Source organism: Triticum urartu, chromosome 3A (assembly GCF_056163025.1).
Source record: "Triticum urartu cultivar PI428250 chromosome 3A, HENAU_Tu73, whole genome shotgun sequence".
Lineage (NCBI taxonomy): Eukaryota > Viridiplantae > Streptophyta > Magnoliopsida > Poales > Poaceae > Triticum > Triticum urartu.
In genome coordinates, this window is record NC_141875.1 from 121,618,094 (window position 1) to 121,689,672 (window position 71,579).

Below are 71,579 nucleotides of genomic sequence, written 5' to 3' on the forward strand. Positions count from 1 at the left end.
ATAAGAAGCCAACTAGCTAATAACTATGGACCCGAAGGTCTGAAATAAACTACTCACACATCACCGGAGAGGCCATGGAGTTGATGTAGAGGCCCTCCGTGATCAATGCCCCCTCCGACGGAGCTCCGGAAAAGGCCCCAAGATGAGATCTCTCGGGTACAGAAGGTTGCAGCGGTGGAATTATGTTTTCGTGGTGCTCCTTGATGTTTGGGGGGTACGTGGATACATATAGGAGGAAGAAGTACGTCGGTGGAGCAACGAGGGGCCCACGAGGGTGGAGGGCGCGCCCAGGGGGTTGGCGCGCCCCCTGCCTCGTGGCCTCCTCGATTGTTTCTTGACGCCCAATCCAAGTCTCCTGGATCACGTTTGTTGAGAAAATCACGTTCCCGAAGGTTTCATTCCATTTGGACTTCGTTTGATATTCCTTTTCTGCGAAACCCTGAAATAGGCAAAAAAAACAACAATTTGGGCTGGGCCTCCGGTTAATAGGTTAGTCCCAAAAATAATATAAAAGTGTAAAATAAAGCCCATTAACATCCAAAACAGATAATATAATAGCATGGAACAATCAAAAATTATAGATACGTTGGGGACGTGTCATAGAACAAACAACAACACAGAAAAAATTGGTAAGATGTCCTTAGTTCAAACTTTGGTGGGCGGGTTGTATAGGCTTTCATTTGTTGATTACTTCACCGAGGCTTAGAAGAACATGAACATGCGAAATAAATACAATGATGTTAACATAGTAGTATCTATTGACATAGACAAACTTTGATGTAACTTTGATTTTAACAAGAGGTTTTTGCTTTCATTGTTTTGTTAGTTTTTTATTTTTAATTGGGGAACTGCAATAGGGATGCCCCTACAGAGATATTGCTTTTTGAAATCGGGTTGCTAAATGTCAGTCGATCGAGACTCAAGTCCCAGTCAATTCTATATTTGTGTGATCTTACATGTGGATCCCATGCAAACAATTTATTTTAGTTTCTTCTTTTTTATATATATTTTGTCACTTGATTGAGACTTGATTAAGTCTGAGATCTAGCCACCCTTTTCAAATAAAATGAATAGGACTATGATATTTGGCACATGTGTGCTATATAAGCAAAACTGGCACACCACTACTTCTTTCACTTTAAAGTACCACATGATCCCCTTCCTTCGACCCCACTTTCTCCCGAACGACCCTGCAGGCTCGCCCGAGAAACCTGCTTCTCCCGCACATCTCGCACGCCCACCCCCGAGAAAATTGCCACTTCTTCACGTCTACCACATGATAAAAGAAATATTGCGCATGTGGGATTCAAACCCACACCTTCTTGGCGCCAAAGTGCGCCACCACAACAACCTCACCCTTAGTACTTGTTTCTCAAACTAAAGAAACTAATCATTTTGATCCCCTTTTTACAATTGTGTTACTATAAAAGAAAGTACAGAAAATTACCATGATTTTCCCTCAGGACAAAGTTACGATGGTATTCGCATGCAAGTTATCAGGCCTGTGTTGCGTAAGTTACCGTGCCATTTACATAGAACTTACCAGGTAATATGTTTCAACAACTACACCCCTTTCAAAGTTACCACTGTGTTATAAGGTCTTCGATGTGTAAAATACTGTGGTACTTACACATAAGTTATCAGGGTATGTGTACATCAACCTCGTCCCTGGTCAAAGTTACCATGGGGGATTGTACATGAGTTACCGGGTCTACAGTTCGTATATTATCATGGTACTTACACCTAAAAACCTGGGTGTGTTTCGGTAACTTTTTCCATAGGTCAAAAATTACCATGATGTTTTTGCGTAACTTATCACGCCTATAGCGGGTCAAAGTGGGCCATTTTTCTGGGCCAACCCACGAGCACGTGTGCCTCCTCATGACACTAAACATTATGTGGCTTTTCTGTGACACATCATGTGTTGTGTTCATCTAAGAGGCCCCGCGAGGCAAGTGCATGTTTTTAACAACTTGTTTTCCTTTGGTAAAAAGTTACCATCCTGTTTATATTGTAAGTTATTAGTTATGCGGTGCTTATATTATCATGTTATTCACACAAAAATTATCGGAAATGTTTTGAACAACTTTTCCCCGGGACAAAAGGTTATCATGGTGATTCTAGGTAACCTATCAAGCCCGCAGTGCTTAAAATATCATGCTATTTGCACAAAATTTATCAGGGGTATGTTTCAATAAAATCCCTCCCCCAGGTCAAAAACTTATCATGGTGTTTAGTTATCGCGGCGCATATGTTTTCATCCTATTTACACATGAAAATACCAAAGGAGGGAGGTATAGTACCATGCTATTTACACAGAAGATACCGGAGTATCTTAAAATAAATCTTCCCTATGGTCAAAGTTACCATGGTGTTTCTATCTCAGTTGTCAGATGTGTGTTGCGTATATTACCATCTATTTACACATAAATTATCTGGTATATTTTCATATTTTTCTTCCTCAATTGTTAAAGTTACCACGATGTTTGTATCTAAATTATCAGGTCTATGTCGTGAATGTTATCGTGCTATTTACAGAAATTACCGGGGGCCGGGGTTCAACAAATTTCTTCCCAATGATCAAAGTTACCACGATGCTTTCACCAAAGTTATCACGCCTTCAATGCTTATGACAATACTACTTACACATAATGTACCGCGTGGTATACAAAAGTTATCATGTTGGTGGTGCGTCATTTATCGTGGTGGTGATGGAGAATTTACCACGGGAAAAGTTTATGTGCCAGGTTTGATAGGTGAAACAAAAGCTTTTCAGTGCTAAAACATTGAAGGCAAAACATGTTAAAATAATTTTTTTCTTAGCTTGTTCAACAATAAGTGTCATAGACGAGATGGTTAGCTCCCTTTGTTGATTACTTGCAGACCAGAGATCAAATCTCAATTCAAGCATTATTTTTGCCCCCAAATCTGGAAGGCGCGGGAAAGGAAGGACGAGATCACGAGGACATGCGAGAAAGGAAGAAACTGCCACACGGTTGCCACTTACATATTTCGAAATGAATATGAATCACATTCATGAAGACTTGAACCCAAGTGGCCGAGTTGTACGTCGACTCTAGCTTTATTACAAAAAAAAGAACAGAGCACTCAAAATAGTTATTTTTGAATTGATTAAATTGCTTACCACATATGTTACGTGGTCACTCGAAATAATTCTTTGCTTGTCCAAGGAGCAAATCCTGAAGGCCGTATCCCACCCAGGATTAGCAAAAGAGAACGCGCGTGCCGATTCCGCCTGACTTTATGCTTATGGAAGGTTTGTAATTGCTTGAGACCGTGAAGATCTCAATCCGGAAACCTCGATATTACTAGTTTCATAAAAAAGATCTGAGCTTGTCGTCTCGAAAGAAAATAAAAGGACCTTACTAAAAAATAAAAAAAATAAAAGGACCTGGCTGTTAACTGTACTAAAAGGGCAGGTCGCACTTGATGCCTTGCTTGCTGTAGCAGAAGATGCAAAGCGCCATGCAAGCACAGGCCATGGTGCTACTAGACGCCTCCATCGAGCTGAGCGATCTAACAAGCGCATGGAGTCCTCGCTCTGCACAGCATCGCGCGCCAGCGCCACGGTGACCGGAGCGGGTGCCGGCATGCGGCGCCGCCGCGCCCCGGCCCGTGCCGGCACGTCGGGACGATGGTGGCCTCACGCTCTGCGCGCCCAGGCGAGCGCGACAGAGCCGTTGCACCTGGCACCGGCGAAGGGACGACAGCCGGCGCTGCCCTGGACCGCGCTGAGGGTGGGCGCCGGCGTCGCGCTCGCGCTGGCCCTGGGCGGCGCCTCGTGGTCAGCGCGCGGCGGCGGCGGCGGCGCCGTCCTCGTGCAGCCTGCCATGGTGTACACGCTCAACGCCGTCACGGACGGAACGGAGCGGGGCGGCACCCCGGCGGCGGCGGTGAGGACGAGCGTGGGCGCGCTCTCGGACTCGCTGTTCCGGCGCGAGGACGCGCCCAGGGAGCACGCCACGCTCATGGACCTCGTCTTCGAGCAAGTCACCAAGGAGGTTCCCTCTCTCTCTCTGCTTCTGCAATACCATTGCTCTGTTCTTTAGAATGCATGATGACATGCCAATGAGTTGGAGCTTGTGTTGATGTCATGCGCAGCACATCGGCGACAGGGGGAAGCTGACGAGCCTGCTGCAGAAGGAGTGGGCGGCGTCGCGCGACTCGGAGAGAAAGCTCGACCTCGGCTTGCTGCTCGCCGATGTGCTCATCAATCAGGTGAGTTCGTCTCTTCCGTTCGTGTGCTCTGCTGCGTGCTGACACACTGTTTAATCGTCACGTAGAGAGAATGGCAGAGGGCCAAGGAAGTCTGCCAGCAGCTGACTGGCCGCTACCAACGCGACCCGAGGCCATATTTACATCTGGTAAATGCTTTCTTGCCACTGCTAATGGGACTGTCTATTGCTCATCCGGATGAAAATCAATTGGCCTTCATCCATATTTTTCATCCAACTACAGGATGACAATTGTCCACCGTCCCTTGTCCTCTGTTTGTCCTTTAAAGTAGACTAACGGTTCCACACATGCATTTTTCCAACCTGGAGCGAACAGATAGATAGTCCCTTGTCCTCTGTTTGTCCTTTTAAGTAGACTAACGGGTCCACACATGCACTTTTCCAACCTACAAAAAATACATTGACAAGAATAGGTAAAATTACAATGATATTATCATCAAGAAAACTGAGTGTAAAACCCACTAAAATACACACTAATTTCTACCATGCCCCACTAAGACTTACAGTGTAAGATTGCAATTGAAAAGACACTGTAAAATCCACTAAAATGACATTGTAAATCCACTAAAAAGACTGGCAATGAAAACAAATTGGCTTTCACTCATATTTTTCCGCCAGTTAGAGGATGACAAGTGTCCTTGTCCCGCTTCCCCTTATGTTCCTTTTTGTCCAGCTTTTAAATGGACCCGCATCAAGATGTTAATGGGTCCACACCCCAACTCTTTTCAACCCACACAGGCAAAGTAGCGAGAAAGGAGAAAAAGAACCCAACGTTATAAGGCAAAACTTTCCCATCTCTAATCTAAAACTAACCACACAGAATTAAAATGAAAATGACAAAAAACACTAAAATTACACTATAAATCAACTAAAATTACACTAAGATTCACACTATAAAATACCACTGTAAATCTACTAAAAACACCGTAAATCCAGCTTGAATCCATTGTAAAATCTACTAAACTAAGCATTTCAGTTTAAATCCACTAAGAAAAACACTGAAAATCCGTATGAATTACAGTGTAAATCCAGTAGGAATTACACTGTAAATCCACCTAAAATTTCACTGTAATTCTACCTAGATTTACACTGTAAAATCGACCTAGAATTACAGTGTAAATATAGTAGGAATTACAGTGTAAATCCACATAGAATTACACTGTAATTCTACCTAGATTTACACTATAAATCGACCTAGAATTACAGTGTAAATATAGTAGGAATTACAGTGTAAATCCACCTAGAATTCACTGTAAATGTACCTAGGATTACACTATAAGAATTACACTTTTGAACAAGCCAACAAAAATGAACACTAACCAACAGTAAGAAGTGCTAAAATTACTGTGTAAACTACTTTGTAAATTACTGTGTAAACCCGCTACAAATTACTATGTAAGACCAATTAACATACAGTGGAGATATTTGGGACTAGGAGAAAGGCTTGAATTTGGACACAAGAAAGTGGACAAGGCAATACACATGAAGCAGATGAAAATGTCTTCATCAGGCAATTCTTCAGATTTGAGTTTATTGCGGAAGAAAGAAACTGGTGGGATGCTAGTCTCATTGAAATGGGACAAGATAAACTCACGCCCAGCATCAGCATCGGACACAATAGGCTCACCATCAATAGGAAGATATAAGATGTCATGGATGACATAATATTTGGAAATCGGATAAACTTCCTCCTAATCTGAATCTCTGAAGCAAGAACATCAAATTTGGATGCTAACCATTTGACAAACCTAAGAGGCACCTCTGTCCTCACAAATTTGAGAAGGCAATCTGCCCTGTAACTCTGTAGAACACTTACTTGGCTAGGAGACAAGCCACCAATAATAGTGGAGGGCAACTTGCCAGAGTATCTAGTGAATGTATTTGCTACAGGAAAATCAGAAGACCTCTTGCACTTCTACAACACAACAAAGAAACACAAAAAAAGAAAGAATCAAGATAAATTACACTAAAATAAACAAAAGAAAAATACATCTAGCAACAACAACTAGAACTAGACGGAACTAGGTTCTTGTGCATCAATAGCCATTCCACAAAAAAATAGATATGATGAAGATTACAAAAGGAGTTATCTAAAACTTATATCCATATCTATCATAGAGAAGTTGCATGCAAAAAAAAGGAAATATAAACAACAAAAAATAAAATATCACATTGCGAGCTCCAGCATTTGTAATCTTCCGTTTTAAGCAATTCACTTTCTGCAAAAACATAAAAAGAGGAATTATCCATTAACTAAAAACATGCATTAACTGATACAAAAAAGCATTAACAGAAGAAACTGGTACAAAAGCATTAACTACAGCACCACACTTACATGAGACACGTAGAACTCATACAAAGCTTTCTCCAAATCAGGATCATCCATTTGACCTTTGTGCAGTTAACAAATGAAACAAATGAATGAACTAAAAACCCGGAACAAATAAGTTACCAAGCAAGAAATAAAATAAATAAAAATCAAATTAGAAATATAACCTCCAAAGCTTGAAAAGGATCATCCTCGGCAAAATCATTGGGGACAAAAGGATCCCCATCTGAATCATCGCAATCTTCAACACAAGCAGCAGAAGTACCCTTACCAAAAGCCTTCATGAGTCTCCCCATACTTTAATCTATAACCTAAATATGTACAAACACAAAGAAAATGACAAAAAGTCTGGGATGAAATGGCAGAAGGGATAAAACATAACTAAAATATAAAGAAGAAATGCATTGATAGCATTTACAGTCTACATCTCTTTTATTTCACTACATAACCCACTGAGAATTGCAGTGAAGAAATCCCCTGCGAATTACAGTGGAAACCAACTAAGAAAAATACACTGTATTCACCAACTAAGAAAAATACACTGGAATTCCGATGAAGATTACAGGTGTAAATCCAAATATAATTACAGTCTAAATCCTCTAAGAAAATACACTGGAATCAGATGCATCACAAGAACTTACAAACTAGCGATGCATCACAAGAACAATCACAATTCCTCTGCTATCAATAACAGTGTAAATTACACTGAATTTTTACACTATAAAATCAGCTATCAATTACACTGTAAATTCACTGACAAATACACTGTAAATCCAAAAAGCAATTCCACTATAAAAATTAAAGTGAATTACACTGTAATTCCACTAGCGTATACAGTGCAAATCCATGGCAATTACACTGTAAATCAGCTATCAAATTACACTGTACATCACTCACAAATACACTGTAATTCCACTAACAAATACAGTGCAACCCCACTGACAAAAAATACACTACAATTAGGACATATACACTGTTATTCCACTAGCAAATACAGTGCAGATCCACTGACAAAATACACTGAAATTACATTGTAAAATAACCGGGGATTACACTACAAATTGCTTTGGACTTACACTACAAATATTCTACCTATGCACTAGAAAATTACACTGGAAATCCACTACGGATTACAATGAAAATCAAGTATAAATTACACTGAAAATCACTCTAAAAAACAATGGGGATTGCACTGTAAATCACTGTAAATCCAAAATAGGAACTACAGAGTAAACCACATACTCACTAAACGATACCAGTGAAGAGAAATAGTCTTGGGATTAAAGGCCCGGGAACAGAATACATCCGTTAGAATTGACTGAATACATCAGACTACTACGTACAACTAAGCAAGCCAGCCTCACATGAACAACTCGAATGCCAACAACCAATCAATTACAGATCAGCAGATCAAACTGACGCACATCCCAGCTACCGCAGCTACCGTGCTTAGCAGATCAATCAAACACATCCCAGAAACGGCGCAACCTAAACAAATCTACACGGAAAAAAGCTGCAGGGGATGGATACAATCATCAGATCTGACAGACAAAACCAACTCCCAACCTAACAGATCACAGGAACAACAAAAAGGGAGGGGGGGGGGGGGGGGGGGGGGGCGAATCCGACAAACAAAATCGCCAGCAGCGGAAATGGGGACGGGTCAGTGAGGGGCCGAGAGATGCTGCAGATCCCGATGGCAGGAACAGAAGGGAGGCGAAGGAAGCGAGGCAACACGACAGAGAGCACGGACGAGCCACCACCAAGACACTGGATCGAGCGGCGAGGCGGAGCTCCAAATCGCCATGGCTATCTCTTTTTTTAGAGAAAAGGCAACAGCCCGACTTTATAAATAAAGCCACCAGGCAGAGTTACACCAGCAGAACCAACACCCAGAACAAGTTTAACGGCCAGGGAACATAAGTAGCATTACAAGGCCTCCAGCCTAACATGGCATGCAGGCCAGCAAATCATCAAAAACATTGGCAGTGAAATTAGAAAGCTGCCCTTGAAGTACGCCGAAGAAGGGAAGACGCCGTAGATTTCATTTTGGATGACATGTCGTCGAAAGCTTGAAGGTCCCCTTCCTTAGTCAATAATCTCCACTGCTGTAAAAAGACATTGGCTTTAAATAAGCAGCTGACAGGGTTAGCCGGAAAAATGCGTTCAATTGTGAACTTGTTCCTAATAATCCACAGCGACCACCCGATCGCAGCCCAGCCCACTAAGAAGACCCTCTTGGACTGCCCTGATAAGGAGTTAGTATATTGCCTCAGGTCCTCAAAGGAGTAGGGAGTCCAGTTAACATGAAGCCAAAGTCTGATGCAACACCACATGAATTTGGCTAAAGAGCAGTGAAAGAAAATATGATCAGTGTTCTCAAGTGCCCCACAAAGCACGCACCTATCAGTGCCCGGCTCGTTCCTCTTCTTAATTTGATTGGCCGCCGGCAGCTTACGGCGAACAACTTGCCAGAGAAAGATTTTAATCTTAGGGGGGATTCGGGCAGACCAAATATCCTTAAACTTCAATGAGCGGCCACCAGAGATAAGCTTAGAATAAGCCGATTTAACAGAGAAGCGCCCCGAAGATGAGAGGGGCCAAACCACGGAATCCTCTTCCTCCGAGAGCAGGGGGAAGCCAGCAGTAAGGCGCTGCCAGTCTTCCAACTCTTCAGGGGAAAGAGATCGCCGGAAATCTAAAACCCAACCCTGAACCGAGAGCTCAAAGATAGAGATCTCAGGATCAGCATAATAAGAAAACAAGGCCGGGAAGGCAGCCGCAAGCGTGGTGTCCCTGACCCACCAGTCTAGCCAAAAATGAGTGGACTTACCATTCCTAACAACAAATTTGACAAGGGAGCGAAAAATCGGCCGAACTTTAACCAGTTGATGCCAAAATTGAGACCCGCCAGAAGCAGAGGCGAACATAGGGCTCGAGGAAGGGAAATATTTAGCTTTAAGAATCGAGAGCCAAAATGGGCGCTCCTCAAGTGTCATTATCTTCCACCACTATTTAATCAAAAGACAATTGTTCATGACTCTCGTATTAATAATGCCAAGAGCCCCCTTGTCCTTAGGACGGCAAATGATTTTCCATCTGACCAATCTATATTTGCGTTTATTGTCCGCGGAGTTCCAGTAAAATGCACCCCTATGCTTGTCAAAACCAGAGTGAATCCCGTTGGACAGAAGGTAGAAACCCATCAGGTACATCGGGAGGGATGAGAGGCATGAGTTGGTAAGGGCAACCTTGCCCGCCTGCGTGTTATATCGTCCTCTCCAAGGGAGGACTCTATTGCCAACTTTAGCAACCACCGGTGCAAAATCTTTTGCCAAGAGCTTAAACGGGGAAATAGGAATTCCTAAATATTTGAGAGGATAAGACCCAAGGGAACAGTTCAGAAGGTGAGCCACCCGTTGCGCTTCCAAATCCGAAACCCCAGTCACAATGACCTCGCTCTTGGAAAAGTTAATTTTAAGACCCGAAAGAGCTTCGAAGCAAAGCAGAAGGAATTTCAAATTGGTGAGACTGGTCTCATTGAGCTCTACCATAATGATGGTGTCATACGCATACTGAAGATGAGTAATGCCATGAGGGATAAGGTGAGAGCTCACCGGGAAAATATGCCCAGCCAACGCGGCCCGAGAGAGGATATGAGATAAAGCATCAGCAACAAAATTGAAAAGCAGAGGGGTCACCGGGTCCCCTTGTCTAAGTCCCCTACCATTAGCAAAAAAATCACTAGTTTGGCCATTCACAACCACCGCCGTGTGCCCACCAGAAACAAGTTGCATCAAACGGTGCATCACCGGACCCTCAAAGCCCTTAGCCAATAGGACTTGCCGAAGAAAATTCCAACTCACCGAGTCGTAAGCCTTCTCAAAGTCAAGCTTAAGGACCACAGCCTTGGTCCCCTTAATCCGCAGATCATGGATTATCTCATGTAGGCACAGCACCCCATCCAAGATGAATCTCCCTTTAATGAAAGCAGATTGGAAAGGGCTAATGACCCGATGAGCTATCGGGGACACCCTAGTGGCCATGCCCTTAGCTGGCATCTTAGCAAAGTTGTTAATTAAAGCAATGGGCCGAAATTGCGAAATCAAGTCAGCACCTTTGATTTTAGGGATAAGGGTGAGAACCGCGTAATTGAGCCTCGAAATGTCAACGGTGCCCAGCCAAAATCCTTGGATGATTGCTTTAATAAGGCATTTTAACTGAGGCCAGAAATGCCGAAAGAAAGGAATGGAGAAGCCGTTAGGGCCTGAAGCCGCATTAGAATTGGCGGTCCGAATAGTTTCAAATATTTCCTCTTCAGAGGGGGGAATAAGCAGGAGATCATTATCAACGCTCGACAACTGCTCAAGGGGAGGCCAGAAGCCCGGAGCAAGCGAAAAACCCATCTCAGGTTTAGCCGCTAACAAATTAGAGAAGAATTGGACCACATGACGAAGAATGACCGAAGGGTCCGAAACCCTAACACCATCAATCAGAAGGCTGTCAATTAGGCATCTACGACGTCTACCATTCGCAATGGCGAAGAAATAAGCTGTGGGCGCATCACCCTTAAGAGTCCAGTTAATCCTGCCTCTTTGTTTCCAATAAACTTCCTCCTGGCGGTGAATATCCAAGAGCGCCTTTTCTAGGCCATAGCGGAGCAGCCATTCGGCCTCAGAGAGACCAGAACTGTCCGCACGAATATCAAGATCGCCAATTTGGGCACCCAGCCTCGTTTTGTCACGCCTTAACTCAGCAAAATGATTCTTAGACCAACCTTTGAGGAATTTGTGCAGGCAGTAGGAAACATGATGCCAATCATCCATTGGGCCAAAAGAGCGACGAGGAGATGAAAGACATGCTGAGATCTTCCGGGTCAACATGGTGGGGAACCCCTCCACTAAGAGCCAAGACGCATCGAATTGAAACCTTTGGCAACCAATTGGACCGGACCCATCGTCAAGGATTAGGGGAGCATGATCAGATCCCACAATGGGCAGGGCACGCAGACAAACCCGAGGGAAAAGGGCATCCCAGCCAGGGCAGAGAAAAACCCTGTCAAGAACAGAGCGGATGGGGGAAGCTTGACGGTTAGTCCAAGTGAAGCGGGCCCCAACCCTAGGGACTTCACGAATGGTCGTATCCCTGATGAAAGCATTGAAGGCCTCAGCCAGAGCCCAAGAGAAATTAGCGGAGCTCTTATCAGAAAGGTATCTCAACAGGTTAAAATCACCCCCAATCAAGAGGGGGAGTTGGCAGGAGTCAATTTTATTATAAATCTCGTCCAAGAAATCGTACGAAAAGGAATGATCTGCCGGGCCGTAAACCACCATGAACTCGAGAAGAGAATTGAGGGAACGATGGGAAACTACCGTACTAGCCCAGTACCTACCATGGTCAAAAGCTACAAAATCAAATATATCATTATTGGTGCCCAGAAGAAAGCCACCCGACTGACCAACAGAGGCCACAAAATTCCACCTGAATCTATCTATCCCAGCAATAGCCAAAAGTTCACTCGAGGAGAAGGAGGGTTTGAGGGTCTCAACAGGGCCAATAAAATCAACATTTTCAGACCGCACCAAATCGTTGGTCCCTGCGCCCCCTAGCGCAGAAACCTCTGATGTTCCAAAATAAGGCCTTCATCTGAAGGAAAGATTTTTGATTCTAAGACTCGACCTACACGGAGCCTTGCAGGGTTTAGCGCGTTTCCCAGCCCCACGTTTCTGAACCGAGGAGACCTGACACCTGTCAGCCTCCCCCACTACCCCCCCGGCCACAACCAGAGGGGCGGACACACCAGCCCCAGCCTCCTTGGCTTGCGCAAAGTCAGCCTGAGCTAGCTCGTTAGCTCTAATCACATCAAGTAAGGAAGAAGGGGAACCCAAACTGGAGTCTAAACAAATCCCAACATCATCTAATATCTTAAACAACTGCTCATTAGACTGAGAAGGTAAAACTAATCTAACAGGAGACGTAACCAAAGGAGGGGAAGGAGACGGAGTAGGGCCCGAACCTGGAGGAGGGAGATCCCGCGCCGCCGCACGCCGAGCCGCCCGGTCAGCCACACGCTCGCCGCTGTTGGAGACCCGACCACTCTTGCGAGCAGTAGAAGCAGGGGAACGAACAGGCACAGGGGGAGCCCGGCCAGGGGAAGCAGCCGCCGAGGACGGGCCCGAAGCCGCACCCAAATCCACCTCCAGCCTGCGGCAAAGCCCAGCCTCGGACTGCCTGGAATCCCCAGACGCCCTGCTCATCGTAGAGAACTTCTTCACCGACGATTTCTTCCTCTTCTTGGACGCCGACGGGCCAGCCGGGGGTAGATCTTCAATGCCAGACAGCGAAGGGGAGGTGGGGCGAGTGGGAAGATTAGAACACGCCGCCAAACGCGGGGTGCCCTTCGTCCCACCATAAGCCGCAGCCCCACCACCCAATCCTGGCAAGGAACCCTGGATCCCACCGCCCGCCGGAGCACAATCTTTCATCAGATCTTGTTCTTCAAGGGACATCCCATCCCACTCGGACTGGGTAAAGCGAGGATCCGTGCCATGCATCGAGTCATCATGGCCCCCAACACCATCCTTACTCTTGTCATCGTTGCCGGAGGCCGGGGGGGAGGGGGAGGAGGAGGAGAAGCAGGGCCAGGAACACCCTCCACCCGGACCCGAAGCCGAAATCCACCCGCCGCCGGGAAAACGTCAACATAGCCATGAATGCAGATAGGGTCAACACACCAGACCCGAAGACGGACTGGTCCAAGAACAGACAGCGAGTCTTGATCAACCTCAATGGGTTTCCCTAGGAGCACTCCAAAAGCCATCAGGAAGGCCGAAGTGCGCATGTTAGAAGGCACGTCATCCACAAGCACCCAAACATCAGAAAGAGAAGCAATGGCCTTTGATCCATTGGAGGCGGCCTTGACCGATACCACAAGTTGATTCAGAGGGAGCGTGAAACTGGTACATGAGGATATCATGCGGAGGCTCTCTTTAGAGGGAAATGTAGCAGCAAACTCAAAATCAGATAACTGGCGGATCTACCAATCCCACCCGCCCTCGTCCCACAGTTGAAGTTCATCAAGAAGGGCCTGGGGGGAGATGCGCTTGTCCTGAACAGATATGACACCAACACTGGAAAGCGAGGGGTTGGGAGCAACTACAGGAACCTCCTTATCAAGGGCAAAGAAAGAATAGCCAGGGAGGCCGATCCCATAGTGAACGAAGGAAAGAGGTTTGACACGGCTATGACAGTCCACCGTGAGGTGGCCGTCCTCCCTACAGATGAGGCAAAACGGGGGATTTTCACAGCGGGACTGGAAATGGCCAGGACGATGACACGCAAAGCAAGTGAGGATAGGGTTGGAGACCTGGGAATGAGGGGGATTGCGGCCAGGGCCTCGAGGGGGAGGAGGAGGGAGAATCCCATCACTAGGGAAACCAGCACCAGCACCGGCGCCACGCCCCGCAGCAGCGCCGAAAGGGCGGCGGGCCGGGGCCCCCGACGCACCACGGGGAACGAAGCGAGACGGTCCGCCACCAGTCGGCGCCCGCGGCGGCCCGCCACCCTGGGGGACAAGCGAGGGGGGAGACGAGGAAGGCCCCGAGGAGCCCGCCCGACTCCCCAGCGCCGCCTGCTCCCAAGGATCGACCGCAGCCACCGGAGCACCAGACACGGGAGGCGGAGGGACCGCCGGCCCAGATCCAGAAGCACGAGGGGACGCACCGGCCGCCTCCACCGAAGCCCCCGCACCCGGAGCGAGCGAGGCATGGAGCTTGGCACGGAGCGAAGCCTCATACTCCAGATCCGCGGCGGCGTCGCCAGAGCCATCACGCCCCCGCTTGTGGCCGGAGACCGCCTCACTGGAGGACCCGGGGGAGCGGTCCATCGCGGCCACCGTCGCGAAGGGAAGGAGGAGGGGGGTGGAGGAGTAGATCTGACGAAACAGCGGATAGGGAGACGGCACCGGCGCAAGTCAGAGGAGGAGGCAGGAAACCCTAGAAAAGGGGGAACCGCACCCTTCCGAACCCAAATATAGCCAGAGCTAGCCAGGCCGAGCTCACCAAGGGGGGCCGGGGGAGGAATGGGCTGAATCTGGGCCAACCTCGGCCCAGGAGCCAACGACAGGAGGGGGGAAATCAACAGAAGAAGCCAACAAGGGGACCGAAACAGGCCCACCCGGCCCAACAGCACCCAAAGGAGCCCGCGACCCAACCCGGGGCACCAGCGCCAGCCCCGACCCCAGATCTAGGGTTGGCACGGGCGGCGCCGCCGCCGAGGGAGCGGGGACCACAGCCTAAGACGAGCCAGGGAGGGCAGCCGCCGGAGGGGAAGACGCCGGCGACACCACCATTGCCACCCTAGGGCCCACCAGGGAATCATCCAAGGACCAGGAGGCAGCGCGCCGGCGACCACGTGCGACGCGGCACCAACCATCCGCATCCACACCCAACCCGACTGACCGCCCCCTACCACCCGGAGCAAACTTACGCCGGCGACCCACCGCTAGAGCAGCCGATGACCCACCCACCAGAGCCGGACGGGAAGGAGGGGGAAGAACCTCAGAATCCGAGCCGGAGTCATCCGAGTCGAGCGCCCAAAACCTGTTGGCCCGGGGCGCATCCAGGACCGCAGCACTGGGGGGGGGGAGCCGAGGAGAGGGAGGGGGTTGGACTCGCCGCCGGCGAGGAGCCCGGAGGAGACCTCGGGGGAGGGGAGAGGGAGAGGGGAACCGCACGAGACAGGGACGCCGACGAGGGAGGGCCGCGGGGCGGCGACGCCCCAGGAAAGGGGAGAGCGAGAGGAGAAGAGAACGCCATCCTCAATCCCACAGCAGTCGCCATGGCTATCTCTCTCTCGCTCGACTCTGTTCGGGGTTGCGTGTTTGAATTGAAATGACAAAGGGTCTGGGAGGAAGAGGGTGGCACAGACACGCGGGTGTTGCGATGGGAAAAATAACGGATCAACCACACGAGCCCGATAAGAGAAACGAGACAAATAACAGGTCAAACACACGAATCTCAGCGCACAAATCGCACGGCACAGAAAACGGATGAAAGCGAATTGTTTTCATCCAGATGTAAATTAGCAGATCCGCTGCTAATACATCCTGCCTAGCCTACATGTGATCAATTTCTCGTGTGCTCAACTCTGTGTTTGTGCAGGCTGTGGTGAACATGATGATGGCGGTGGAGACCATGCTATCCCCGGAGACGGCCACCGCCGACGACATTGAGAAGATGTCCAAGAATGCCATGGACGCCTGGAAAGAATTCAAGAACAAGTACGAGCTGGCCAAGGGAACAACGGAGTCCAGCACCTGACCACCTGATGCGTGCACTACTGACATTTCTTCTGAAGAATCTTTGTGTCTTGCTTGCCTGAAGCCTGAAGGCAAATGTTTGTGTTGAGTGCTGACCACTCTTGTGATGCATCTTTGTGCCTTGCCAGCGTAGTTGCGCGTGTAGTTGATTCAGTGTCCGTGAGTTCATGTAATCATGAAGTCTTATCTCTTTGTGTGCTTGTGTTTACCAAGTTTCCCCTCTGTCATATTGACCAACAGTGCAATCTTCAGACCCTACAGGAAGTATGAAATGCTACATATGCATATATTCTACACACTAGTCTGTGTGGTACTTTGTGTTACCAAAAGTTTCCCTGCTGTATATCTGCCCTTAATGGAAGCCCATCTTCAGAGCAAATGAATGGATGAAATGCTACATTTTCATAGACCTTGTTTTTATTCAGAAGGCTCCCCCCACATCTTCATGAGGTACCCCTCGCAGCTGCTCCCGGCGATGTCCCGCGATGACGCCATCCTGGAGACCCCTCCTCCTCCGCCGCCATTGTCGCGCTTCAGGTTGTGCCGGTACTCGACGCTGATGTGCTCCAGCACCTCCACCTCGAACATGTTGATGCTCACCCTGGGGCTCATCTGGTCCCGCACGTAGGCGAAGGCCAGCTGGTCCCGCGGGTTGAACGCCTCAAGCTCGTTGAAGAGCAGGCAGGAGAAGAGGTCGCTCGCCGAGCCGTGCCTCCTCATGATGATCGCCGTGTCCGGCACATCTGCACGGCGTCAAACGAATCAGAATCGAATCAGAATGCGGGCACGCGAGCAATTCTTCTTGAGTGGATACCTGAAGGATATGGGAGCTTGCCCGGGGACCATGGCTGCAGGCCGTTGCCGCAGTAGGCCTCCATCTGCGCCCTGACGGCGTCCACGTCGCGCCACTTGCGCCACCGCGCCGTGGCGATCGCCTCCTCCATGGCGTGGAGGTTGAACGGGTGCCTGGAGACCGCCATGTCCACGCCCTTGCCGAGGAGGAGCGAGTGCACCAGCAGCAGCGGGTCCACCGTGAGCTGCATCTTGGCGTCCACCCACACGCTGAACCTGGCGTTCGGGAACAGCCGGTGCAGCAGGTGCTTCACCACGACGCCGTTCATGGCGGGGTCCTCGTAGGGGAGCTGCTCCTGCTGCAGCGTCACCACGCGCCATGCGCCGACGACCGCGCTGGCCGACGCGGCGTGCTCGTCTTTGAGGATGCCGTGGCTCGCCAGGACCCGGTGGGTACGGTCGTCGATGAACATGAAGAAGCACGCCGCCTTGACCGTATGGGAGCCGAGCCCCTTCGGCTGCCGGATCTTGTCGTGGTCGTTCAGGATCGCCGAGGCGACCACGACCCCTCGGCAGCCCTCCATGGCCAATCTGTCTGAAACCATCGACGTCAAAGAAGAGCATGGTAACAAGTCTAAGCCCTTAAACCTTGTAACGCTTAACCAAGTTTAAAAAAATTATAGATGTTGAGGTTTCTATAAGCATTGTCAAAATCTACAATTTTTTGACTTGCCACAAAATCTCTATACACTGTACATTTTATCATAATATGGACCAAGTATGTTTTCAAGCAGTACAATCTGCCAAAGACTTTGTACAGTAGTGGAGTACTAACTTATAATATGCATTAAATATGTACTTTAGGTGTACAATTTTCCATTCACTAGCATCTTTACTGGGGTATCTTATGATTTAACAACATTTTATGAGAGAAGAGCCACATTTTGGTTATTGCTCTTTCCTCATTAATTAATATTTTGTCTAGTTGCATCTTTTTAGGTAAAAGTTGACGTGATTACACTAGAGCGAATTTCTTTTACATGCAAAATACGAAATGAGGACAAAAAAACCTCACCGGCTTGTGCGAGGGGGAATTCCTTGAAGAATCCACATGGGATTTCCACCGCGCTGTCCGTGTTACTGAAGAACGATCTTCGTTCCTCCATGGACAAATTCCCCGCAAACGAGTCCCTCCTGCCGTTCTGGTACCGCAACGCAGGGGATGCACGACGATGAGCCGCCGAGAGGTTGCGGCCGAGGCCATTGATCTCTTGCAGAACAGTGTTATAATCTGCTCGAAGAACGAAATTTGCGGGTCAGAAAGGCAGCGAACGATCGGGTCCTCTGAAAAGCGGCAATGATCTCCGCGGGCGACGGAGGCCGGGACCTGAGAAGACGGCCGGGTCGGAGCAGAGCGCGCGCGGGACGGGGAGGGCGTGCTTGTGCGCGCCGTAGCCGCGCGGGTACTCGAAGAGCGGCGTCGGCGGCGGAGGGGAGCGGCGGGCGGGGCGGAGGAGGAGGCGGTGGAGGGACAGGCAGCGCGAGGGGTCGGAGAAGGAGACGTAGAGCGCGAGCGGGAGCGTGGTGAGGAGGTAGAGCAGCGAGAGGCAGAGCAGCTTGGACTGCAGCAGCGGGGGCCTCCGCACGCGCACCCACGCCATGCCGCCCGGGCGGATCGGCGGAGTGGCTGGCGTACGTACGTGCCCCCCGGTTTGTTTCCACTTTTGGAGCTGAGTGATCGGGTCACACGGGAAGAGGCGATCCGGCGTCCTCGTGCATGCCGCACGTCCGTTACGGAGTAAAAAACCACCTGCCGTGCCGTGGTCCAACATGCCGCACGTGAGCAGCAAATAGGAAGGATCCGGCTTGCCTGCTCCTTCCCCATGCTCCCATCCGTGCTCCCACTTTATCCTACGGCTGTCTTTTTCCTTTTTCTTTTCTAATCTAATCATCTCCTCCCTGATTTTAAGGGGATGGGGCCAGGTCTTATTTATTCCAATCAAATCAAGCTACATATGCGGGAATACGGATGGGCACACGGGGAGAGAGCAGGCAAGTCTAGTCCAGATAGGAAGCAGCGCCAGTGTGATAGCCGGGGACATTCATAGGAAGCGTATCATCGGAACAATCTTCTCAAATGCGAACGAAAGCAACGGGCCGGCCGCCAAAATGGCAAACAGTTTGTTGCACCAAGAAAAGGCACTTTATTGCTCGCAAGTTTATACGCTACCATTATTCGTCGGCTTACATAGAAGCTTAAAAGACAAGACACTCTTATATATACGAGCTCACTGGTTTAGTCTAACAAGCGGCTAGCTTGCACAGTTACATGTCGGACGCGGCCATGGTGTCGAAGAGCATCCATATCTCGTTCACCCTGCCGCTGAACTCGAACGGCGAGTTGTACTGCGCCACGGTGTACTCGGACGCCGGGTCGGCCTTGCGGCCGTCGGACACGGGCGCGGCCCACCTGGTCCCCTGCAGGCTGGCCTCGAGCAGCGCGGCCTGCTTGCCGACGTCGGCGTCGGCTACGAAGCCGCCGAACCGGCGCACGGCCGCGTACCTCGCCCCGGCCCACCTCTGCACGCGCAGGCCCTCGGCCGGCGGCGGGTCCGCCTGGTTCTTGGCCGGCACGTAGAAGCTGACCACGAAGGAGGAGACGCAGAAGGGCCCGTCGCTGGGCGCCACCCGCGTCAGCACCGGCGCCGTCATCTCGATCGTCTCGTTGTACGCGTTCTTCCCCTGGATGTACTTGAAAAGCCTGGCCCATACAAACAAGCGAAGCCCGTTATTGCTCTCTCAGGCCCATTTGTTTAGGCCCACGTCAAGCCCAAGAAGATAGCTTCAGTCAGTGGCACTACTGCTTGGCAATGGCGAAGGGAGCGGCGTGCTTACTGGAGGAAGCCGGAGCGGGTGGCGTCGACGAGCGAGATGTCCTCGATGGGCGCGGTGGAGACCCACATCGCGTCCTTGTACCGCCGGATCTCGAACCCGTTGGCGCTGTCCACCACGTCGTACGCCGGGCACTCGATGCGCTCGCACGACGGCGGCACGGCGGCGCCCGCGCCGGCGGCGAGCAGGGCGGCCGCGGCGAGCAGGAGGAGCATGCCGCTCCGCCGCGCCATGGTTCTCGGTGGGGAGTGTAGTGGGGGATTGGGTTTGTGGGGCTCGGGTGCGTGCGTGCGTGCCTCTGGCGATTGATTGGGTGGTGGTGGGATAAATACGGCTCGGCTGCGGCTCAGGGTGGCCGCGGGCCGCGGCGGCCGTGCTTCCACGTCGACGGATTCGAGCACTTGGCCGTCATCGTTCGAGTCTTGAGGATCGAGACTGGCAAGCGGGGGAGAGGGGACACACGTAGACAGTAGAAGCATCGGTTGGTGGTTTCTGAGATGATTTTCGCTGTGATTTCTGAAGGTGTGATAATACTATCTTGGAATTTCTGTGAGATTTTAGAACGCTCGAGACCTCTGTACTGAATTATATTATGAACGTACATGCTCTTTCCCTTAAGCCAACCACTCTTACTGAATTGTTTTACTGCTAGTGCGACGAACATACATACTAAGAGCTTCTGCAATATCATAGGCTCTTACTTCACATACGGAAAAAGACTCTCGTCGCGCTTTATATATAAAGCAACACGATAGAACCGATACAAGATGAGAAAAATCTCTACAAAGCGGATTAAAGATAAAACAAAAATACAAGAGCATCTACACCCCACCAAGAAACACCGAGGCTACTACCTAGAAGAGACACCACGCCTCCATGAGAAACCATCGGATATCGATGCAACACACACACCAAGAAGTCGCCGGATATGGCCCCCTCCCATCTCGCTCCGATCCGTGGAGCGCCGAACCTGCCTGCAAACAACGAGGATCGAGCGCGATGGCAACGACGCCACGTGTAAAAGATAGGACACCGTCGGGGCCACCCCTAGTTAGAGCCCAAGGAGCGTTGAGTTAGGATCCGAGCTCGCCGGCTGATGACGATGATACGTGACCAAAGGGTACTTGAGCTCCACGACGACGCCCCAAGAGGGTGTCAGCGTTCTGGGAATGGGGGTACCCAGGCTTGTCTGCCCGCGTCCCACTGCGTGGCTTCATCAACGGCCTTGTACGACCCAGCTTAAACGTCAACAACTCAAGACCTCCGCGTGGGGCGGCCTCCCCAGGCTGGCTCACGAGGAGCGGAGATATCTATGCAAGCCACACCTCGCGAGGTTCAGATGACGTGAGCCATGACGACCAAGGCCAGGCGGGCGCCAGCGGGCGTAGCGTATCAGTTTCCTCTTTGGTGCTAAGGAGGCAAGCATGGGCACGGAGCCCCGAGGAATCAAGCAAAGGTTTTCATTCCGGTGCAACAAGACCAAGCCGCCAGGACGGCAGGACGGAGGTCATCACCGAGCCCACCGTGGCGTCATCACTAGTGACTTTTGTAGGCGAAGACCACTTTTGTCAAGATAGCATGTACTAGTTGTCTCCCTTTAAATTTGGCCGTTTTGGGATCCCTTCCCGCCTTCATTTGGGAAGAGGACAAATGCCACTATTGTAAGTGCATCTAGTTCCACCCCTAATTGGTTTTGGAGTATTGACGACAAATCTGGTTGAGGGACTAATGTGTTTGTGAGAATTGCAGGATAACACAGGTAGCAGTCCCTCATTGATTCGGTTTACCTACCGGAGATGACCCCTAAAAATGTGTGAAGACATTGAAGATAATGGTGGTATGTGAAGATATTCACATTGAAGACTATGACATGAGAAGACATTACATGAAGTCTTTGGAGCGCGAAGACATAGTTGTTTCATAGTTTCATTTTCTTCCTTGTTGAGTCATAGGAACCACCGTACTGTTAAGTGGGCTCCAAGTGAACAAAGTCAGAATGACTAAAGTGATGCTCAACCAAATCCTAAGTCTTCGAGTGAAGACAATGAGAGCAAATCTTATCCAGAGCTGGATGAGTCTGCTTTACTTGTAGCCCAAGTCAAGCTGTCGCGTGTGTTTGAAATCTGACTGTTGGAACACGTGTCAGTTCCTTAGTGACCCAGGATCATTTCGGACAAATCAGGTCGGATTGCCTAGTGGCTATAAATAGCCCACCCCTACACCATAAATTGGTGACTGCTCAGAGTTAGTGCACGGCTTTTGTCGTTTGAGAGCAACCCACCTCGAAGCCTTTGAGAGAGAAATCCTTGAGAGGACAAAGCCCTAAACACATAGAGCCAAAGAGTGTTAGGCATCATCGAAGTCTTTTCTGTTTGTGTGATCTGAAGACTTGTTACACTTGAGGACTGTGAATCCTCCAGCCGGTTAGGCGTCGCGTTCTGAGCATCCAAGAGTCATTGTGGATCGCTGGTGAACGAAGTCTGTGAAGGTTTGGAAGTCTACCTTGAAGACTTACCTGAGTGATTGGGCGAGGACTGGGTGTCCTTAGCTCAAAGGGAATAAGGTGAAGACACGGTCTTTTGAGTTGAATCTCAGCCTCCCTAACCAGACGTACAGTTGTCACAACAACTGGAACTGGTCCAACAAATCCTTTGTCTTCACCAAGCAACTGGTTATATCTCTTCCTTCTCTTTGCTTACAGTTTGTCTTCGTGAAGTCATTGGCTGCTTGCATCATCTGTTTGATTTCACCGTGTAACTACTTGTTCTGATTGGCTTTATACTATCTTCCATCCTGATCCATACTGCCTAGCTGCTAATAGTCTTTGTGCTTTCACTTCATTGAATACTTGACTATGTCTGACCTAGTGTAGTCTACCTTCTGCTGCATGTTAATAGGTTCATTTCTATCGTTTGTCTTCGAACTTTCATGTTTTGAAGACTTTCATAAAAATCGCCTATTCATCCTTCTCTAGTTGATAACTAGCACTTTCAATTGGTATCAGAGCAGGGTACTCCCTTGTTCTGTGTGATTCAGTTTAACCACCTGAAGTTTTGGCTATGTCGACTGCAGGGATAATCAAAGTCTCCGCTGCGTGCCCTGTCTTCGATGACACTGATTACCCCTACTGGAAGAATAAGATGCGCATGCATCTTGAAGCCATTGATGTTGATCTATGGTATGTCGTCAAGAATGGCGTTCCCAAGGCTGGTAAAGGCGTCACCACAGCTGATGTCAAGAAGTTCATTCAACTGGATTCTACTTCCAAGAACATCATCTGTGGTCATCTGACCAAAAGACAGTATGGCTGTGTGAGTGCTCTGGAAACGTCGAAGCTAGTCTGGGACTGGCTCTCCAAGGTCAACGAAGGTGTCTCAACCCAGAGAGATCAAAGGATCAATGTCCTTCGCAACCTCGTCAACTGCTTCAAGAGAAACGACAATGAGAATGTCCACCTCACGTTTGATCGTCTCACTGACATCACAAATGAGCTTCATGCTCTCGGCGCCACTGAGATCACCAAGCATGAAATCATCAAGACACTCCTGAGATCACTTGACAGCTCGTTTGACACCCTAGCCCCGATGATTCAAGAATGCCCCGACTTCAAGACACTCGATCCGTCTGACATAGTTGAGAGGCTCAACACACATGAGTTTCAGCTATCTGAGAAAAGAGATATCTATTGTCCCAACTATGGCCGAACTCACGCTTTGAAGGCAAAAGCTGCTTCCTCATCTGAAGAAGAATCTGACTGCAGTTCTGATGATCCTGAAGACATTGGAAAGGAGCTTGCTATGCTTGTGAAGAAGTTTCAGAAATTCACCAAGAAGAAAGGCTTCAGAAAGTCTTCACGATCCAGCTCAAGAAATGATGAAGCTTCTACTCATGACCACAAGAAGAGAACATGCCACAAGTGCAAGAAACCTGGTCACTTCATCTCTGAGTGTCCGCAGTGGGACAATGAAAACAAGAAGAAGAAGAAGAAGAGCAAGGAATATGATTATGATGACAAGAAGACGAAGAAATCCTCAAAGTCTTCTTCCAAGTCTTCATCAAAGTCTTCATCACACAAGAGGAGCTCATCTGGCAAGGCTCATGGTTTTGTTGGAAAGGAGATGGATTCAGAGGAGGAGTCTGCTTCTGAGGAGGCGGAGGTGGAGTCTGAGGAGGAGTCCGACTCTGGCGTTGCAAGTCTAGCTTTAGCTACAGCCTATGTTGCCAAGTCCATCTTCAACACTGAAGACAATGGCTCCGTCACCTACGCTGATGCTAAGGACAAGGACGACTCCGCTCCCACCTACTGCTTCATGGCACGTGATGCCAAGGTAAACTCACGCGATGCTTACTTTCAAACATCAAGTGAAGATGACTGATTGTGAATCCAAACCCAGCTACAAAACACTTGCTAAAATTGCAACTGAACAACAGAAAGCTATGAAACATATTCAAAAACTGTTAGACAAAAGCGATGACCTATTGGACGTGGAAATGACCCGATCTAAGTCCTTAATTGAAGACATAAAAAATCTTCATGTTAAGTATGAGGAACTTGAAAGTCGTCATGAAACACTCTCAATAACTCATGAAAAGCTTTCATATGATTATCTTCAAAGGAAGAAGACAAACCCCAGACCAAAGGCTTCATATGGTCCAAAGGCTTCATACAGACACATGACTCACCTAAGTCACCCTAACACCAATGTTTTGCAGGGAAACCATACTCAGGCCTATGAATATGAGCATGTTTTATCAAACCGCCATGCTCATAAGACCAAGAACTACTCTGCCTATTCATATGAGTACTATTCGCCTTCTGCAAGGCTATTTGCTAGGGCTCCAAAGCCGAAGTTCTCAGATGCTGCACTTAGACTCATTGCTTCGAAGCCACCCCTGAAGATGTGGGTGGTTTAGAAGACTTAACTCTCTTTTGCAGGGAAAGGTCTCCAGCCTGAAATCAAATGCGTCAGATGCTATTGCCGGGGACCTAGAACATCTTGTGGGGCACAAGATAAAATGCCCAAATGATCTTATTATGTATTTTGTTCCTGAGTCGCTTGACATGCATCCTACCAGTTCTAACCTGGGTCTGAGCTTTCATAATCCACTTGCTCGTCAAATGTTTATGCTTCAGAATACTCTTCGTGAAGCCTATCCCCCTAACTGCTCTGTAGGGTATGACACCAGCTGCTTCAGAATGGTTTATTGATAGTGGATGCACTAATCATATGACTGGTGATCGAAGTCTTCTCATGGACTCCACCTTATGTCCATCTGACAAGACTCACATCACATTTGCTGACACTGGTAAAAGCAAGGTATTGGGTCTAGGTAGAGTTGCAATCTCAAAGGATCAGCACATGGATAAAGTGATGCTTGTTGAATCCCTTGGTTTCAACTTAATGTTTGTCTCAATGCTTTGCGATTTGAACATGATTGTGATATTTGGAAAATATCGTTGCCTTGTTCTAATGGAATCTGACAAGTCTCTAGTCTTTGAAGGGTATTGGAAAGATGATTTGTACATGGTAGATTTCTCAGCAGGACCACAACTTGCTGTATGTCTTCTGGCAAAAGCTTCAGAGTGCTGGCTCTGGCATCGGAGGCTAGGGCATGCTGGCATGAGGAACTTGCATACTCTCGCAAAGAAGAAGCACGTCATAGGCATCGAGGGCGTCAAGTTCAAGAAGGATCACTTATGCGGTGCCTGTGAAGCTGGAAAGATGACGAGGGCCAAGCATCCCTCGAAGACAATTATGACTACAACTCAACCCTTCGAACTGCTACACATGGACCTATTCGGTCCTACTCACTACTCTACTCTCACTACTACTGCTTGTCTCTATGGCTTCGTCGTTGTTGATGATTATTCAAGATATACATGGGTGCATATAATTCTCTACAAGACTGAAGTGCAGGATGTCTTTAGACGCTTCACCAACCATGCCATGAACAACTATGGCGTCAAGATCAAGCATATCAGAAGTGATAATGGCACATAATTCAAGAACACCAGCCTCGACACTTATCTTGATACATTGGGCATCACTCATGAGTTCTCAGCTCCAGACATGCCGCAGCAGAATGGCATTGTGGAGCGCAAGAACAGAACACTCATTGAGATGGCTAGGACGATGCTTGATGAGTACAAGACTCCAAGAAAGTTCTGGCCTGAAGCTATTGATACTACATGCCATGTCATCAACCGTGTTTATCTTCACAAGCTTCTAGAGAAGACATCATATGAGCTACTGACTGGTAAGAAGCCAAATGTAAGTTACTTCAGAGTATTTGGTGCCAGATGCTGGATCAAGGATCCACATCACACTTCAAATTTTTCACCGAAAGCACATGAAGGTTTTATGCTTGGTTACGGAAAGGATTCACACTCCTACAGAGTCTTCAACCTCTTTCACTATAAAGTGGTTGAAACGATGTGCGGTTCGATGAGACTAACGGCTCGCAAAGAGAGCACCTGCCAAATGTGCTAGATGAAGTTCCACCTAGGGAATCCATCAAGCTTATGGGTACTAGAGAAATCATACCTTCAGAGGCACAGGCTGAAGAGGAACTTATCATTTCTGCACCAAATCAACCTGAAGACTCTGCTCAGCCTGAAGCCAATGCTGAAGATGAAGACAATGATCAGCAAGAGAAAAGTCTTCGTCCAGTTCATCCTCGTGTTGCAAATGAAGTACAGATTGAGAAGATAATTGATGACATCAATGCACCTGGTCCACTCACTCGTTCAAGAGCAACACATCTAGCAATTTTCCGTGGGCACTTTGCATTTGTCTCAATATCTGAACCCAAGAAAGTTGCTGAAGCCTTCATGGAACCTGAGTGGATTCAAGCTATGCAAGAAGAGCTTCAACAGTTCGAGTTGAACAATGTGTGGGAATTGGTCAAGTGTCCTGATCCTCGTAAACACAATATCATAGGCACTAAATGGATATATCGCAACAAGCAAGATGAGCATGGTCAAGTTGTCAGAAACAAGGCTCGTCTTGTTGCTCAAGGATACACTCAAGTTGAAGGGATCAACTTCGATGAAACATTTGCTCCCGTGGCTAGGCTTGAAGCCATTCGCATACTGCTAGCCTACGCAAATCATCATAACATCCTTCTGTATCAAATGGATTTGAAGAGTGCCTTTCTCAATGGCAAGATTTAAGAAGAAGTGTATGTTGCACAACCACCTGGCTTTGAAGATCCAAAACATCCCGACATGGTTTACAAGCTCAACAAGGCACTGTATGGCCTCAAACAAGCCCCTCGTGCTTGGTATGACACACTCAAAGACTTCCTGAAGAGCAAAGGCTTCAAACCTGGTTCCCTGGATCCCACACTCTTCATGAAGACATATGATGGTGAACTGTTTGTGTGCCATATATATGTGGATGACATTATCTTCGGCTGCACTAATCAAAAATACAGTGATGAGTTTGGACACATGATGCAAGAGCAATATCAAATGTCCATGATGGGTGAGCTGAAGTTCTTCCTTGGTCTTCAAATACGTCAGCAAAGCATCGACATCTTCATATCTCAAGAGAAATACCTCAAAGACTGCCTGAAGAAGTTTGGAATGCAAGACTGCAAAGGTTACACGACGCCAATGTCAACCAAGAATCATCTGGGTCCTGATGCCAATGGTAAAGAGTTCGATCAAAAGGTATACCGCTCCATGATTGGTTCTTTACTTTACTTATGTGCATCTAGGCCAGATATAATGCTTAGTGTTTGCATGTGTACCTGATTCCAAGTGGAACCAAAGGAATCGCATCACTTAGTTGTGAAGCGAATTCTTCGATATTTGGCTTACACCCCAACACTAGGATTATGGTATCCAAAGGGCTTAGAGTTTGATCTAGTTGGATTCTCGGATGCTGATTATGACGGTGACAAGGTGGATCGCAAGTCTACATCAGGCACATGTCACTTTCTGGGACAATCACTTGTTTGTTGGTCTTCAAAGAAGCAGAACTGTGTATCTCTCTTCACTGCTAAATCTGAATACATTGCTGCTGGATCTTGCTGCGCTCAGCTTCTATGGATGAAGCAAACACTCGAAGACTTTGGCATCCATCTGAAGCAAGTACCACTCTACTGCGACAATCAAAGCGCCATCAAGATTGCCAACAACCCAGTTCAGCACTCAAAGACAAAGCCCATTGAAATTCATCATCACTTTCTCAGAGATCATGTCATGAAGGAAGATATTGATATCATTCACGTCAACACTGAAGAGCAACTGGCAGATATCTTCACAAAGCCCTTGGATGAGAAAAGGTTTTGCAAGTTGCGGTGTGAGCTAAATATCTTGGAATCCTCAAATGTCCTGTGATTAGGCACACATCCTAACACTTATGCATGTTGATGACTTAGATGTGCAACACACGAAGTAACATATATCTTCAATTAATGAAGACTTACACTCTAAGTGGGAATACATTAATGCGGAATTTGACTTCGGAGCGCCACGATAATTGTGCGCCGTGTCTGGGTCTAATACTTCCTATACGATGGGTAATGCCACCACCAAACTTTTGTTTGGAGTGTTTTCTGTTGGTGTTACATTTGCAAAGTCTTCGCATTTGGTTTGTCTTCAATATTGACATGACTCCATGTTTATCTTCACAATGTTGATTTGGACATATTCTGATACTTACATATGTTAGTGTTCTGTCCTCTACAGCATTCACTTATAGCTATGTCTTCTCGTTTGAATCTTTTTAACTAAGTGAATGTGATCGGACCCTAACCTCTCTATGCTCCCTTCTCAAATCTATCTATCCAAATCATATGCATTCTATTGAAACTGTCGAATGTCTTCTCTGCGTCCTTGTCAGCAGAAGATACAGAAACAAACATTAAATCTGTTTTAAATGCTCAATCCTTATTTCCCGAAACCCAGAGAAGCGGGAACGACCACCCGACAATCCAGGCGTGCGTGGGAACATGGAACAGCTTCCAATGTGTTGCATGTTCGCCATGTGTCCCTCAGATGTGAACCGCCAGGGGCACCTGCGTAATAACGCTGTGACGTCCCTGTCCTTATAAATACACACCACACCCCAGTCATTATCTCTTCTTCCACCTCTCCTTCTCACACAAACCCTAGCACCACCGCTAGCTCTCGACGATGCCGGCAACGAAGCGATTAGCTGCCGCGACCTCACCGATGCCGTCCTCACGCCGACCGCGGACATCGTCTTCTCCGCCGTCACCATAGGTGTCCTCCGTCGCCAAGTTAGGGCACGGAAGATCAAACTGCTCGGCCTCATCTTCTACTCCGTCTAGCAGTTCTTCGTGTGGTAAATAAAACATCCTTTTTACTGTCCTTTTGATCTGGTAGATTCATCCCTTTCAACCACAAGTGGTTTCTGTCCCTACAAATTTGGATCTATCCTGTTCTGCATGTTATCATCCCTTTCAACCACAAGTGGTTTCTGTCCCTACAAATTTGGATCTATCATGTTCTGCATGTTATCATCCCTTTCAACCACAAGTGGTTTCTGTCCCTACAAATTTGGATCTATCCTGTTCTGCATCTCATAACATGCCTACTATATTCACTTATGCTTCACACACAGTTAGATTCCTCACTTGTACTTATTCTTGGATTCGTACAAATCTAGAACCAACTCTCATCATATAAGTGAATGTCTTCGCGCTATGAGGTCAATGTCTTCTAAACTGATTTATCTTCAAAATCTTCTGAGAATGCATATGACCTCTTCCCCTTCCCTCACATCTCTAATGCTGTCACATGTACATGTCCGTGGAAGAATCCCTTGGTTCTCATAGTATGCATTCATTTGCAGAATTCTTACAGCATCACATCAATTCTCCCGAAGCCAGTTCCTGTCTGACCAGCAGACGGAAGCCTTTGCAAGTTCTGAAGCCATTCAGTCTGAACTTCATGGCAACAGAGAAGTCAGTCAGGAAGGGCGGCAGGCAGCTCCGTGGGAACACAACTAAGGACCTGCCACCAGATCTCTATGAGCTATACAAGTCAGATCCTGAAGAGACCTATGGTGAACACAAGAACCGAATCCAATGGATTCAAAGACATTGGGCAGAGGAATGGTTCAAGTACAAATTTGTCACTGACGAATATGCTGAAAAGAATGCCATCAAGAGCCCCTGGGGAGATATTATATACAAAGGTCTTCAGCCCAAGTCCAAGTTCGAAGCCATTTCTCAAGGCTTCTACCCTTGCATGGTCCGTGGACCTCAGCCTGCTAATGCCGACCCATCCTCTCTGTTATGGTGTCGTGAAGACAATCTCTTTAAGCAAAACTTCTAGTTTGCCAAGGAGTCTGCAAAGAAGAACAAGAAGGACCTTGGTCTAGACTTCAACCCGGGTCCATCTGCTCCTCGTGCCGATGGCACTCGTGATGCCGAACCCAATATCATCGGGCCTTTCTACAACCTCGACGGTCTCCTCACTCACATTGCTGTTCAGGGGGCCTCCGTGGAGCACTCTGCAGATGACGCTGATTCTGATGAAGCGTCTGCTCCTCCCAAGCCTCAGAAGCAGAAGAAACCAAAGGCTTCAAAGCCCTCCACTGCACCAAAAGCTTCGCGTGCGAAGCCTCTGGCCACTGCACCTCCTGAAGTCAGTGTGCAGTCGGAAGATCTCTCTCGCATCTCCAAGACTGAGAAGAAGAAGAAGCCCATCCAGATTTCCGGTCAAGCACTGACCCCAGTTGCCGTTCTGAGGAACGAGAATGAAGCCATTGATCTGTCAAGTGACGACGATCTTGGCGATGACGCTCTTGAGCTACTGATAAAGAGCAAGGAAGAGGCAGAGATCTTCAATGATCTACCCCTGTTTGATGTGGATATCTTAAATAACTTCATTGATGAATGGTTTGAAAACCCCAACATCAACCTCGATGACCTTGAGCTTCCAATTGGCATCAGTGTCTCTTTCCACAGTGCCATTGCTACTGAGCTGGCTCTGGCTTAGAAGATTGTTGAACTGAAGAACAAGATTGATTATGAGAAGGCTCAGTTCAAGAAGAATATGGCTAACCTCAGTGTGGCTGATGTTCAAAGCTTCAAGCAGACGCTGCATGAGCTCAAGGAGCAGTTTCACCAGAAACGCCAGGAAGCAAAAGTTTCAAGAGAGAGAATGAAGTATTTTGCGGAGAAAAGTGTTCAAGCTCACGATGAAGCTGAAAAGCGCAAGGCTTTGGGGCGCCCTGGCATCGACCCCAGAATGGCTGCAAAGAAGAAGAAGGAGCCTGCTATGGCCCAAGCTGAAGCATCAAGGCAGGAAGAACCTCGCATTGTCTTCCCCGCCAGCATGACAGGCTCGAAGCCTAAGGTCCCCACAACTGCTTCAGAACTGAAGAAGACAAGGGCAGCTGAAGCCGAAGCCCGAAAGCGCAAGACCAAGAACACCACTGACGATGCTCCACCGACCAAGAAAAGGAAGACAAAGAAGAAAGATCAGGCTGCTCCCACAGAGCCCATGGTCGTCGAGCCAATCTCAGTTGCTCGCCCTGCATCATAACACCATGAGCATCAGTTGATAGTTCATGAGCCTGCTTCCACAGAGGCTCCTGAAGCTGAAGACATTCCAACTGTCGACCCCACTGCAGCTGAAGACATTGGTCCCCAAGACAATGTAGAAGATGATGAAGTCCTTCCTCAGATCGAGCACAACATGGCATCATCGCCTGTTCTCACGAACAACGAGCAGCATTGGTCGTCCTTTGACTCCAATTGCTCAGGATGATTCATGGGTTGATCGCCCTCAAGACTCCCCCCGTCAGGAATCCCCAAGTACTCCCCCACCTCAAGTCACCACTCTGGTGCTTGAAGATGATGACTTTGCGGTCCAGCCGACTCCCTCTCCAAAGGCGCCGCCCGCACTCCGTAGGCTTCACAAAGGACCAAGGCCACAAGTCACTCTGTCGAGCGTTCCAAAAGGAGAAGAGCAACATAACTCAGTGGCACGACAAGTGTTCCCTGAAGCCACTCCAACTGTGAACGTCTCTGAGTCCGAAGCAAAAGCTGCCGAAGACATTCCGGCTGTATCAGCCGATGAACAAGAAAAACCAAGAGAAAAAGAAGAACGTGTTGCTACACCCCCGTCCAACCCTGAAGTTGTTCTCGAGGAGAACGAGTCTGTGCCCGACTCTCCAGCTACTCAAGTGGAGGTTGAAAACACTGAGGCGGCCACCCACAACACTACTGAAGCCAATGACATTGTCATGGCCGAAGCTAATGTGGCGCCTAAAGCTAATGTGGTGCCAGAAGTGAATGCACCTGAAGCCAATGTTGCACCTGAAGCAAATCCGCAGCTTGAAGACAATGCATTTGCTCATGTACCACCTCCCAGGCCACACACCATTGAGCAAGCATTCTATTAAGGTCAACTTACCACCATCCTCTGGCCCATTCTGGTTCCTCCACCTGCTGTCGGTCCATAATTTGACTATCATGTAGAGCACATGTCTCAGGTCTAGAAGTCGAAGCCAAGGCTGCCAAGGTTTCCAGGTACTGCAACTTCACCAGGATCATTCAATGTGAATGGCTTCATATCACACAACACCTTCTTTGATAGCGCCAAGAACCCATATTCCAAGCCAAGAATATCATCTGATAGGTTCTGGAGTTATCAGCAGCGCAGTTACTATTCCTGCATACTATACAATCAGGGGCGCATTTTTCCTCATATGCATCTAGACTGCAAAGCCATGGCTGGCCTGCCCTGCCTAGAAGAAGCCCTTGACTGCTTCAGAGATGCTGGCCTTCTACAGTTTGTGACCGATAAAGAGCATTGGAATGAAGAGCTTCTGCTGCAATTCTATGCAACTCTCCACATTCGCGGCTACAACAATGATCCGAAGACTTGGATCCTTGAGTGGATGACAGGCGATGTACACCATGAAGCCAAAGCCTAAGACATCATTGAGCTTACTGTGCTGCCCACTCCTGGTGAACACTATGAACCAGGTTGTCAGCTTCACCTCAATGCCTTGGAGAGCATCTTCCAGAAGCCAGAGCCAAACATGAGCCAAATGCTGAGCATGATGAAGCCACTGCCACAAGACGCTGAATATCCTAAGGAGTTCTTTGTTGAAGACCTAGAGTATCTGCTCCACACTATTTATCATATTATCAGGCGAACTCTCTGGCCTGTAAAAGGACATTCTTCTGCAGCAAAGCTTGAAGGAGCAATGAAAACATTGGTTTTCTATATCTTCAATGGCATCAGCTTCAATGCTCAAGACTTCTTCATCAGTCAATTGGCTGCATCTGGCTCTGATCTCTTTGGTCTGAAGTTTTATGCTCCATGGGTAATGCTCCTCATCAAGCTTCACTCCGCTATCAACTATCAGCCTTCTGCGCGCAATCATCTTATATTCTTGCCAGAGGTTGATCTGTCTGTCGAAGCCATATACCCAGAGCCTGCCAAGGAGCCAATTTATCTTCACAACGTCAATCTCAAAGTTTCACCCAACCCATTGAAGGAGTTCAGACCATCACTCGTGTTTATCCTTTGGCTGGCAATCCTTGTGCACCTCACCATGCCCATACTGAAGCCACTGAAAGAACTATTGCTCAAAGGCCTCGGAAGCGATCTCGTGTTCTCAATGACCGAGAGCTTCTCATCGCCTTGCATCAAAAATAGGATAAGCATCATGACTAGCTCAAGCGTCAAATGCAAAGCCTCTTAGTGGATGTCATTCGCATTCGCAACCTTGCCACCAAGAATGCCTTTGTCACTCATGAAACCTATCGGAGGTCGTGGAAGAGCTTGACATTGCTCACTGCCGAAGCTGATCTTCAAGACGATGGATTCACGGAGAGATTCAAGTTTGACTCAACTCCTCCAAGGAATGCTCACTTGCATCGGACTCCCTCACTCGAAGACTCTGACTACTCATCCTCAGCGGCAACTGTCAATGCCAGAGTCATTGATGACCAAGATGATGCTACTTCACCACCTCCAACTTCAGCGCGTATCGACACTGCACCAAGTTCTTCTGCACCACCAAACCTCAACGACGACCCTGCTGCTTCGCCTACTCCTCATGGGAACGAGTAGAAAGCTCTATGTCTTCAAACCTTTTTGGTCATTACTGACAAAAGGGGGAGAAGCATATGAGTTGATAGTCTTCAAGCGGGTCCATATGGGTGGTTGCTATACTTTTGCTACATTTGCCAAGTGCTTACAACTCTTGCTTTTGATACATTTGGTTCTTTGAGTTGTAACACTTAAACTTGATGGTCGTCTGCTACCTTTTCTGTTAACTATTTTATGCGATAATAAATTCCACATGTGCGGCGATAAATTCCGCACGAAGTCATTTTGCAGACATCCATTTTTCATTATGCATGTCATTATCTTTGTTATATCTCTACATGCATGATGAATTGTCTTCATAAGTTGAAGAGGATCTCCACAAGTACAACCTGCCATGTGCATTTGCATTCGAAAGCAAAATACTTATATGCACATCTTCAGGGGGAGCCTTTTGCTACTTATGAAGACAATCCCTTAATCCTTTACAATTTCACATACTTTTATCCCCGCTGAAAACTTCAACCAGTTTGTCATCAATCACCAAAAAGGAGGAGATTGTAAGTGCATCTAGTGCCACCCCTAGTTGGTTTTGGAGTATTGATGACAAATCTGGTTGAGGGACTAATGTGTTTGTGAGAATTGCAGGATAACATAGGTAGTAGTCCCTCATTGATTCGGTTTACGTACCAGAGATGACCCCTAAAAATGTGTGAAGACATTGAAGATAATGGTGGTATGTGAAGATATTCACATTGAAGACTATGACATGAGAAGACATCGCATGAAGTCTTTGGAGCGCGAAGACATAGTTGTTTCGTAGTTTCATTTTCTTCTTTGTTGAGTCATAGGAACCACCATACTGTTAAGTGGGGTCCAAGTGAACAAAGTCAGAATGACTAAAGCGATGCTCAACCAAATCCTAAGTCTTCGAGCAAAGACAATGAGAGCAAATCTTATCCAGAGCTGGATGAGTCTGCTTTACTTGTAACCCAAGTCAAGTTGCCGCGTGTGTTTGAAATCTGACCGTTGGAACACGTGTCAGTTCCTTAGTGACCCAGGGTCATTTTGGACAAATCAGGTCGGGTTGCCCAGTGTCTATAAATAGCCCACCCCTACACCATAAATTGGTGGCTTCTCAGAGTTAGTGCACGGCTTTTGTCGTTTCAGAGCAACCCACCTCGAAGCCTTTGAGAGAGAAATCCTTGCGAGGACAAAGCCCTAAACACCCAGAGCCAAAGAGTGTTAGGCATCACTGAAGTCTTTCTTTTTGTGCGATCTGAAGACTTGTTACACTTGAGGACTGTGAATCCTCTAGCCGGTTAGGCATCGTGTTCTGAGCATCAAGAGTCATTGTGGATCGCCGGTGAACGAAGTCTGTGAAGGTTTGAAAGTCTACCTTGAAGACTTACCTGAGTGATTGGGCAAGGACTGGGTGTCCTTAGCTCAAAGGGAATAAGGTGAAGACATGGTCTTCTGAGTTGAATCTCAGCCTCCCTAACCAGACGTACAGTTGTCACAGGAACTGGAACTGGTCCAACAAATCCTTTGTCTTCACCAAGCAACTGGTTCTATCTCTTCCTTCTCTTTGCTTACAGTTTGTCTTCGTGAAGTCATTGCCTGCTTGCATCATCTGTTAGACTTCACTGTGTGACTACTTGTTCTGATTGGCTTTATACTATCTTCCATCCTGATCCATACTGCCTAGCTGCTAATAGTTTTCGTGCTTTCACTTCATCGAATACTTGACTATGTCTGACCTAGTGTAGTCTACCTTCCGCTGCATGTTAATAGGTTCATTTCTATCGTTTGTCTTCGAAACTTTCATGTTTTGAAGACTTTCATAAAAATTGCCTATTCACCCCCCTCTAGTCGATAACTAGCACTTTCAACTATAAATAGGACCTAGCCACCACCATAGAGGGGACGAAGGATTCAGATCATACTCACACCCACCAGCTCATTGTGCACAAGAACACCTCTCCTCCTAAGGTCATTCTCCACTGTACTAGTTCATCCTCAGCCCCTCAAGGCCAATCCACCACAAAGCAGGAGTAGGGTTTTACACCGCAAGGTGGCCTGAACCTGGGCAAACTACTGTGTCTCTTGTCCATTCGGTTCGTCGAGCTAGGCCGTGATTAGCAAGCAGGCAGACTGGGGAGGACGAGTTCTTCGCACGCACCCCAGAGTTCGAACCTCTCAAGGGTCTGCGGAACCCAAAACCCGACATTTGGTGCGCCAGGTAGGGGTGCGTCAGAGATCCGCCACCTTGTCTACTGCACTCTGTTGTTCGGTTCTCATGGCGGACGCTTCTCCATTGACTGGATCAACACACGCTCTCGGAGGAGCCGAGGGCCTCCGAGCCTTCACCCTCGGCCTGCGGTGGGTGTAGTGGCCACCCAAGTTCAGGCCATACATGCCGCACTGATACGATGGCGCGGCGGACCCGACAGGCTTTCTCCAAGCATACGAGGAGGCTGTTTGGGCGGCCGGCGGCGACGACAAGGTCATGGCGAACTGGCTCCCCATGGCCCCGGCAGGCGCACCGCATGCCTGGCTTCTCAACTTGCCAGGGTCTTCTACGGAATCCTGGGAGGAGCCGCGCAGCCTCTTCATCATGCACTTCGCGGCACCAGCACCGCACGCCGTCGCAGCCCTCCTCGGTGGCTCGCAGGCGCCGCCCGCGTACCGCCATGTCAAGAAGTTGTTCCGCCAGGTGGGTGCCGCCCACGTGCAGCAGGAAGCTCCTCCGGGATGGGCGGCGCCCAAGGACGACCTCACCTTCGACTTGAGAAATCACCCCGTGACCATCGCGGGTGACGGCGCGCTCCCGATGCTTTGCACCCCCATCATCTACAACGTGGCGGTTACCAAGACCCTCATCGATGGCGGAGCTGGCCTCAATGTGCTCTCTGTGGAAGCTTTCGGCTTGCTTCATGTGCCACATGGCCGGCTCTGCCCCACCAAGCCTTTATCCAGGGTCGTGGACGGCTCCACCTGTCGCTTTGGGAAAATCTGCCTCCCCGTCACCTTCGGCACCCGCGAAAACTACCGCAGCGAGCTCATCGACTTCGACATCGCCCGCATTGGCCTCCCTTACAACACCATCCTCGGGTACCCGGCCTTGGCTCAGTTCATGGTAGCGACCCACCCCGCCTACAATCTCATAAAGATGACGGGGAGCAACGGCTGAGGGAGTCCTGGATTATGGGGTGCTCGGGGATCCGGCCTATCTACCATGGGCCAGACTGATGGGCCGTGAAGATACAAGATAGAAGGCCTTCCCCCGTGTCCGGATGGGACTCGCCTTTGCGTGGATGGCAAGCTTGTCATCCGAATGTGAAGTTTCCTTTCTCTGTAAACCGACTCTGTACAACCCTAGGTCCCTCCGGTGTCTATATAAACTGGAGGGTTTGGTCCGTAGAGGCTAAGACAAATCATATAGGCTAGACATCTAGGGTTTAGCAATTACGATCTCAAGGTAGATCAACTCTTGTAACCCCTATACTCATCAAAGTCAATCAAGCAGGAAGTAGGGTATTACCTCCATTAAGAGGGCCCTAACCTGGGTAAACATCGTGTCCCCTGCCTCTTGTTACCTTCGATCCTCAGACGCACAGTTCGGGACCCCCCTACCCAAGATCTGCCGGTTTTGACACCGACATTGGTGCTTTCATTGAGAGTTCCACTGTGTCGTCAACATAAGGCTCGATGGCTCGTTCGATCATATACAACGATGCCGTCTCCGGGGAAGCTTACCTCCCCGGAAAGATTTTTGTATTCGGTGGCTCCGTTCTACGTGCCAACTCGATTGGCCACCTCGAATAAATCGACAGCTGCGCCCCTGGTCATCAGATCAGTTTTGGGAACCTAAATTATGTCGCTGATATCCGAGGAGACCTGATCTTCGAAGGGTTTGCGGCCCCAACCACTGCACTGGCCTCAGATCCGGAGCAAACCATCAGGTCTAAAGATGGGAGTTTGGAGCCCACCGGACTCTCTGCCACGAACCACACTATTGAGGATCCGGAGGCGATTGTGTCCATGGTGAATTCGGGATTAGACCGGGTTCCCCCTATCATTGAAAGGCCGGACTCGCCCCCGGATTATGAATCCGAACTCTCGAAGTCCGTGCCATGCAAGCATGGCCAGGAGGCCTTCGCACCAGCCAGCCCCGTGGACCCTCGTTTCCCTGTACAAACCTCTCTATTAAACGAGGCTCTAGACTTAATGCAATCCCTCGCCATCACAGAGGAATCACTTCCGAACTACACCCAACCTGGACTGGGGTCTGAGAGCGAGGAATTTTACGTCCCACCCACTACCCACTTCATAGCCACTGTCGAAGATTTAAACGACATGCTGGACTACGCCTCCGAAGATATCGACGGCATGGACGACGATGCCGGAGACGAACAAGGTCAAGACCCGCCAATTGCTGGACGTTGGATGGCCACCTCCACATAGGACGTGTACATGGTGGACACACCCAAAGAGGATGACGATGCAGACAGGAAAGATCCGGTAGAGGGCAAACCTGATGAGGCACCACCGAAGCGTTGACGCCAGCGACGCCGCTCAAAATCGCGTCATAGCAAAGACAGTAATACCGGCACTGGGGACTATAACACTCCGGAGGGTGCCGAAGAGCCTGAAGCCCCCGTCGAGCCCACATCCGAACAAGACGATGTGGAGGAGGGGCAAGCCAACCCCGACGATCCAGTCGGGAACGGGGACTCGGAAGACAGTAATTATTTACCGCTCTCTAAGGACGATGTGAGCCTCAACGACGAAGACTTCATCATGCCAGAGGAACCACTCAAGTAGGAGCGCTTTAAGCGCCAACTAATCGCTACTATGAGAAGCCTAAAAAAGCAGCGGCAGCGACTCCAAGCCGAACAGGATACACTCAACAACAGGATGACCCAAGTCCTAGCCGCCGAAGAGTATGGCCTTCAACGCCCAGCAAAGAGTTATGCGAAGCGTCGGCTACTACCACAATTTGGCGATGAGGCCCTCAAGCCCATACCGTCAAGACATGATCGTGCTGATGAACCAGACCGGCCACCACGTAGGCGAGATAAAGCGGCCACCTATGCCGAACAACAACCCGCACCACCTCACCGTAGAGGACAAACAAGATCAATCTATGGATCAAGGGGGCGTGCCCCAACGTGAGAAGACGACCGTCAGGCTTGGCCCGACAGGCATAACCTCACCAGGGCCAAAAACTGCATACGGGCTACATCCAAACTGCTTCGTGACATTGCCCGATACAGAGGCGCCGCACACCCCTTATGCTTCACCGATGAGGTAATGGAGCACCAGTTCCCAGAAGGGTTTGAACCTGTGAACATTGAATCATACGATGGCACGACGGATCCCGCAGTATGGATCGAAGATTTTCTTCTCCACATTCACATGGCTCGCGGTAACGATCTTCATGCCATCAAGTACCTCCCCTTAAAACTCAAGGGACCAGTACAACACTGGTTAAAGAACCTCCTAGAAAACTCTATTGGTAGCCGGGAAGATTTGGAAGTTGCCTTTAGAGACAACTTCCAAGGTACCTATGTTCGGCCTCCAGACACCGATGACCTTAGTCACATAGTCCAGCAACCCGGGGAGTCAGCCCGGAAGCTCTGGACCAGGTTCTTAATTAAAAGAACCAAATTGTAGACTGTCCGGACGCTAAAGCCCCCGCGTCCTTTAAACACAGCGTCTGGGACGAGTGGCTCGCCCAACACCTCGGCCAAGAAAAACCGAAGTCCATGGCAGCTCTCACCGCACTTATGACCCGCTTTTGCGCGGGAGAAGATAGCTGGCTAGCTCGTAGAAGCAATAGCACTAGCGACTCCGGCACCTTCGAAGCCAGAGATGGCAATGGTAGGCCACAGCGCAATAAACACAAGTGTCAAAACAACAATGGAGATACCGAAGACACGTCGGTCAAAGCCGGATTCAGTGGCTCTAAACTCGCTCAACGGAAGAAGCTTAAAGGAAACAAAGATGGTCCATCTAGTCTGGACCGAATACTAGATCGGCCTTGCCACATCCATGGCACTCCTGACAAGCCTGCCAATCATACCAACATAAATTGTTGGGTCTTTAAACAGGCCGGTAAGCTAAACACCGAACATAAAGGGAAGGGGCCGCCCAGTGAGGACGACGATGAAGAGCCTCGCCCAATGAACACGGGGGGGGGGGGGGGGGGAATTTCCCCCCGAGGTGAAAATAGTGAACATGATCTACGTCACTCATATCCCCAAACGGGAGCGCAAGCGCGCACTAAGGGACGTTTATGCCATAGAGCTAGTCGCCCCAAAATTTAACCCATGGTCAGCCTGTCCGATCACTTTTGATCGCAGAGACCATCCGACCAGTATCCGTCACGGAGGTTCGGCAGCATTGGTCCTCGACCCAATCATCGATGGATTACATCTTACGCGAGTCCTTATGGACAGCGGTAGCAGCATTAACCTGCTTTATCAGGACACTGTCCGCAAAATGGGTATTGATCCATCAAGAATCAAACCCACTAAAACCACCTTTAAAGGAGTGATACCCGGTGTCGAGGCCTGTTGCGCAGGGTCCATGACACTAGAAGTAGTCTTCGGTTCACCGGATAATTTTCGTAGTGAAGATTTGATCTTCAACATCGTCCCCTTCTGCAATGGCTATCATGCACTGCTCGGACGAACCGCTTTCGCCCGTTTCAATGCATTCTTGCACTATGCTTATCTAAAGCTCAAGATGCCTGGACCACGTGGCGTTATAACAGTCAATGGAAACATGGAGCGCTCTCTCCGTACCGAGGAGCATAAAGTGTAGGGTGGCCTTATCAAGCTGAATACTACATCGGCAGTCATGCCACCGGACACTGTTAAACGAGTCCGGCCTAACCTGCATAATGGCAGTCCAGCTCGTCCAGAGCTAGATTAAAAATTCGGCCTCTGTCCAAGCCCCAAATTGATAGCGGCATACATACCACACGTACATAACTATGCACTAAAGATACCATGGGCAAGGATGGAGGCACACCACAACTAAAGTACACACGACCTTATCTGGACCCTCACATTCTCCCCCTTTTCTTCTTATTTTTATTTTTCAGGTTCCTCACAACCCACATCACTTTTCGATGGTACCAAGGCCCCTCTTCTAGGCCCCTCATGTGCACTCGATCATTGATCCTCTCAAAGGATCATACACCAAGGCGAAAAGCAGCGTAGACATGCGGCAGAGTATCCAAAGGATCTTCAAGATCATTTTTTTCCTTTTTAGGACTTGTATACAACTTTCCCTTGTGTTCGCCATGTAAAATAGCCTCGATGCTTACCTCATCCTCTGTAAAAATGTGTTTTGACGTATCAATCAAACTATAATGGAAACAGTTTCGCCCAACCCTGTTCGGTATTGGCTTACTTCCTTAATCTGTATTCCCTCTTTGTGTCAGATTGTCATATACACCTTGGCACGATTTACATCGCCATGGGATCTAGTCAGTCGCATATATTATTTTCTCAAAAAAAGAAGACAAGTGTGAACACTTATATAGTATACTTCGGCATCCCGAATATGGCATTATATGCATTGGCTCAGAATCATGTCTTTGGTCAATAGTTGGGTTGCCCGGCTCCTGTGGTTACCACCTTACGTTCCGCTTGTTCGGCTAAGGTAGTAAAGGGAGAACTATTGCGATTGTGTTTCTGGTTCGTTCGGTCAAAGACCTCAGTAGAGAAAGCCGAAAACTGACTGTCATGGTATGGCGAGAGCTGGTCGGCTATTCGGCGACTTAATACAAATCTTTTGCGATTTTTTCCGTATTATACGAAGGACTGACTTCGGTTCGGTCACGCGCCTAAGGCATCCCAGTTCGGACAGCCTCATGCGCACCAGGGGCTAGTTTTTAGCCCCATAGTCAAACTCCTATGGCTAAGTGAAAGTGCTAAAGCCGCATAGTCTGATTGCCTAGTTCATTACGTAAGTCACCTACTTTATGGACCAAGACGTTGGGTCAAGAGTGATTACACGTTATTATGAACACCCCCGTAGCATCTACGTGGGGGCTGAAGCCGACGACTGGCAAACTTTCAAGAATAATTAAATATGACCGCATAAGAGGTATCTAGTTCGGATAACAGCATAATTACATTACAAAGCCTTAGTTTATAACACAAGGCCGGGGCAGTTCGGATACATTCACTCGAACATAATATCCTTCGAGCATTGACCCTCTATCAAACGGGCACCCTCGAGGACATCTTCAAAATAGTGCTTCGGCTTGCGGTGGTCCTTGCCTTCGAGTGGACCTCCGACTGCCACGACGGCGGACTTCATCTTTGCCCAGTGCATCTTGACACGGGCAAAGGCCATCTGCGCACCTTCTATGCACATTGAGCGCTTCAGAGCCGCTTGACCAGGCCGAAGTAGGTGCTCGGAATGGGTCCGGCTGGCCATAACCGGACTATGAGGTCCTTCATGGCCAAACCAGACATCCGATGCAGCTCCGCCAGCTGCATCATCTGGTTGTTTAGCAGCGCTGGCCGCTCCGGCGCCAAATACTGCGACTAGAAGAGATTCTCCGTCGTGTTCCCTTCTTGGGCCTGGAAATGCTGTGTGGTGGCGGCAGCACTCCGTGGGAGATCCGCAAAGGCGTCTAGAGTACTCCATGGTTGATTTAGCAAAACATACCTCTGACCGCCAAATATACTCTGTAAAAGAAAAGGATTACCAGCCGCTATTTGTTCGGCTTGCTTGATCTCCTTACGAGCTTCCCGGGACTCGGTCCGTGCCTCCTTGGCCTCTTGTAGAGCCTTGGCGAGTCCGGTTGACTGGGCCTTATTCTGCTCCTCCAAGGACTCGCACTTGTCAGCGGCGTCCTTGAGCTCTCACTCCACCTCGGTCACCCTCTCCTCATACTGGCGGCGGGTGACCTCTTTGGCCTTTAAATCCACGGTCGCTTTGTCTGCGGCCGCTTTGCTTGCCTTCACCTCCTCCTAGGCTTCGGCAAGGGCGCTTTTGCGGGTCTCGACCTCGGCCGCGCTGCCTGCAATCATACACATAGGAGCACATGAGCCTAAACTCTGAGTTTGCATTACAATTTAGGCTTGTAAGGGGTCTTTTAAAAGCATACCTTGGGCCTCATCGAACCACTTGTTAATTCGGTCGATCTCATCATCAACCAGCTTCAGTTTGCGCTAGAGTTCGGCAACTTCAGCGTCCTTGGCTGAAGCCGCTAACAGTGAAGCTTGTTTACTAAAATAGATAAGTATGTTAACTCCGGCGAATATTTGATCCTCTATCCGGCCTCTTTTTCAAAAAGCCGAACAGAGTCTCAGGGGCTACTATCTATACACAAGCATATTTTTTGCACATGCAAAAGTTGCTAAGAATATTACATCACATACCTCAAAGCCTATTAACACGCTCGTGAAAGCTTCATTCAGCCCGCTCTTGGCAGACTGAACTTTTTCAACCACCATACCCATTAGGGAACGATGCTCCTCCATGACGGAAGCATGTTGAAGTGCCTCCCTCAATGTGTCCGGCACCTCCGGATTGATGGAGGTCGCTGGTGGAGTCGGCACTCCCCTCCCTTAAAAGGGGCTGCTCGCTCAATTCTGGAGCCGTGTGGGTCTCCGGAGTTGTATTCGGCTGGGGGTCGGACTGGTCTAGGCCCTCGTCATTTGTTTCAATGGGGGTTGTGCCCCCCATGTTTTCGGCAGCCGAGGCATTACCCTCTGGTGTCGTTTCAGTGGCCTTCCGCACCTCTCCCTGGTCTGGAGAAGTCCTTTGGGACAACACCTCAATGTCATCCGCTACATGTGGCAGAGAGGCTTGCGGAGGCGTTTCGCTCTCCATCATCTCCGACGCCAAGGAGTTCCCCGAAAATGATGATTGTTGGGGGAGATCACGGGCCGGACTAAAATACATAAATGATATGTTATACTACAATTTGTAAATGGCTAGATATATGTATAATATCTATGAATACTTATGATTCGGCCAGGGGCTTCGGCCCGGGGCGCCACTCGGGGATGGCTTCGGCGTCCGATTCCGAATCGTCCAAAAGAGAAAATTTCCCCTTCTTGGATGCCTCCGCCTCTAGGTCCACGGAAGCCCCCATCTTCTTCTTCCCCCCTTTAGGGGATAATTGCTCTCCACCTCTTCCTCTTCATCTTCATCCCCCTCGTGGGAGGAGAGAGCTTTGGTATCCCCGGATGCAGCGTCCAAAGTACCTTTTGGGCGAAGGCCGCCTTTGGCCCCCTTACCCTTCTTCTCCGGCGCCTGGTATGGCGCCAGGACCATGATACGTCTCCAACGTATCTACCATTCTGAACGCTTTTCCTCTTGTTTTGGACTCTAATTTGCATGATTTGAATGAAACTAACCCTGGGCTGATGTTGTTTTCAGCAGAACTACCATGGTGTTGTTTTTGTGCAGAAATAAAAGTTCTCGGAATGGAACGAAACTTTGCGAGGATGTTTTATATCAATAATAAGAATTTCTGGAGCCAAGACCTGCCGGAGACGGGCACCTAGGTGGGCACAACCCACCAGGGCGCGCCCCCCTCTCCTGGCGCGCCCAGGTGGGTTGTCCCCACTTGGTGGCCTCGCAGACCCTGAAACCGACGCTATAAAATCCTATTTTAATAGAAAAAATCAGAGAGAAAGAATTATCACGATCCATGGGATGGAGCCGCCGCTGATAACCCACAAGTATAGGGGATTGCAACAGTTTTCGAGGGTAGAGTATTCAACCCAAATTTATTGATTCGACACAAGGGGAGCCAAAGAATATTCTCAAGTATTAGCAGCTAAGTTGTCAATTCAACCACACCTGGAAACTTAATATATGCAGCAAAGTATTTAGTAGCAAAGTAATATGATAGTAGTGGTAACGGTAGCAAAAGGTAACCGTAGTAAAAGTGATGTTTTTGGTATTTTGTAGTGATGATAGCAATAGCAACGGGAAAGTAAATAAGCGAAGAACAATATATGGAAAGCTCGTAGGCAATGGATGGGTGATGGAGAATTATGCCGGATGCGGTTCATCATGTAACAGTCATAACCTAGGGTGACACAGAACTAGCTCCGGTTCATCAATGTAATGTAGGCATGTATTCCGAATATAGTCATACGTGCTTATGGAAAAGAACTTGCATGACATCTTTTGTCCTACCCTCCCGTGGCAGCGGGGTCCTTACGGAAACTAAGGGATATTAAGGCCTCCTTTTAATAGAGTATCGGAACTGTCGTGGAATTGTCACGACAGATGTCCTAGAGCAAGGACTTAGTCGTAGGGCCATCGCACTAGGAAGCTTAAAGGGGTTAATCAGGACAAAGGACACGAGAGAGTTTTATACTAGTTCGGCCCCTTACGATGAAGGTAAAAGCCTACGTCTAGTTGGGATTGGTATTGCTGACGTTTCGATCTCCAAGAGGCTCAACTCACCGGCTTGGTTATCGACTTGGTTGTCTTTTTTGCCCTAAGTCACCACCGGGTCGTCCCCTTATATACATGGGTTGACGCCTGGTGGTCTACAGAGTCCCGACCGGCTCATAATCGTGTCCGGCTCGGTAACCTTCTTTACATGCCTTTCTTTACAAGTCTTTCCTTACATATGGCGGTTCATAATATCAGGCCTTAAACCGCCTTCAGGCCCTTGGGCCTTCTACAATATTTAATAAACAACAATCTTAGATGTTTACTGGGCTTCTTGCGTAACCCGCCATTGGGGCTGACCCGGTCCCTCCTGGGCGGGTCTCAACTGATAATAATATCCCCAACATTAGGCCCCAGGTTGACTTTGAACTTTGTTCTTTGTCAATCTTCCATACTTAGCCAAAAATCCATCTTCTTATCTTTACTGAAATTTTCTTGTAACCCACCGTGACATCATCTCTTGAAAACACAAAGAACTTTCATGACGTCATCCTCCAACGGATCTTTTATCTTTAATGTTTCCCAAGAATCGAGGCACCTGTATAGTTGTATAACCATTTATTCGGTTCTCCCTTGATTTTCACGCCCATCTGTTCGCATTTTTCCTTATAAATAGGCTCATCCGGCCTTCCTCATTCTTCTCTCTCTTTCTATCTTCTTCCTCTCGCGACCCTGCTACAGCTCGAGCTTTGTCGCCGCCGCCGTGCCTCATCTCCGTCATCGACTCTGGCCGCTGCATCGACCTGAACCGATCCAGAGAAACCGCGGCGACCTCCGCAGCAGACCTGCAACCGTAAGCTTTCTTTCCTTCGTGTTCTCAGATCTTCATTAGGGTTTCCAAGCTCCTGCGTGTTCTTCGTAGTTCATCATAATTCTTTCATAGTTCTTCCATTGCCTCCTCTTTCTGATCCAAAAGAGATGTATGTTCATGCAGTAGCTGTTTGGTGTCTCCTTTTGATACTAGCAGACTCCTTTTTCTGGTACAAGAGCTATGTTTAGATATGATGAACTCATATGGACTGTATTTTTAGGTCTAGAATTTTTTTCATTTTGAACATCCATTTGATCTGAAATAATATCAATCACTTTGGGAAACTTGTTTGTCCCAACACTTAGCTGAATCCACTTTCTGAAAGAATCTATAGTCATGGCGGTTTACCGCACCGGCTCTCTTTTCCTTATATGTCATTAGACCTTAGTTAAACTGCCATTACTTGTTTTATAACTGACCGTAGGCTGAACCGGCATGTTGTTATTTATTTTTCAGTTCTCTGCACATCATGCCGTCAAAGACACCCACCATCTGTAACTGGGTCCCTTCGTCCATAACTGAGGAACGGTTAAAAGAGTTCTTCATCATTGGGTTTCTGCCTTCGAAGAATGTCATGTCTTATCGTGCTCCTGACCCGGAGGAAGAACGCCCCAATCCAAAAGACGGAGAAGTGATTGTCTTCACTGACCACATGAACCGTGGCTTCTCACCGCCCGGCTCAAAATTCTTCAGAGAGGTCCTTCATTTTTTCAAACTCCACCCTCAGGACCTTGGACCCAATTCCATTTCCAATATTTGCAACTTCCAAGTACTCTGTGAGGTGTATCTTCAGCAAGAGCCCACCATAGAGCTGTTTAGGGAGTACTTTTATCTAAACCGGCAGAACGAATGCACCAATGGTCCTAGCTTAGAACTTGGAGGCATCTCAATTCAGCGCCGCCAGGGTGCTGTTTTCCCTCTTATCGTCTTACCAAGTCACCCAAAGGACTGGAACCAAACTTGGTTTTATTGTCAGGATATTTCTCCAGCAAACGAGAAGCCTCTGCCGGGTTACCGCCCCGGTCATCTTGACTCCAAGTTCACCCTTCCGGATAAGCTCACCGTTGATGAACACAAGAGGCTACTTCCCTCCATCAGAAGAATAAATGCTTTGTTGGGCAATGGTTTAACCGAAGTAGATCTGACCCGCTGCTGGATCTCATGGCGGGTTATTCCATTAGGCCGTCGATCCAAACTGATGTATGAATATGACGGAAGCCCGGACAACTCTCTTCGTCACAGCTCAGTTGAACTCACCAAAGAAGACATTGTTTCAATGTCAACCCTTTTGGTAAATGGGAAATATGAAGATTGCAGTATCATTGGGTTAAATCCCATCTGCAAGCTTAACCCGGTGCCAGAAGTAAGTACATTCTGATCTCTTTTTCTTTATGTTTTGCCCAGCTATTATTATTTTAATACTGATCTTTCTTCTTGTCTTTGCAGGCCAATTCTGACTTTTGGAAGGTGAAATATGACCACGAAGCTGCCAAGAAGGCGAAAGCCGCCGCCATGAACACCAAGAAGACGACCCGGAAATCAAAAAAGAAGAAGAAAACCGCTATTGAAGATTTAATGAAGCTTGATGACACGTCTGACTCGGAGGTAGCCCTTGATTCCCTTGTCCAATTTTTTATCAATCTTATTGACACTGATCCTTACCAGGATGACACTGGGGCCAGTCAGGCCGGGGAAGCAGAGGTAACTATCAGTTCCTCCGACTCAGAGCCCTTACCAAGACACAAAGTTCGACGAGTGATCCGTAAAGTAAGGTTTTCTAACCCCTTAGCTCACTTGGATCCCAACTTTCATTTGAAAAGGCAGCAACATGAAAGCCGTCGTGAAGCTGAGATTGAAGATGAACCGGCTGTCGACCTTCAACAGACCCCTCGGAAACGCCCGAACGAGGTTTACTCTTACTGCCCTTAACTTGTTTTAATGAATCCGGCTCATTGTATTCCTTTTAACTCCTTTCTTTTACCTTTTCAGGAGGTGTCTTGTTCTTTAGGCGACTCATCACAAACACAATTTCCGGCTTTCAAGACTGCTCCTGGGTAATCAGAAATTCTCTTTTCTTCCGGGTTGATCAATTGTATCTTGATGCTGACTGTCCTGTAATATATTTTTTTCATTAGCGGCCAGGCTAAATCCAAGAAGGCGAAGGTAACAAAACCGGCAGAAGACCCGCTAGTACTAGCATCTGGGCCGGCTAGGCCGCCTTCTCCATTAACTGCCGCCCCAGAAGACCCGCCTATTATCAATGAAACAAATCCTTCGGAGCCGTCCCTTGACAAAGCCACTATGAATCCTTCCACAGTTGGACCGTCAAGCTCAACTGACCCGCCGTCTCCACGTGTTCAAGATGTTCAAATTACTGGGAGCCGCTTTGTTGAGCCGGGGAACCCAACGGTGTTGGCTTGGTGCACAGCTAAGCAAGAAGCATTAGAGAGGCAGAAGGTTTGCTTTGATGTTGCCAACTACGACCGTCTTAATGCCAGTGATATCTTATCCAACTATCTCAGTCATGTACACTCCAGTCATGAGTCTGAGATCGAGATGGTCAAGCAGCTTCAGTTGAAATATGAGCTACGTGTTTCCGGTTTACCAATATTCCTTCAGCCCCCAAGTCTGCAGATTATGAGAGAAACGGAATAACCTGTAGACTTAAAATTTAGGCCGAGACCTTTACCTCCGAATCTTTGCCTGATATTGATAGAACAAGACTTCACCCATAGTCCCCAAGGACCGGTTTATTTTGATCATTAATGAATCGGTACTTCAGAATATAAAACCGTCTGCAAAGTACTTAACATTCCGGTTTATCCTTGATAAACTTGCTGAACTGCGTACATTAGCCCCCAAGTGCCAATTACTGTTACTTTGTAAAGGACTTGGGACTTCCAATATGTTGGTAGAGTCGTAAAAATTTGATTTGGCACACATTAGCCCCCAAGTACCAAGTGGTTTATTCGTAAAGTACTTGGGACTTGAATCTTGAATTTGGATACTGGACTTTAAAACCAAGTCTTGACTTATCTGAATGTTTCATAGAATGCATTGTCTGAACTAAACTCTCAACTGACTGACGCAAAGACCCGGCTAGCGAGTCAGGAATCAGAAATCAAGTCTTCCACCTCCAAGCTGCAAATAAGCCTTTCTGAAACGGAGAATTTGAAGACCAGCTTTGCTGCCAAAGAGAAAACTTAGGAAGATGAGAAAACACTTCTGACCCGGCGAGCTGAGACAGCCGAAACGGCTCTGAAAGAGATGTCAATCGAGCTGAACGGTTTAAAGGGCCGGGTGTCTCAGATGGTCGCTGCTATCTTCGGTAAGCTGCCTTGTTTTGACCTTTCGTGTATTTTATGCCAAACCGGAGTATAATCCGCCAACTGACTCTGTTAAAAATATATGCAGGCCCACGAAGTAAGAATCTAAGCCAAGATCCATTGATTAAACTGAAAGTAGTATACACTCTGGTGGAACAACTATATATCGGTGCACAACGGGCTCTGGCTGCCATATCTCCTGTTAATCAAGGACCCAACCGGCTCAACGATGTCCTGAAGAAGCTGTCCATCCTTCCTGTCCGGTTCCAAGAAGTAAAACGCTCCTGTGTGCGAGCCAGAGCTTTGACTGCTCTAAGCCGCTCCAAGGCTTGGGTGCCAGACCTAGACCCGACGGACGTAGCAAGGGGCTATCCTACTGTGAAGGAGGACGGGTCTCCTTTTAGTCAGGATGACTTCATAGCCTGTGTCCGCGAAGTCCAGCCCCAGGCGACTAGTCTTGTAGATGACACCAATGTTGACAAGTACCAACCGGGTTTTGATAGTGAAAATAAGAAGATGACCACTCCTTCATACAAAGTAGCAGATCTGATCCCACCTGTGAGAGAAGATACCTTTGCCCCGGAAATTGACCCGGTCGGCCTGATTGATGACGAAGCCAAATTTGTCGCCATGAACGGCTTTGATTGGTCAAAATCCAACTTTCAGCAAACAGAAGGTGGTGAACCGGCAAGAGAGGGATGATGATCATCTTCCTAGGCATATAAAGCCTTGTAATAACTTTAGTTAAAACACTGCATGTTTGCTTATGCCGTCGTGCATAAAATACTTCTTATGTGAATCTGTGTTTCAGATGTCAATGAATGCATCGTTTAATGTTTGTCTCTGCAAGGGTTGAACTATGTTCCTGTGAATAAGAGGAAAAGACTGGCAAGGCGGTTTAGAACCAACTAGGCTTAAACACCTAATGTACAACCCATAAATTTACCTCAATAAGAAAAACAAAGATAAATGCAAATAAAGGATAAAGGTTTAATACTAACTCTTGAGTTAACGATCCAGGTAAGCGCATATAAGTAAAACCATACCTTATCCTTGTTGATCCTTAAATCGCCGGTTTAAATAACCCGGGTGATGAATTGATAATTCAATATGTATGAAAAGTTAATACTCCTTGAATACTCAATGATCATCATATCTTAGTAGCTCGTACCTTTGGATCTTTGAACCCCCGGCTTCGATAACCCGGACGGCTGTGTTGTCCAATAATTGAGCCGACGAAGAAAACCAGGCTATCTTATTTGTAATATTGAAACAACAAAAACTTCAAAGGCAAGAAACAGATAATAAACATAATTTTAACTCTGTATTAAAAAGTTGGGGGTTTCTGGTTCGAATACGATCAGTAAACCGGGCCAAAGGGGTTAAGCTAAGGTTCGAATACGACCATATAGCCCCCAGTGGCTTTGGCGTTGCGCCGATCAAGAGGGTACCAGCAGCTATGTTCTCTTTGGTTCGAATACGACCTATGTTTGAACAGGAAGCCCCCAAATGACCTTGAGAGGTTTTTAACGACCCTGATTCAAATATGATCCAAGTCGGACTCAAAAGGGGTTAAGCTATGATTCAGATACGATCAAGAAGCCCCCAAGTGAGTTTGGCCTTGAGCCGATCAAGAGGGTTACGACAGCTATGTTCTCTTTGGTTCGAATACGACCTATGTTTGAACAGGAAGCCCCCAAGTGACCTTGAGATTTGCAGCTAGATTCGAATACGATCATAAGCCGGACTAAAAAAGGTTAAACTTGATTCAAATATGATCAGCTCTTTAATAGCCATTTGTGAATAAAAAATAATAAAGATGCATAGTCTTTGAAAAGAAAAGAGACCGATGGTCTTACTTTATTGCTTATCATCATATATACAATGTGAACGTATGTACATGATGAGAGCCGGTAGCTCAAGTGTAGTACGGCCGAAGTTGAGCAATATTCCACGGCCAGCGGGTCTCCTCTTCCGACTTACGTGAGTCTGCATGCTCTCGAACGTCAATGAGGTAGTAGGAACCATTTTTTAAATTTGTACTGACCACAAAGGGTCCTTCCCAAGGTGGGGATAACTTGTGTGCATATGAAAGATCTTGGATGAGCCGGAGCACCAAGTCGCCTTCCTGAAAAGTCCCGGACTTAACCCGGCGGCTGTGATAACGACGCATGTCCTGCTGATAAATAGCTGACCGTGCTGCTGCTAAGTCTCTTTCTTCATCCAACAAGTCAAGCCATCCTGTCTGGCTTTTTCATTGTTAGCCTCAACATAATCCGCCACACGGGGCGAGTCATGACGGTTGTCACTAGGCAATACTGCTTCTGCTCCATAAACCATGAAGAAGGGTGTGTAACCCGTAGATCTGTTGGGTGTAGTATTGATGCTCCATAACACTGAAGGCAACTCCTCTACCCAACAACCCAACGTTCGCTGTAAAGGAACCATAAGCCGGGGTTTTAGCCCTTTCAGAATTTCCTGACCATTGGATTGAGGATGAGCTACAGAAGAAACATCAAGCCGGATGTGCTCTCGCTGACAAAATTCTTCCATAGCCCCTTGGGATAGATTAGTGCCATTGTCTGTGATAATACTGTGTGGAAAACCGAAACGGAAGATTACTTTTTTCATGAACTGAACCGCCGTGGCTGCATCACACTTACTCACAGGCTCCGCCTCAACCCATTTGGTGAACTTATCAATAGCCACCAAGAGATGTATCTTTTTATCTTTAGACCTTTTGAAAGGTCCCACCATGTCAAGCCCCCAGACTGCAAATGGCCAAGTGATTGGAATCATCTAGAGCTCTTGAGCCGGCACATGCGCCCGTCGTGCAAATTTTTGACATCCGTCGCATCTACTGACCAGATCTTCTGCATCAGCGTGAGCCGTCAACCAGTAAAAACCGTGACGAAATGCCTTGGCCACTAAAGATTTTGACCCGGTGTGATGACCACAATCGCCTTCATGGATCTCACGAAGGATTTCTTGACCTTCTTCGGGGGAAACACACCGTTGAAACGCTCCGGAAACACTGGATGAAATAACCCTCAATCCGAAATCGTCATGGACTTAGATCGTCGGGTTATCTGCCGAACCAGAGTCTCATCCGCTGGCAACTCTCCCTGGGTCATGTAAGCCAAGAATGGCACCGTCCAATCTGGGATGACATGGAGAGCCGCCACCAACTGTGCCTCTGGGTCAGGAACAGCTAAATCTTCTTCTGTGAGCAACTTGACAGAGGGGTTATGCAGCACATCTAAAAAGGTGTTGGGTGGTACTGGCTTACGCTGAGACCCCAGCCGGCTTAAAGCATCAGTTGCTTCGTTCTTTCGACGGCCAATGTGTTCCACCTGATAACCTTTAAAGTATCCTGCAACAACATCAACCTCTCAGTGAAAAGCCGCCATGAGAGGGTCTTTGGAATCCCACTTGCCAGATACTTGCTGAGCCACTAGATCTGAGTCACCAAGACATCTGACCCGGCTCAAGCTCATCTCCTTTGCCACTCGAAGACCATGGAGCAACGCTTCATATTCTGCTGCGTTGTTAGTGCATGGAAACATCAACAGTAACACATAACAAAATTTATCACCTCGTGGGGAAGTTAACACAACTCCAACCCCCGAGCCTTCCAATTGCCTGGATCCATTAAAATGAATAGTCCAATATGTGTTGTGCGGCTTCTCTTCTGGCATCTGCATCTCTGTCCAGTCATTGATAAAGTCAACCAGGGCTTGAGACTTAATTGCAGTGCGTGGAACATACTTCAGCCCATGAGACCCCAGCTCAATTGCCCACTTGGCAACTCGCCCCGTGGCTTCTTTGTTTTGAATAATGTCTCCTAAAGGAGCAGAGCTAACCACAGTGATTGGATGTCCCTGAAAGTAATGCTTAAGCTTCCGGCTTGCCATGAACACCCCATAAACAAGCTTCTGCCAATGTGGATATCGTTTCTTAAATTCAATGAGCACTTCACTAAAATAATAAACCGGCCGCTGAACCGGATGTTCTTTGCCAGCCTCCTTGCGCTCTACCACCATAGCCACACTAACAGCCCGTGAATTGGCAGCCACGTATAACAATAGCGGCTCTTTCTCAATTGGAGTAGCTAGGACCGGTGGCTCAGCCAGCTGTGCCTTCAAACCCTCAAAAGCAGCGTTTGCAGCATCGCTCCAAACAAAAGCATCTGTTTTCTTCATCAACTGATACAGAGGCATAGCTTTTCCCCTAACCGGCTTATGAACCGGCTCAAAGCAGCCAAATGACCCGCTAGTCGCTGAACATCATTGACGCAGGTTGGTTTAGCCAGAGATGTGATTGCTTTGATTTTCTCCGGATTAGCTACAATACCTCGGTTAGACACCAGAAAACCCAAGAGCTTACCGGATGGCACTCCAAAAAAACACTTGGCCGGGTTAAGCATCATCTTGTAAACCCGAAGATTATCAAAAGTTTCCTTCAGGTCTGTGACCAAGGTTTCCTCTTCCCTGGATTTCACCACTATATCATCCACATAGGCATGAAGATTGCGCCCAATTTGATTGTGAAGACAATTCCGCACACACCGCTGGTAAGTCGCCTGGCACTCTTAAGCCCAAAATGCATAGACACATAGCAGAAAGCCCCAAAAGGAGTTATAAAAGCTGTCTTCTCTTGGTCCTTGACTGCCATCTTAATCTGATGATAACCGGAGTAAGCATCTAAGAAACTCAACCGTGCGTAACCCGCCGTAGCATCAATGATCTGATCAATATGGGGAAGAGAAAAAGGATCAGCCGGACAAGCCTTGTTCAAATCCGTGTAATCCACACACATGCGCCAGGTGCCATTCTTTTTGAGTACAAGCACCAGGTTAGCTAACCATTCTAGGTGAAAAACCTCCACAATGAACCCGGCTGCCAAGAGCCGGGCCACCTCTTCTCCGATGGCCTTGCGCCTTTCTTCATTGAACCACTGGAGAAACTGTCTGACAGGCTTAAACTTTGGATCGATATTATGAGTGTGCTCAGTGAGTTCCCTTGGGACACCCGGCATGTCTGAAGGCTTCCATGCAAAGATGTCCCGGTTCTCATGGATGAACTCAATGAGCGCGCTTTCCTATTTCGGATCCAAGTTTGCGCTGATGATGAACTGCTTGGATGAGTCGCCAGGTACAAAGTCAACCATCTTAGTGTCATCAGCTGATTTGAATTTCAATTCCAGCTCATGCTCTGTTGTTGGTTTCTTTAATGACGTCATGTCTGCCGGGTCAACATGATCCTTGTAGAATTTTAACTTAACGCTGGAAACGGCAAGAGTTGGATTACATATTGGGTAAATCATATCTGGGGTGTTACATCGGCCGGGCCGCGCCGCCCGCAAGCCGCCTCTCGCCTTCCTCCGCCCAGCGCCGCCCCGCTCTCCCCGCCACCTCACCGGCGCTGGCCACCGCGCCGCCCGTCCGGCGCCACCGCACCTCTCCACCGGCGCCGCCCCGCGCTGCACACTGACCCGCCGCTGCCTCGACCTCGCCTCCCCTCGCCCGGATCCGGTCCCGGCAAGCTCCTCCGGCCGCTAGACGCTCCGGCCACCGCGCCCCCGTCGCCGGTGAACAGTTCTCCGGTGATCTCCTCGAAGTCCATGCCGGCCGTTCCAGATCCAGATCTGGGATTTGTCTCGGTTGACCTTTTGCCCGAAACCCTAATCATTTTGCTATTTTCATCATGTTGTATCTCCGCATCCGTAGCTCCATTTTGGGCATATAGCATATCAAAATGTTCGTCTCAGAGAGCACATCATTTCATATCATCGCATCATTTTCATTTGAGTTCATCTTGATGCCCGAAATGCTGTTGGAAGAATGTTATTTGAGATAATTGTCAGATCTGCTGCTCCAATTAGATATTTGTCATTTTTTCCATGATTATTGTGTGCATGATATGCCCCTGCGCTCTACATGTGTTTTGTTATATGTTTTGTCATATTTCCAGTGGTGCCATCCATGTATTTTTGTGGTGTGTGTGGTGGCTAGCACAAGCTTGCAAAGTGGTGCATTCGTTAATGCTAATTTCAGGGACTTAGCATTTCCACCAAGTCCTTGATCTGTTTATTTCAATATGCCATATGTTCTTGTTGTTTCCTAGTAATCCGTGCCTCTTTTGAGGACGACCAGTAAGGATGTTTTGTTAATCTTGTAGTGCTCTATCCATCCATGTCTTTGTTTGCAATTATGGAGCACCCTAGCTTGAGTCAATCGAGCTCTACTTTTGTCATTCCGTGAATCTGGGAAGATTGTCTACTTGTTAGCGATTTTGCCGATGAGGTTGTAGTTGATCCGTGCATGCCATGTTATTGTTCTTGCCATGACTAGCTTGTATAATGTGTATTCTTGATGTGTGTATGCTTAGATTGTCATGACATGCTCTGTAGTGAGTGCATCGAGCTCGTAAACATGCCTACTTGATATCTGGTTTGCATGCTCCAGTTTTTCACCAAGTCTGTGGTCTGATTATGTTTTTGCCATGTTCACATGCTTGCAAATGTATTTTCTGATCCCTTTTGGATCAAGGTCACTAAGGGACGTTTGTTAAGCTCTTTGAGTAGCTCCATGCCATGCTTTACTTTGCCATGTTCAGGCCCTGTAGCATATAGTTTTCATGCTCCAAATTGTGCTACCTGATCTGAAATTCCAGACAAGTGTTAATTTCACCAAGTTTGAGATCTGTTTACCAAATGCATTTTTGCCATGCTTGTTTGAACCTGTTAATGAATGAATTGGCCGTAGCTCAGTGTTCCTCTTTTGTTAAGCATCATGAATGGATTCCTGCCATATATTTTGTTGCCATGTTTGAGTGCGTTAGCATGTTCATCTTGTTGCATTTAGATGGCTACTTGCTGTATATCGCAGAACGTTGTCATATTTGAATTGCTTGCCATTTCCAAACCGTGACACCGATTCCGGCGTTCTTTATATCGTTTTCAAGCGATTTCATCTCACCTTTCCAGTGGCACATTTGGATTTCCAAGTTGAGGCCAGGTTCATTCATCTCTTGTCAAATCTTGCATATGCATCCCGCATCGCATCCCGCATAGCATACCATGTTTGCATCATGTTGTTTGAGTTGTGCACGTGGTTGATTGCGTTCCTTTTGCTTGTTTGTCTTGTTTGGGTAGAGCCAGGAGACGAGTTCGCTAACGAGGAGCCCGTTGAGTTTGCTTTCGAGGATCCAGTCAACTTTGACAACTTTGTAGGCAAGATGATCATACCCTCGAAATCACTTCTATCTTTGCTTTGCTAGATGCTCGCTCTTTTGCTATGCCTATGCTACGATGCCTACCACTTGCTTATAATGCCTCCCAAATTGCCATGTCAAACTCTAACCCACCATGTCCTAGCAAACCGTTGATTGGCTATGTTACTGCTTTTGCTCAGCCCCTCTTATAGTGTTGCTAGTTGCAGGTGAAGATTGGAGATCGTTCCTTGTTGGAACATTATTTACTTGTTGGGATATCACTATATTATCTTGTTATCTTAATGCATCTATATACTTGGTAAAGGGTGGAAGGCTCGGCCTCTCGCCTAGTGTTTTGTTCCACTCTTGCCGCCCTAGTTTCCGTCATATCGGTGTTATGTTCCCGGATTTTGCGTTCCTTACGCGGTTGGGTTATAATGGGAACCCCTTGATAGTTCGCCTTGAATAAAGCTTTTCCAGCAATGCCCAACCTTGGTTTTACCATTTGCCACCTAGCCTCTTTTTCCCTTGGGTTTCCGGAGCCCGAGGGTCATCTTATTTAACCCCCCCGGGCCAGTGCTCCTCTGAGTGTTGGTCCACCTCGTCAGCCGCCGGTGGCTACCAGGGGCAACTCTGGGCTGGCCTACCGGAAGTTTGGACAATCTGAGTGTGCCCTGAGAACGAGATATGTGCAGCTCCTATCGGGATTTGTCGGCACATTCGGGCGGTGTTGCTGGATTGGTTTTAACTTGTCGAAGTGTCTTGTAGAACCGGGATGCCGAGCCTGATCGGAATGTCTCGGGAGAAGGTCTATTCCTTCGTTGACCATGAGAGCTTGTCATGGGCTAAGTTGGGACTCCCCTGCAGGGATTGAACTTCCGAAAGCCGTGCCCGCGGTTATGGGCAGATGGGAATTTGTTAATGTCCAGTTGTAGATAACTTGAACCTTAACTTAATTAAAATGAATCAACTGTGTGAGTTACCGTGATGGTCTCTTTCGGCGGAGTCCGGGAAGTGAACACGGTGTTGGAGTAATGCCTGCCGCAGGTTGTTCTCTAGTTATTCGTTCGTGCCTTGCCTTCTCTTCTCGCTCTCTTTTGCGAACAGGATAGCCACCATACATGCTAGTCGCTTGCCGCAACTCCACATATTTTACCTTGCCTTTCCTATAAGCTTAAATAGTCTTGATCGCGAGGGTGCGAGATTGCTGAGTCCCTGTGGCTCACAGTTTACTTCCAAACCAGATGCAGGGCCAGACGACTCAGTTCCAGATGACGCGTTAGAGCTCAAGTGGGAGTTCGACGAGGACTCACACCGTTACTATGTATCTTTCCCTGATGATCAGTAGTGGTGCCCAGTCGGGGTGATCGGGACCGTGTCGCATGTTGGGTTGGTCTTTTATTTTGGCACCGTAGTCAGGCCATGAGTGATTGGTTGATGTAATGCTATTTATGTACTTTGTGTGACGTGGCGAGTGTAAGCCAACTATGTTACTTATCCTCTTATTATGTATTACATTGGATGTTGTGATGATTGCCTAACTTGCGACATTTCTTTCAATGCGGTTATGCCTCTAAGTCGTGCCTCGACACGTGGGAGATATAGCCACATCGAGGGCGTTACACAACATCACCCTCTTCACATTCCAAGGCTATCTTTCGGCTCCCATGTACTGTAATGGTGCCTTTGTGACCCGGCATCTTGAGCTGCAAATATACGTAACACGGCCGAGCCATGAACTTGGCATAAGCCGGCCGTCCGAACAGAGCATGATATGGACTTTTGATTTTAACCACTTCAAAGGTTAATTTTTCTGCTCTGGAGTCATACTCATCCCCAAAGGCTACTTCCAGCTCAATCTTACCAACTGGGTATGCCAATTTGCCAGGTACCACACCATGAAAAACAGTGTTGGATTGTTTAAGATTTTTGTCCGTCAATCCCATGTGGCGGAACGTCTCATAGTAAAGGATGTTGATGCTGCTGCCTCCATCCATGAGTACCTTAGTAAACTTATACCCACCAACCTGAGGTGCCACTACCAAAGCCAAGTGACTCGGATTATCAACCCGGGGCGGGTGATCCTCTCTGCTCCACACAACAGGCTGCTCCGACCAACGTAAATAACGTGGAATTGCCGACTCAATGCCATTGACGGCCCTCTTGTGGAGCTTCTGGTCCCTCTTACATAAACTGGTAGTAAAGACATGATACTGTCCGCTACTCAACTGCTTCGGGTTACTCTGATAGCCGGATTGCTGCCGCTGATTCCCTTGGCCGTGTTGCTAATTATATCCTCCTTGGTGACAAGGATAACCCTGACCGTGAAAACCTCCTCCGCTTGAACCGGCACCCGGGCGCTGAAAGCCGCCTCCACCTGAGCCGCCACCTGGGCCATGACCCCCATCAAATGCATTTGAATTTTTAAATTCCTTCATGATCGTGCAATCTTTCCACAAGTGGGTGGCTGGTTTCTCCCAGGTGCCGTGTTTTGGACAAGGTTCGTTCAACAACTGCTCAAGGGTTGGGCCTGACCCGCCTGATCGAGGGGGTTGTCTGCCCTTGCGCTGCTGATTACCACCCTGCGCATTGGTATTGGCAACAAATTCATCAGCCTTACGTTTATTACCTCCTTGGTTCGCCGGGTTATGCTGGTGACCCTTGCCATTGCCGTTCTTCTTTCCCCTTGTTGCCTTTTCTTCATCAGACACCGGGTCCTTGGTGGTATCAGAATCGACATACTTGACAAGAGCTGCCATCAACGTCCCCATGTCATTACAATCATGCTTAAGCCACCCTAGCTTTTGTTTCAGTGGTTCAAAGCTGCAATTTTTCTCCAACATCAAAACTGCTGAGCCGGCATCCATCTTATCAGATGAATGTATTATCTCCTTGACCCGGCGCACCCAATGGGTTGTATATTCTCCATCCTCTTGCTTGCAATTGGTCAGGTCCACAATCGACATTGGCTGCTTACATGTGTCCTTAAAGTTCTGGATGAACCGTGCTTTCAACTCCGCCCAGGAGCCGATAGAATTGGGTGGCAATCCCTTCAACCAGGTCCGAGCCGTTCCATCCAACATCATAGTAAAATACTTGGCCATTGCAACATCACTAACCTCCAACAACTCCATAGCCATCTCATAACTCTCAATCCAAGCCCCCGGCTCTAGGTCAGCCGTGTAATTAGGCACTTTACGAGGCCCCTTGAAATCCTTGGGTAACCGTTCATTGCGTATGGCTGGGACCAGGCAAGGCACACCTCCGGTTCTTGTGGCCACTCCTGCCTCAACCGAGGTTGCTGTATAAGACAGAAAGGTTTGGTGAGCCGCCTGCTCTGCTGCTATCTAAGCCGCCCGTTCCGCCTCTTGACGAATTCTCTCCTGATCCGCCAAGTTAAGGGCTCTAGCCCGCACCGGCTCATGCCTATATGGCTGGTTGTGGCGTTGAGCATTACTTGACATCTCTGCGGACTCCATGTGCCTACTATAACTCGGGCTCTGGCTTGGGCGAGGAGTTGAATGAATCATGTCTCGGCTGTAGGAGTATGCATCCTGCTGGGCCAAGGCTGTCTGAAGTAGCTCCCTTACCCTCCGGGTTTCAATCGCTGCTGGCGAGTCGCCTTCCATTGGGAGAGCCGCCAAACGAGCCGACGTTGCGATGAGATTTTCCATAGGGTTGGAGAAGTGACCTGGGGGTGTTGCCACATAACGAGGAGGAGTTGTATTCATGCGAGGTGGTCCCATGGTGCGTGGCCAAACTGGTGCGCCGGGCGTCATGACCCGGTTTGCATCCGGCGGGTTACTCCCCCCAGCTCCGGGTGTATGGAACAGGTTCCTCGGATCCAGTGTTAGAGGCAGATGCGACTGAGTTTTCTGATGCCTCCGCCTCATGACCTCGTTCGATGCATTAAGATCCACCAAGAGCCGGAAAGTTTCTGCTTGTAGCTGCTGGGCACGAGCATCCAGAGCTGCTTGTTCTGCTACCATCCGGGTTTCCTCTGCGGCTAGATTTTCCTTTGCTTGCACCATCTCCTCCCGCACGCGTGCCACTTCTGCATCATGCTGGGCTTTATCCGCCGGTTCTGCCACAGCGGTTAACAGAGCCATCAGTTTATCCATGACGTCCATTAGAACCTGAGCCGGGGGCGCACGGGGTCTCCTGACTCGGCAGCTGCTGTCGCTGCGGTGGAGTTCTGCCCGGGCTGCGTCCCTGCCATGAAGACTCCGACCTAATTCAACGGCTCAAGGGGGTCCGAAATACTGCTGCCATCGGAACAGCCCCCAAGCATGCCCTCTTACAGTTGGTACAATGAGTCCGTCTCACCTGTTGATGATGCAGTATCAGAGCAGATGGCCGTCTCCCCGCCTTCCCTCGATCCTTTGGAGTATTCACCGCCATGGATGCAGCCTACGAAAGCATGCTTCACAACAGATTGAACACGGGCGGACCCGACACGCTGAGCCGTTTCGATGAGGTCGGTGTGGACGTCCGGCTCAGGGCCTGTCTCACTGATCCGGCCGATGAAGACGTGAATTCCGCCGAAGGGGACCCGGTACCCGTACTCGATCGAGCCGGCCTCGGGGCCCCAGCCTTCATCGTCGATGTAGAGTTTGCCGCGACGACTCTTGGTCATCCGGCCCACAGCGTATCCCTTGAGCCCTTCGAAGTTGCCCTTCAAGAACTCAAATCCACCGTGCACTGGCCCCACGGTGGGCGCCAACTGTCGTGGAATTGTCATGGCAGATGTCCTAGAGCAAGGACTTAGTCGTAGGGCCATCGCACTAGGAAGCTTAAAAGGGTTAATCGGGACAAAGGACACGAGAGAGTTTTTATACTAGTTCGGCCCCTTACGATGAAGGTAAAAGCCTACGTCTAGTTGGGATTGGTATTGCTGACGTTTCGATCTCCAAGAGGCTCAACTCGCCGGCTTGGTTATCAACTTGGTTGTTTTTTTTGCCCTAAGTCGCCACCGGGTCGTCCCCTTATATAAATGGGTTGACGCCTAGTGGCCTACAGAGTCCCGGCCGGCTCATAATCGTGTCCGGCTCGGTAACCTTCTTTACATGCCTTTCTTTACAAGTCTTTCCTTACATATGGCGGTTCATAATATCAGGCCTTAAACCGCCTTCAGGCCCTTGGGCCTTCTACAATATTTAATAAACAACAATCTTAGATGTTTACTGGGCTTCTTGCGTCACCCACCATTGGGGCTGACCCGGCCCCTCCTGGGCGGGTCTCAACTGATAATAATATCCCCAACAGGAACAAAGCATTAACACATAGTGAATACATGAACTCCTCAAACTATGGTCATCACCGGTAAGTATCCCAATTATTGTCACTTCGGGGTTAACGGATCATAACACATAATAGGTGACTATAGACTTGCAAGATAGGATCAAGAACACTCATATATTGATGAAAACATAATAGGTTCAGATCTGAAATCATGGCACTCGGGCCCTAGTGACAAGCATTAAGCATAGCAAAGTCATAGCAATATCAATCTCAGAACATAGTGGATACTAGGGATCAAACCATAACAAAACTAACTCAATTACATGATAGATCTCATCCAACCCATCACCGTCCAGCAAGCCTACAATGGAATTACTCACGCACGGCGGTGAGCATCATGAAATTGGTGATGGAGGACGGTTGATGATGACGATGGCGATGGATTCCCCTCTCCGGAGCCCCGAACGGACTCCAGATTAGCCCTCCCGAGAGGTTTTAGGACTTGGCGGCGGCTCCGTATCGTAAAATGCGATGAATTCTTCTCTTTGGGTTTTTCTCCCCGAAACACAATATATAGAGTTGGAGTTGGAGTCGGAGAGGCACCAGGGGGCCCACGAGGTAGGGGGGGAGGGCGCGCCCCACCCTCGTGGATAGGTGGTGGGCCCACTGGACTTCATCTTTTGCAGGTATTTTTTTATATTTTCCAAAAATTTGCTCCATGAAGTTTCAGGTCATTCCGAGAATGTTTGTTTCTGCACATAAATAACACCATGGTAATTCTGCTGAAAACAGCGTCAGTCTGGGTTAGTTCCATTCAAATCATGCAAGTTAGAGTCCAAAACAAGGGCAAAAGTGTTTGGAAAAGTAGATACGACGGAGACGTATCAACTCCCCCAAGCTTAAACCTTTGCTTGTCCTCAAGCAATTCAGTTGACAAACTGAAAGTGATAAAGAAAAACCTTTACAAACTCTGTTTGCTCTTGTTGTTGTAAATATGTAAAGCCAGCATTCAAGTTTTCAGCAAAGATTATAACTAACCACATTTGCAATAACGCTTAGGTCTCAAGTTTACTCATATCAATAGCATAATCAACTAGCGAGCAATAATAATAAATCTCGGATGACAACACTTTCTCAAAACAATCATAATATGATATAACAAGATGGTATCTCGCTAGTGTAACATCCCAAATTTTCAATTTGGAATGTTATACATTAGATCATCATGCATATCTTATTTTCTTGCATTTTGGTCGATCCTAGAAATTTCACGCAACTCAAGGACCTTCGGAGAGAGTTGGAGATTTCGTTATTTTCATATTTGAGAGTTTTCTCAAATTTGAATAGAGGATCATTTGATTTATTTATTTCATCTTCAATTATTTTTCCGATATCAAAATATGAGAGAGGGAATAATATGACTTTCCCAAAATATAGGAAAAATGAAGATTTAATAAATATATCAAATTTCGTTTTCCGGTGTTTGTTTGTTTTTCTTTGGATAGGGAAAAATGCGCATTTTCAAAAATTGCATTTTAGGCCCGGCGAAAAGTTCATTTTGTTAGACTCATTTTTAGGAGTCGGGGAAAATTTACTTTAGAAATTTTGGAGCCCGTTTAGATTTTCTTTTCTGTGTTTTTCTGCGCGCGAAACCGTTTAGAAAAAAAAAACTCCCGCCAGGCCAGCCGGGCCAAGGCCCAGCCGCCGCTCCACCCCAGCCCCTGCGCGCGCGCGCCAGCGCCAAGCGCCAGGCACATGCCGCCGCCGTCGCTCAATGGCTGAGTCCCAGCGGGACTTAGGTCGGTTAGCCCCCCCTCTTTCCTTTGTTTCGTTTTCCTAGTAGGACTTTAGTCCTACTCCGTTTCCTCTTTTTCTTTCCTATTCCTACTCTATTTCTTGTCCCCTACCCCAAGTAATCTCTCCCCTCTCCTATATAAATACCCCCATAGACCCCCCCTCTCCTCACACCAAAAACCCAAACCCCCTCTCCCCACACCAAAAACCCAAACCCCCTCTCCTCCCCAAGCCGCGCCCCACCCCGTGCCCCTCACCCGCCGCCGCCGCCCCTATAGCACGCCGCCGTCGCCACCGTTCGCCCCGCCTCATCGGAGGTAGCCCCACGCCTCTATTTTTCTTCCCCGCGGTTTGGTTCTTTTAAAAGAAACCGTTCCGGTTTTCTTTTCCGGTTTTTCTCTCCGATTCTTCGTTTCGGTTTCTTTTCCGAAACCCTAGATCGGTTTTCTGTTTTCTTTTTCGGTTTCTTTTTCGAAAACCCTAGATCGGTTTTCGTTCTTCTTTCGCACCGTCTGTCTCAACGAACGTGATCACCAATTATTCCCGGTTAAGGACGCCCGTTTGTTTAACCGTTCGTCTCTTTCTTTTCGTCGGATTTATTCCGCGATCGCGATCTCAGATCCGATCTTCGTTCTAGTTTATCTTCTCGCCCGTTTATCGGAATCAGGTGATTCAAGCACCTGGAGTTTCGTATCGAAACCGCCGTTCCGTCTAATCAACTTGAACAAGTTTTTATGGTAAAATTTGACCTAGTTTCAACTTGCTAGAACCGAGTTGTTTTCTTCCGCCGTTTGCTTTCCGTCGTTTGTTCGATTCGTTCTTTCTTTGCAACCGGAGTTCTTAAGTTGAACTTTCTGGTTCGTTCCCTCGTTCGAGTTTTACTTGTGCATTAGATGAGTACTTATTGTGTGGTTACTATTGTTTGCTTACGATAAATTGACCGGGGTGTGACGAGTAGATCTATCAAGAGTTTTGAGTGCGAATCATCTTCATCAACATTGCAGGCAAGTTCACACTTTGATCATACCTTTTCTACAACCCATGTTTTATTGCATTAGATCAATCCTCTCACATTGCATGATTAGGATCTAATTAAATTGTGGGATGGGAAGTAGATGAGGTAGTACCTATTACCTGTATTATTATCAAACCTTTGGGAGTTACTTCTACGTTTGCTTATTATGCCATGCTATGCTAGTAGACTTGGATTGGGTGAGTGATATCCATGACAGATGTGAGTGTGATAATTTAATGGTTTATCTAAGGTGGCAACTTAAACACACATCTGGGTCGATTGAGGCACCTGATGTCTATCAGGACTTGCCTGTTTTTTTTGGACCGCCACCCAGGCTCAAAGGGATCATAAGATCTTTCATACTAGAAACTTCCGTGTGCAGCCACAAGCCATTATGGGCTCTGGCATAGTTGATTAAGTCGTGCGAACTCTTACGGTTAGACTAGCAGATGTAGGGGAAAGTAGGTGTACCGGTCTACCCACATGTAAGGTGTTAGCGCTTCTGAATGACTGTGTCTCGGTCATCCGTCTTCTCAAACACCCTGTAGTGTGAGAAACCAAATGGAGGCGATCAAGTCTTGTGGGGAAAAGTGCGCAAACCTCTGCAGAGTGTACAAACTAATCATGATTAGCCGTGTCCCCGGTTATGGACATCTTGAGTATCTAGTTCTTGGATTATCCTGTTGATCTCATCACGTTACTTTAAATGAATATTGTTGGGTTTAATGATGTTACTTAATTGGGATTGAGAATGCTGTCAATCATTCTCAATGTTCAACAACCACCATGATAGTTAAATAAAATTTATTCCTTTGTAGTAGGGAAAAATTGGCTTTACGCAAAAACCTTATAACCATAGAGCTTTTCCACAAGGAAAATATGCATGTAGTGATAGCCTTTATTCATCATTCTCTATGGTGTGAATTTGCCAGTACATTCAATGTACTGACCCGTTTTGGGCTGCAACATCTCATGTTGCAGGTTGCTTACGATGAGTAAGTGATACGTTAGGGTTACGATTTCTACACTCAACTTTGCCGTTGGTGTTGATGGGAATCCACAACCTTGTTGCTTCCGCTATATGGATTGAGGTAATAGTATTTACGTTACTTTATACATGTGATTTACCTCTGTTATAAATCCTTCGAGTACTATGTGTGTCAGCATACCGATCCAGGGATGACACTTAAGCACAGAGACTTGACCCATTCGGGTCGGGTCGCTACAAGATGGTATCAGAGCACATGTTGACTGTAGGACGTGACCCTAGAAACTGGCAAGCCCATAGCAAAGATTTTTCTCTACAACTTTCCCTTTCAAAAAGATCTTTTACCTCTCTTCTCTTCCGAGCTTATTCAAAATTCTCTTTAGTGAGACCATACCCCTTTCCCCTTTTTGACCACTCGAAGATTCCACTGATGAGACCACTCCAAGAAGTACAAGACATCAGACAAGTAAGACCATTCGAAATGAAGAGGATTTTACCATACATTATGATAATGGAAACTACAGCTGTTGAAGACTCTGAAGACTAGGAGAATTGGAGGCTCTGTAGAATTTCCAGATTTGTATGACCTAGGAAGGCTACCCTGATGGAACTTAACAGATTATGGAAGTTGTCAATACCCGAGATCAAGGTGTATCGGGGAAAGACTGAAACAAGGAGTATGAGAACTCGAAGTTTTGTCAAAGAAACCCTAAGGCAGGAGATATCAACTGTGGAGAGATAGCTCATGGAAATGACAAGAGCAGAAACACGGTTATCTGTGATGTCATCACTTGCTGATGCTATTGTCACCGTGCTGAGTTAAGGATGCATTTCATCAGAATGGATTTGATGGAAGAAGGCTGATGGAGCACCTATCATAAGATGAAGTTTTAGCCCTAGCCGGTGTATCACCAGGATCTGGAGTAGTACATCAAGAAGTTTAAAATGGAGCTTCAGGAAGTCGTATTAGACAAGGAAGTATTTCGTGAGGAACTCAGGATCCTGAAGATGAGAGTAGCCAAGCTGGAGGAGCTACAACCTCGAGATACCGGAGAATTGTCAAGAACTGAAGGATAGTATGACCATGGTTCATGTGAAGGATGTTGAAACCAGAAGTTTGAAATGCAACTCCAGAATATTAAAGGATGTCACGAGAGATTTCACATCAACAGAGTTGATCAGTCAAAAGAACTTAAGAAAGACAAGCATGATCAGAAGAAGCCATTGGAGGCATGAACAAGGCTTGAAGAGTTTGAAGAGTTGATGATTTATTGACCTTTAGAAGACCAAACCCCTATTATACACCTACGTTAGATGCGACGATTGTGAGCTGTCATTTGTTTGTTATTTTTCCAACAGCCACAATAAAATTTGTCTTTTCAAAACTTTTGTTTGTATTGTGTGTATCCCTCTCTATCTCCCTTATCTTACCCCAAACCCACATGGACCCAATAGAGGATGAATGAAGATGAGCTTATATTTTCTGGACCGATGAGTCAATTGGAGACGGACCAATGGATTCAGAACATGGAGGATCACATGAAGAATAACCCTATAGTTGGACATGATATGACCCAGCATGCTCTTCAGTGCTTTGAAAGAGGTGCTGTTACTTGGTGGAGGATATACCAAACCATGAATGGATGGCAAGGAGTAACCACTTGGAGAGAATTAAAGTTGACTCTGCAAAGATCTCACCTGGTGTCCCAGAAGTTGAAGTCTTATGGAAAGGATATAAGGAAACCTTGTGCATGCAAGATTTGTGGAGAAATCGGACACACCCATAAAGAACACAAGGATGAATGCCCTAATTGTGAAGGAAGTCACCCAGTTGAAGAATGCCCAACTAGGCAGATTACTTGTTTCTTGTGTGAAGGGACTACCCACTACCCTGCTCAGTGTCACATTTACCCCTTGGTACAACAAACCATCCAGCAGAAGAAAGAAGTAATAAAAAGAGCCCTTATGGAAAGTTTAGAAGAACCTGTGATGAAGGAAGATGTGGAGGACACCCCTAAAGAAGAACCAATTAAACCCTGCACCAAGTCTTGCTATTCATGTGGAGAAGAAGGACACATCTCCCAGAATTGTTTGAATGGGGATTTAGTAAAATTCCCGACAGAGGGAGTAGAGTATGACCCACTGGAAATAGAAGCCATGATTGGCATGGAAAGGTCCAGAAAGAGAAACCGATTGGATTCCAGGAAGGACCTAAGTCATATCACCTGTTATAGGTGCAAGGAGTCAGGGCACTACCTCAACAATTGCCCAAAAAGGAAACCTCGAGACTTGTCGGAAGTAATATGTTTTTGTTGTAATGAAGCAGGGCACTTTGCCAGAGAATGCCCCAAGGAGAAGGAAACTTGTGCTAGATAGTTGAGTTTGCAACAAAAGAAATGGAGTAGTAGAAGTGAGAACATTTTCTTTTATATTGAGGTGTTGAGTTGAGACATGTAACGGAGAAGCGAGAGATTGAAATCATTTGAGAAGGAGTAAAGTAGCATCGTTGGTACTGATATGGATTTTATGAGTTGTTACTCTATGAAGAAGGATTTTGACCATTTTGAGGATAAGAGAAATATGGTCTATAAAATATTGGAGCATTTTAAGGGTGGTAGTACCCTGTAAGAACCGTTGACCCCTGGAAAAGATAAGCATACTCCACTGAGTGGATTTCGGACAAAATGAATACGAGTTTTGTCTCGATATGTGTGATACCCCAAGAGTATGTGGGATGAAGTTGGAGACCGTCAGTTGTTTGCACCAAATGTGATCAAGGAGTCGGAAGAGAATGTTAAGTTGATTCGAGATAGACTGAAAGTAGCTCAGTCCAGGCAGAAGAGTTATGTAGACTCAAAAACTCAAGGAGGTAGTCTATGAAATTGGAGACAGAGCATGTCTTCATGTGTTCCCTCTGCGAGGATTTAAACGAATTGGAGTTAAGGGACAATTAGCCCCGAGATTTGTAGGACCGAACCGAGTTTTGGAGCGTATGAGAGAAGTGGCCAACAAGTTGGAGTCACCCGAAGGACTTTCAGGAGTTCGTGATGTGTTTCACATTTCCCAGTTGAAGAAGTGCCATGCAGAGATGGCCAATATTCCCCTGTAAGGACGCTTGACCGCGGAAAGGATAATGATGTTCCACGAAGTGGAATATGGACTTCATAAGTATAAGTTTTTATCTCGGTATGAGGGATATCCCACGAGGATGAAGAGATAAATTACTATTGGATATAAAGGAGGTATGATGTTCGAAATATGGATCAATGGAAATTCCAAGATGAGTCTGAGTAATCATGTCCTGGTTTGGTGCCAATAGAAGGAAGGAAGATAGAACAATTGGATGGATTTAAGAATACTAGGAAGTTGGAAGTTGCCCAATGATAAGTTCAAGGACTACAAGTGATGAGATGGGCCATAACCCACAGGCCCCAGGACCTGCCAAGAAGCAAGCACATTCTTGCTGAAGGAAAAACCCTGGAGGAAGTTACGATTTTATCGACAGACGATCTTATAGGAGTTTACACAAAACCTGAGAGTTGTGAAGGAACGATAGATGGTTGTTTGGCTTGCAGAATCTATGGATCTATTCGAACTTGGTTCGTCGACAAGAGAAATTCTGCAATGCTTGTGAGGATGACCGAGTGTTAGAATGCGAGATTTGCTAAACCATATACAAGGTAATGATTTGGGTGCGGGATGGATTGATCACCATACCGACTTACTCTTATTATTTGCCTTGCTATATGGGATGGTAAATCTGAGTGACTTGCCTATAGTAGAGAGACGACGATATTAAACCTTGTTAAACCATAGAATGGTATAGCAAATTTTTTCCCCTTGTACAAGGCAGCTTTTGCCAACCGTAGGTTATACGGTGAGGATCAACCCAGACCCATTTCCTGCAGGAGAAACCATAAATTGTTGACCACCATGATATATCGATAGTTGTTTAGTTTTGGCGCTAGAACCGTCAGCTAAGAAGACCCAATCTCGGAATAACCTTACTAAGAGGAAATGACAGAAGAATTGAGTAAAAGGTTATGCCACTACCTGAAGAGCCTAGAGAAGGAATTATCCTTACGATCTGAGAAGACAGCACTGTCAAGAATAAGGATGGAGTATATGAGTTTTGATGGAACCGTAACAATGATTCTAAGGGTGGTAGCACCCCAGACACCGTGTGATGATCGATGGATTTTGAGAAGACCCCCAAACCCTAACCTTTTCTTGCTAGCCTCTCCGTATCTCAAGGACGAGATTCCTTTTAAGGGTGGTAGGTTTGTAACATCCCAAATTTTCAATTTGGAATGTTATACATTAGATCATCATGCATATCTTATTTTCTTGCATTTTGGTCGATCCTAGAAATTTCACGCAACTCAAGGACCTTCGGAGAGAGTTGGAGATTTCGTTATTTTCATATTTGAGAGTTTTCTCAAATTTGAAAAGAGGATAATTTGATTTATTTATTTCATCTTCAATTATTTTTCTGATATCAAAATATGAGAGAGGGAATAATATGACTTTCCCAAAATATAGGAAAAATGAAGATTTAATAAATAGATCAAATTTCATTTTCCGGTGTTTGTTTGTTTTTCTTTGGATAGGGAAAAATGCGTGTTTTCAAAAATTGCATTTTAGGCCCGAAGAAAAGTTCATTTTGTTTGACTCATTTTTAGGAGTCGGGGAAAATTTACTTTAGAAATTTTGGAGCCCGTTTATATTTTCTTTTCTGTGTTTTTCTGCGCGCGAAACCGTCTAGAAAAAAAAACTCCCGCCAGGCCAGCCGGGCCAAGGCCCAGCCGCCGCTCCACCCCAGCCCCTGCGCGCGCGCGCCAGCGCCAAGCGCCAGGCGCAGGCCGCCGCCGTCGCTCGATGGCCGAGTCCCAGTGGGACTTAGGTCGGTTAGCCCCCCCCTCTTTCCTTTGTTTCGTTTTCCTAGTAGGACTTTAGTCCTACTCCGTTTCGTCTTTTTCTTTCCTATTCCTTCTCTATTTCTTGTCCCCTACCCCAAGTAATCTCTCCCCTCTCCTATATAAATACCCCCATAGACCCCCCCTCTCCTCACACCAAAAACCCAAACCCCCTCTCCCCACACCAAAAACCCAAACCCCCTCTCCTCCCCAAGCCGCGCCCCACCCCGCGCCCCTAACCCGCCGCCGCCGCCCCTATAGCACGTCGCCGTCGCCACCGTTCGCCCCGCCTCGTCGGAGGTAGCCCCGCGCCTCTCTTTTTCTTCCCCGCGGTTCGGTTCTTTTAAAAGAAACCGTTCTGGTTTTCTTTTCCGGTTTTTCTCTCCGATTCTTCGTTTCGGTTTCTTTTCCGAAACCCTAGATCGGTTTTCTGTTTTCTTTTTTGGTTTCTTTTCCGAAAACCCTAGATCGGTTTTCGTTCTTCTTTCGGACCGTTCGTCTCAACGAATGTGATCACCAATTATTCCCGGTTAACGACGCCCGTTCGTTTAACCGTTCGTCTCTTTCTTTTCGTCGGATTTATTCCGCGATCGCGATCTCAGATCCGATCTTCGTTCTAGTTTATCTTCTCGCCCGTTTATCGGAATCAGGTGATTCAAGCACCTGGAGTTTCGTCTCGAAACCGCCGTTCCGTCTAATCAACTTGAACAAGTTTTTATGGTAAAATTTGACCTAGTTTCAACTTGCTAGAACCGAGTTGTTTTCTTCCGCCGTTTGCTTTCCGTCGTTTGTTCGATTCGTTCTTTCTTTGCAACCGGAGTTCTTAAGTTGAACTTTCTGGTTCGTTCCCTCGTTCGAGTTTTACTTGTGCATTAGATGAGTACTTATTGTGTGGTTACTATTGTTTGCTTACGATAAATTGACCGGGGTGTGACGAGTAGATCTATCAAGAGTTTTGAGTGCGAATCATCTTCATCAACATTGCAGGCAAGTTCACACTTTGATCATACCTTTTCTACAACCCATGTTTTATTGCATTAGATCAATCCTCTCACATTGCATGATTAGGATCTAATTAAATTGTGGGATGGGAAGTAGATGAGGTAGTACCTATTACCTGTATTATTATCAAACCTTTGGGAGTTACTTCTACGTTTGCTTATTATGCCATGCTATGCTAGTAGACTTGGA

The 71,579-nt window shown here is 47.5% G+C and overlaps 3 protein-coding genes and 1 long non-coding RNA gene across 5 annotated transcripts; 1 reads left to right on the forward strand and 3 right to left on the reverse strand.

Moving 5' to 3' along the window:
• Window positions 1–3,548: 3,548 nt before the first annotated feature.
• On the forward strand, window positions 3,549–16,200 carry LOC125525468 (uncharacterized). Its single transcript, XM_048690469.2, has 4 exons — window positions 3,549–4,022; window positions 4,123–4,239; window positions 4,305–4,385; window positions 15,747–16,200. The coding sequence occupies exons 1-4, from the start codon at window positions 3,549–3,551 to the stop codon at window positions 15,903–15,905; spliced, it is 831 nt and encodes a 276-aa protein (XP_048546426.2). The 3' UTR covers window positions 15,906–16,200.
• On the reverse strand, window positions 4,436–7,557 carry LOC147978883 (uncharacterized). Of its 2 annotated transcripts, XR_015618375.1 has the most exons (5): window positions 6,753–7,557; window positions 6,592–6,647; window positions 6,428–6,475; window positions 6,073–6,171; window positions 4,436–4,642 (listed from the first exon to the last, which is right to left on the reverse strand). It is a non-coding gene; the product is annotated as an uncharacterized LOC147978883 (long non-coding RNA). The 2 variants fall into 2 exon arrangements; XR_015618373.1 differs by lacking the exons at window positions 6,428–6,475; window positions 6,592–6,647.
• LOC125525467 (transmembrane protein (DUF616)) lies at window positions 16,170–18,732 on the reverse strand. Its single transcript, XM_048690467.2, has 4 exons — window positions 18,084–18,732; window positions 17,772–17,987; window positions 16,719–17,291; window positions 16,170–16,647 (listed from the first exon to the last, which is right to left on the reverse strand). Exons 1-4 carry the CDS (start codon window positions 18,646–18,648, stop codon window positions 16,322–16,324), a joined length of 1,680 nt encoding a protein of 559 aa, XP_048546424.1. The 5' UTR covers window positions 18,649–18,732; the 3' UTR covers window positions 16,170–16,321.
• Window positions 18,733–18,876: 144 nt separating this feature from the next.
• On the reverse strand, window positions 18,877–20,082 carry LOC125525469 (uncharacterized). The gene is made up of 2 exons (XM_048690470.2): window positions 19,592–20,082; window positions 18,877–19,457 (listed from the first exon to the last, which is right to left on the reverse strand). The coding sequence occupies exons 1-2, from the start codon at window positions 20,065–20,067 to the stop codon at window positions 19,022–19,024; spliced, it is 912 nt and encodes a 303-aa protein (XP_048546427.2). The 5' UTR covers window positions 20,068–20,082; the 3' UTR covers window positions 18,877–19,021.
• Window positions 20,083–71,579: the final 51,497 nt, after the last annotated feature.

Excerpts from the sequence above, each read along its gene's own strand:
- LOC125525469 (XM_048690470.2), bottom strand. The coding sequence starts at position 20,067 with ATGCTTCTACTGTCTACGTGTGTCCCCTCTCCCCCGCTTGCCAGTCTC. Across the intron at positions 19,458-19,591 it reads ACCCGCTCCGGCTTCCTCCA|GCTTTTCAAGTACATCCAGG; the intron begins GTAAGCACGCCG and ends TGTATGGGCCAG.
- LOC125525467 (XM_048690467.2), bottom strand. The coding sequence starts at position 18,648 with ATGATTAGATTAGAAAAGAAAAAGGAAAAAGACAGCCGTAGGATAAAG. Across the intron at positions 17,988-18,083 it reads CGACCCGGCCGTCTTCTCAG|ATTATAACACTGTTCTGCAA; the intron begins GTCCCGGCCTCC and ends TTCTTCGAGCAG. Across the intron at positions 17,292-17,771 it reads ATTCCCCCTCGCACAAGCCG|ACAGATTGGCCATGGAGGGC; the intron begins GTGAGGTTTTTT and ends CGATGGTTTCAG.
- LOC125525468 (XM_048690469.2), top strand. The coding sequence starts at position 3,549 with ATGGAGTCCTCGCTCTGCACAGCATCGCGCGCCAGCGCCACGGTGACC. Across the intron at positions 4,023-4,122 it reads TCGAGCAAGTCACCAAGGAG|CACATCGGCGACAGGGGGAA; the intron begins GTTCCCTCTCTC and ends TGTCATGCGCAG. Across the intron at positions 4,386-15,746 it reads CGAGGCCATATTTACATCTG|GCTGTGGTGAACATGATGAT; the intron begins GTAAATGCTTTC and ends GTGTTTGTGCAG.